The sequence below is a fragment of the Lolium rigidum genome, chromosome 3, assembly GCF_022539505.1.
Source record: "Lolium rigidum isolate FL_2022 chromosome 3, APGP_CSIRO_Lrig_0.1, whole genome shotgun sequence".
Classification (NCBI taxonomy): Eukaryota; Viridiplantae; Streptophyta; class Magnoliopsida; order Poales; family Poaceae; genus Lolium; species Lolium rigidum.
The window spans coordinates 216948505-217005542 of record NC_061510.1 but is presented as its reverse complement, the minus strand read 5'-3'; the positions used below and the strand labels follow the sequence as shown (position 1 = coordinate 217005542).

Below are 57038 nucleotides of genomic sequence, written 5' to 3'. Positions count from 1 at the left end.
AAACTTAAGAGGTTACTAAAACATTTTCTGCAAGGTATATAACAACTATATGTGCCACAGTTATTACTTACTTTATATAATCATCCATTTCAAGAGTGTTAGTGTAAATATAGAGCATGATAGCATCTTTCTCTTGGCTGCTAATGATTTTTGACCCTCTCCTTCCATGAACACGGCCTGGTACTTGGAATGTGCTAAGACTACAACTGTAGTCGTGACACTCATATCCATCGTCATACCTAGGTTTCTTATTACGAATAGATGGTGTAGAACTTGCAAAATATAAGGACACAAAATTTGATATTTCTTCAGCTATGTAAGCCTCCGCGATACAGCCCTCAACACGTGCTTTGTTTTTAACCGTCTCTTTTAATATCTTTCATTAACCTGAAAGAAAATGTTGACCAATACAAATTATTTCTAGAATCTATGTATGCGGGTGAATTACTGAGTAATGAAATTAACAGTCACATACCTTTCAAAGACATACATCCATCTGTATTGCACGGGTCCTCCAATTTTCGCCTCATATGGCAAGTGCAGCAGTAGATGTTGCATTGAATTGAAAAATCCAGGTGGGAAGATCTTCTCTAACTTACACAACAAGACAGGAATGCTATTTTCTAATTCTTCCATTTTTTCTATGTTTATCTCTGTAGAGCAGAGCTGTCTAAAAAAGAAACTCAGCTCTGCAAGTGCTAGCCATATCGTATTGTCAATAAAACCACGTAATGCTATAGGCAGAAGGCGCTCCATGAAAATGTGATAGTCATGACTTTTCATTCCGTTAATCCGGAGGTCGGATAAATTTACACCACGCTCTAATATTTGCTGCATACATATCTGGAAATTTCAGAGCCTTTAACCACCTTAACACTGCAATTTTCTGCTCTCGACTAAGACAAAAGGGTGCCCTCCTTTTTTCCCAACTTCCATTTGGTTTTTTACGCATGTGATAATCAGACCTATCACAAATTAGTTCAAGATCCAACCTAGCCTTCACATTATCCTTTGTTTTATCACTTATGTCTAGTATTGTGGCTAATAGAGCTTCCATCACATTCTTTTCCGTATGCATGACATCAATGTTGTGTCGAATAAGAAGCTTATCAAAATATTCCAATTCCCACAAACCAGAAATGTGTGTCCAGTTGTGTGTCTGCCCATAACCTTCGAATTTATGCTTCCCTTTACCCTTATTTGGAACTAAGGACTTCAACTCCGCATGGATTTGCTCCCCGGTTAAGCGACCAGGTGGTGGATTGAGGACCTGTACACGCTTCCGAAAAGCTTTTAAACTTTTTCGGAATGAGTGATTCATGGGTAGAAACTGCCTATGGCAATCAAACCAACAATACTTCTGACCATTTACTAGCCAAAATGCAGAAACAGTTCGCAAACACACTGGACATGCAAATTTTCCATGAGTGCTGTGCCCAGAGACCATCCCTAGCGCAGGTAAATCATGCACAGAATAAAAGTAGCAAGCTTTGAGAGTAAAAGTATCCCGCACAGATCTATCATAAACTCGCACTCCCTCATTCCATAGAAGTTTTAAATCATCATATAAGGGCTCCATATAGACATCTAGATTCTTGCCGGGATGTTGTGGACCAGGCACTATAAGTGTCAAAAAGATGTTTTCCTTTTTCATGCACATTGCTGGAGGAAGTTTGTAAGGGACAAGAAATACTGGCCAGCATGAGTAAGAAGCAGCACCAAAAGTAAACGGCGTAAAACCATCTGTGCAAAGACCCAAACGAACGTTTCGAGGTTCTTCAGCAAACCTAGGAAACATATCATCAAATGATTTCCAGGCCTCTCCATCTGATGGATGCACCATAACCCCTGGTTTCCCGAAACCTTGTTTATGTGATCCCATGTGCTTGGCAATCTCCTCGGACATGAATAATCTCTTAAGTCTGGGGATGATCGGAAAGTACCTAAGTACTTTCCGTGCAATTGGTTTCAGATGCTTATTTGTATCACCAGAACTCCTGTCATGGTAGCGTGGTTCCTTACATTTATCACAAGCAATCTTATCCTTGTGCTCCTTACGAAATAACATGCATCAATTATAGCATGCATCTATCTTTTCATATGGCATTCCTAAACTACCAATCAATTTCTTTGATTCATTGAAGTTCTTAGGGATACTCGAATCTTCTGGAAGGAGGTCACATATTAACCTAAGCAAAATATCATACCCAACAGCAGATACATTGAACTGAGATTTGAAAGCCATTAAACGAGTCACAGCAGAGAGGATAGTTTCTTTTGTGTAATTATGCACAGGTTGTTCAGAGGCTTCCAATAACTTGAAAAATTCTTCAGCTTCGGTTGTAACTTCATCATGTTGGTTAGCATCATTTATGTCATGTAACATATCTGTTAGATTGTCTGTATCATCATAGATTTCATTTGGGTGTCTAGGGGCATTCTCCCCATGATATGTCCATATGTAATAGTTTGGCACAAATCCGTTCTTGACAAGGTGGTGAGATATGTCATATTCAGTTTGCTTCTTAAAGTTTCCACATCTTTTACAAGGACAGTGAACGCCTTCTCTACGAGCATTGGGACGAGAAAATGCATGAGTAATAAATTCCTGAGTTTTTTTGCACCAATTTGCATTAGGACCATTGCTATTCCAATCTTCATACATCCACCTACGCTCCTCATCCATAGTTGGTTTCTGAAAACTGAACACATATATAATTTTGAGTGTCACCAAAACACTATTTTCATTTTGATCATGAAAGGTGATTCAGTCGCAACTCATAACCACAGGAACTCAAAGAAATATCCATGCAAGATTACAATACTTTCAGGCATGTCAGCAGTTCACGAGAAGAAATTATATAACTTATTTGTGTAAGATAAAAACATACATGATTAGATATTTTTCTAAACTACAAGGAGGAAGTTACATACATGATGATCTGTGTGGTCCTGAAAAAAGCCAACTGTAGTTGCAATGTCAAAAACCTGACTTCCCTGTCAATTCGATTGAAGATTAATATCTAGAGGACCTGCAACAAAGAAAACATTTCGCTGTTATGATGAAACTTTCATTTAGTCCATCAACTTCCTGCACTACAAAGATGTACATTTGGTGCTGATCAATGAAGCTGTGTACTGAAACAGATATCTGCAGAGCTGTGCATATACCCCAAGTAAGAGTACTGAAACTTCAATTAGTATTGTTGTAGTTCTTGTTCAGACTTTGCAAATTAATTCGAATGTGTTGTTGGCATATCCCTAGGCACAGTTAAATATTGGTAAAAAACAGTCTGCAAATTGCTTTCACTATGGGGTTATTGAACATAAGTTTAGGGATTCATCTATCTGTACACTTTCGGATTGAATTCAAGAAAGAGAAAAGTGATGGTCTGAAACTATGCATGCCCCATGCGTCCACCACATGAGTAATATCCAAGTTCAGTAATCCCATTTGCAAGATTGGTATTACTAGTACTAGCCCTAACCACTGAAAACAGAGCTGCAAGGACCACCAAAGCACATGAGCAAGATAATTGTATGAAACAAATACCGGAGAGGAATTCCTGGATGTTGGCTCAGGTATCCGTGGCTAAGATGCCAGAACAACGATCACCTGTGCGGCCGCTCCTGCTAGCTCCTACGGCGGCACCTAGGCGCTGTGCGGCCGCTCCAGCTCGTTCCTACGGCGGCGGTGCCGCAACCTGTGCCTTGTTACGGATGAACGCCGCAACAAATGGTCGTTCAAACAACTTCAGGGCTTGGCAATGGCGAAGGCCATCGGAGATTGGAAGTAATTGATAATCGGGAGATGTAGTGGAAGTGGATGCGGAGCTGCGGAGATATAGCTAGGTTTGCAGCGGTTATCGTTTTTCGAGGGAAACGAAAATTTTCGGGAGATTTAGCGCAAAACGAAATTCCGAGGTGAGGGCAACAAACCCGCGGAATCTGTGATGGTGGCGCGAATAGTGGATTCATAGTTGCGTCGAGGCTAGAGAATCGGATCTGGGACACCTTTTTTTTCTCCTGATCTTTCTGAATGAGCTGAAGATAGTATACTAGTTTGACCAAAAATTCCATGGAAGCGGTGAGGATATTGTCCCATATATATCCGTCCCTCTTTTTTTTGACGTGTATATCCGTCCCTCTTGTGATTGCAATAAAACGAAAATCCATGGAAGGTTGAAATATATAAAAAATTCGGTCGTACGATCAGGAAGGTTTTAATAAAAATTAACGCAACTTGGATTCTTTTCGCAGTTCCTTTTTCACTCGATGATGATTAGCTCATAAGAATAAAATGGTTCAAGAGAAAAAGTTCACGTGCATAACGGCTCATGTACTTTTCCCCGGGAAGATACAAACAGTGACGCGTAGATGGCCGACATGCTTGTCATATAGTATCAGTATAATTCTCGACAGTACAATCACAATTAACATAATGCAACGGCGGGTTGAACCATGCATAAGAGGGATGTTGGTAATGTCCGGCTAACCAGTGATGGCACTGTCGGCATTTTAAAACACTACAGGGATGTTGAAAATAATAAAAACGTTGCACATCATGGCTCTTGGCAATCTATATAGCTGTTGGCAAAAATTGCATCTGGTGTAGTGTCGACGGTGCTCTCTCCTCCCTACTACTTCTGCTCATGTTCAAGGTGGAGAGGAAGGCTCAAGTTTAGATGCTCTTGTAGTTCATGAAGTGGAGAATCGGAGGGGACCCTACAGGTGCCATGAGATTGTATGGATTCTCCCCTCTTTGTTCTCCCCATGCATGTCATTTCTCTCTTTCTCATTGTGTTGGTTTTCTTGAGGTTTTCCTCTCGATGGAGGGGATGGTTCAGACTCTTCATGTCTCCGCTGGTGACATGGTGTTGCGTAGGAGAAATGAGGGTGATCTATTGGGGGTGATCTATATTTAGAGCAGATTCGATTATTTGGTATTTAATTTACATGCAATATCTTCGCTGCCAAATTCTAATATGGGAAAGCCTTTTTTCTTTCCGTGGATTTTGTTGCGCATGAATGTTTCTATGAAGATTCTGAAGAATAATTGTTGCGCTGCAGAAAATTCAAAAACACCGTGACACATCAGTACGATTCTCAGATGTGGTAAATATCCCCCTCTTGTAATCACTATGCCCCCGTTTCATGTTTTCTTCTCGAAATGCCAAAATTAGAGTGTTTTCATTTTTATAAAAGCATTCATCACTTATTGGGGTAACTCGACCGCGTTGGATGGTTCACAATCTTGCGAATTTACTTTTTTTAGATTCCCAAGTTCACTCACCTGCTGAAAATGTTTGTTTACATCTCCAGTTCATTCATATTAGTGTTGTTCAATGCTAAACCAGGGTGCATAGCATCCTATTGGTTATGTACTGGTTATTATATGTGTGGAAAACATTAAACAAACATCTTGGGGTAGTTTGATCGTATTCCCCATAGTTGTTGACACAACTAAAAAAGCTAGGTTGATGCAAATTTTCTCCCCGCAGCCAGCCATCTGTTGATCTTTGCCCCTATATGTGAAATTTGACCTGTCTATGCTTTTTTCCCTTATTATTTCTCTCTTTTCTTTGTTAGTCAGCCATAGATGAACTTAAAGTTCCTCCAATTTAAAAATATCAAGCATCTCTTTTCTACTCCACAACTAGGTACTAGATACACTATCGATTCCGCATGGACCTTGTCGACCACACAACTGATCTGCTCGGTGTTGTTGCTTCCATGAGAGCTCATCACCAGTGGGAGAAAAGGAAACAAGTGAATGCCTCTCAACCGACCACTAATCTAGCGCAATTCCATGACATTATCATCACCATATGTACTTATCATTGCTATAGGGATTTCTGTGGCGTTTCAGTCATCATGACAAGTAGTAGAAGAGGTGATCATAAACGTATGTAGGAATTGATCCATGACGCGTCGAGGGCCTCCCCATCATCATCGTCAGCAAATGAGGAAGTTGCGGATAACTTATGCGTGTCATAGTATGCTATATCATTGCAGGCTTATTGGAAGCCAAAAAAAAATTCATTGCATGCAGAGCATACAAGGCCATCCCTGACTGTGGAAGGATGGGAGAGAGAGCATACACGTCTATTGGTGTCGAAATGATAGATTTTTCACTTATAAGGGAAGTAACATGTGATGACCAAACATGGGAGGAAGAAGATTGATAAGATCATTACAGATTTTTAGGATTTCACTTATGAAATGACTTCGTAAGGTCATTTACATTGGAAAAACAGAAATTTCAATTCCAAAGTTCATATTTGGCAACCACATGGAATTGCGTAATGATTTTCTGAACTTGTGTTGTTGCCATTTTTGTATTAATTCATATATCAATACTAATGTTGGCTTACAACTATACATACTAGAAAAAACAATTTTTTCCCAATGTATATGACCTTGATATAATAACACATAATTAATATATAGTAGAACACATTTTCAAGTTTTGATAAAACACCATAATTCAAAATATACCAAATATTTATCATAAAAAATGCATGTCCAGGTTCAAATAGCTCATAACACACATATATCACAAGTGTGAGGTTCACATATAATAATATTAGGCAAAGAAATACTTAAGATCTCATAAACAAAGAAAAGCCAAGTTTCACAAACAATGAGTCTTTGCTTTATTTAGACAAGAAGACCCTAAGTCTTGAGTTGCTTCATGACCCCTTTCCTTTTCATCCCCATCAGCAAGGCTTGAAGTGATTTGAACTTACGATAATCAGATACAAGAACGTCGTAGTTACTTCTGTAATGTAGGACATGCAAAAAAATTGTGCATAAGTATATTTGAGGTGAACACTAGTAGGAAAAAGTCTAGTACTGGCGTGTCAAATTTGGGTACATCCTAGTCGTAGGTGGCAGCCCGCGACTAGTACATCACCAGTGGTATTAGCTACTAGTTGCGTGCTTGACCGAAACACGACTAGTATTGCTTGTACCGGTCGCGTGCGCTCAGGGCACGCTGCCACTAAGGTTATTCGTAGCGCACCAGGCGACACGCGACTAGTACCCCACATGTTGCCAGTACCTATTTCTTCTATTTCTTCCAGCATTCCCCCCTTGTTTACACATGTGTATAATATGCAGACATATATAACATCAATTACCAGGAAGCAGCAGATACACAGAAATAGCCATATGAACAAAACATTACACTACAAAGCCAAGCAAGTGGCCAACTCATTACATTGAGCATAATAGCTAAGTGATCAAATCATTACACTACAAGCCTAGTAAGTGACCAAGTCATTATATACATCGAGCATAATAGCCAAGTGACCAAATCACTCCTTCGGCTCCGGCTCCACGGGTGGGTCATGAACAACGACCCCGTCGAGAATCTCTTGGGTCGTACGACTCACCATCAAATGAGGAGGAGGCGTCCGGCTGTTTGTAGTAGAAGAAGGCACCTCGTATAAATTTTCCAAGTAGAAATAACACTTAGTTCTTGGCTCCATCATGTAGAGTTCTATCATCTCCTTCCAACTACGCCCGTGAAAATAGGTTCGGTTCGCCTCATTGGTGATTTCAACAATGAAGGTCCTCTCCGCTATGGGCAGTGTGTTATGCTAGATGACGACTTCAAACATTCCTAGTTGGTTAATGTTTCTATGTACAAGCTCCATGAAGTTACGTCTTGCGCTACATGGGATAGCCTAAACACAATTACGAAAGAAACACCAATTAGATCAAAGATACAAGTCAATGCAACTATATATATAAACAACTAACTAATTGGACTAAAACATACCGAAATGGTTTTATTGTCCTCTTTGAAAAGTATGGCAAACTTTTTGTCCATGCACCTATATTGTCCACAGTCCGCGCACCGATTCATAAAAGCCATTTTCTGCATAACGGTTGGGTTATGTTAACAATTACAGATAATATAGCATACACATCTATTGGACCCAAAAATGAACTTCAAATAAGGCCTCATATTTATATTAGACCCAGAAATCACAAGGATGGGGCCAGCGAGCCAAGTACGATGCAGAAGATTTGTATTTGTTCATATGACAAGGCTCGGCTGACACCACCCCGGGATCACAGCTAAAAAAACTAATCAGCGGCCATATGAAATATTAGGGATTTAAAATGAACTTCAAATAAGGTCTCATATTTATATTGGACCCAAAAACCGTAGATATGCACAAGATCTATATAGCATACATACAAATCTATATAGCTAGCATACAAATCTATATAGCTATTATAAATATATAGTATACAAATACCATACAAATATATATCGTACGATACAAATCTATATAGTTAGCAAACAAATCTATGTAGCATATAAATCTATGTAGCTCGCAGGGTGGCGGTGGCGGCGGCGATGGCGACCAGTTGGGGAAGGCGGCGGCGCGGGCGGTCAGGGGCCATGGTGGCGACGTGGGCGGGGAAGGTGGCGGCGGCGTGGGTGGTGGTGGAGCGTCTGGGAAGGTGGCGGCTAGGGTTGGCTCGGGCGGATTTGGATTCTGAATGAAGGAAAGAGTGGTTGGGGGCTATTAGTAGTACCAGTCACGCTGCCGTAGCCGCACGCCGCGGATAAGTTAGTAGTCGTTTGCCCCTGTGGCACGCTGCGGGTATTATTAGTCGTGTGTTCCGTCTAAGGCACACTGCCAATAATCTTGCCCCTATAATCTCCTTGCTTTGAATCCGATCCTAAGACGAGCTCTTCGAAGATGTCTTATAAGTGGTAGGTAAATAGCTATAAGCATAAGATATCTTCGAGAAGGCCTGCCATAGGAGCTTCCCACAATAAATTAACAAAAATATTTGCTAAATTCTGTGTTTTGAGAGAGAGTAACAGTCTACATGCATATATATATATAGCACCTAAATTAGTGCGCTTATAATATGCTTATCGTCTTATACAGTGTAGCCATTGACGCATCGTGCGCACTCACGAAAAGGAGATGATTGTACGTTGATTAGGTATGGGCACCACGTGCTTAGTAGGAGCATGCTATAACTATCTTCATACTTGTCGCGTACGAGCGATAACCGCCCGCTGCAGAAAATTTCCCTTCATCTGTACAGGTGGTCCCCACTTACTAGTCGGGTGTCTTTCCAAGAGGTATGCTACCACTAAGGCCTTACTAGTCGTGTGCCCACATTCCACCCGCTTCTCAAAATAGCAGTCGTATGCCATTGTTGCAGCCCGCTTCTATTAATCATGCCCCTATAGCCTTTTCCATACTAGTGGAAATGACATGTGTGCACTGTAACATAGGATGCCATAGTTGCACTTCTCTCAGAGACGTGCAACTAGAAACAATTTTCCATATGACTTGCATCCTCAAAATAAATTTGCAACTTGCGGAGATTTTCTTTACGAGTTGCCTTTTTCAAACTCTAGTGAGTTTTCCGTTACGAGTTGTAACTCCATCCTAATATTTTGTTACGAGTTGCACTTTTCTCACCAAATGTGGAACTCCGATAATTGTTTTGGCAGAAGTTTACACTTTTATGAAGAAATGTGAAACACACACATTTTCCATTTATCTTTGATTTATCTCTTATCTCGTTGATCGCAAACCACTTAAAATGTTCTCCATTGAAAATATGTTGCACATTTTTTTTTAAATGCAACTATGTATATTTAGAAAGTGTAACCGGTTGCGACACTACATTTCTCGAAAAAAGTAGGCTAACACATTTTGTTTGTTCTTATTTTCACGCATGTTATCTATTTAAAAACAGTTTTTTTCCTTCTATCGAAAATGAGTTGCACTTTTTTCAACTACGTACCATATCTTGAAACTGGGAAACACGTTTTTGACACGAGTTTCACTTTATGCAACTACCATATGTTGAAAGGTGCACCGGGTTTTTCGATAACATCCATATTTTTATGTGTGACCCCTGATGGCACGAATCGCATCGCCGCTGTCCATTGTGAAAAATCATTAAGAGAAGTGTTAGCTAGCCAAGCTAGGTACCTTGGTTAGCAAGACCCCACTCCGTCTACAGATCCGAACATACAGTGAACTGTGCGTGATTGAGGCTTGACATCCTGTGTTAATCGCATATTCCTCTACATTTTGTGTAGTCGTGCTTGTGTCACACGGTGGACCTTGGACAAGTATAATTTGGTAATATTTATGTCAACTTGCTTTGAAAAGCTTTAGAAAAACAGGCTTGAGTCAATCGCATACACCTGTAAGTAGGTCATAGCAATTGAATTGTCCCAAGAAACTGCAAACACTAGGTGTACCATTATCAGTTTTTTGGCCAACCCAACTTAGCCCACTGGTAGAAAAACAGGCTTCCGGGAAGCCCCATTAGTCGCGAAGCTATAGGAACCGCGACTAATGGGGTCTTTACTCGCGGTTCGTGTGGCGAACCGCGACCAAAGGCCTGGGCCCAGGGCGCACGGTGGCCAGCTGGTGCACGTGGGGGGCTTTAGTCGCGGTTGGCCATGCCAACCGCGACTAAAGGTGCCCGAAGGCCTTTAGTCGCGGTTGGCCGGTGCCAACCGGGACTAAAGCCCCTCCCCTATATATACCCACCCAGCAGCCAACACTTAGCCATTTGGAGCCATTCTCTTCACAAACTTCACAAGTGAGTGTTAGCTAGGTTTGCTTTTGGTTCCTCTTATGCACATAAGGTGTTTGATGAAATGCCCCAAGAGCATGAAACAAACATGATATGAAGTGTTGGAGCCACACTTGAGCTTTCTCATTTATTTTTTCCTCCTCGATCGCGGTTAGCAACTTGAACCTTTGATGTGTCATTGATAAAATATGCATGTGTGTAGTTCATTGTTTAATTTATATTGTTTGTAGCTAGTTAGTTTAACAAATGCATGATGGTTAATTATATATTTTATATTATAATAATGCGGATGAATCGGCAATGGATGTACGGTAACCGATTTTCGGCGAGTTCGATACGGGTTTGAAAGATTTCCTCGTAGTGGCTAATGCGAACAAAGCGGGGGTTTTGTTATCTGTCCATGTGTTAATCGTAAGAATCGGAAGGGTTACTCTTCCTCAAGAGATGTTCACATGCACCGCTTCGGCACGGTTTCATGCCAAGCTATAATTGTTGGACCAAGCATGGAGAAAGAGGGGTTATAATGGAAGAAGATGAAGAAGGGGATGATTTCATCGATGAAAGCTATCTTGCTCATTTCGGTGATACTTTCATGGAGGATGTTGAAGGTGAAGGGGAAGGTGAAGGGGAAGGTGAAGAAGAGGCACGTGATGATCCCGTTGATGATCTTGGTCGGACCATTGCTGATGCACGGAGACGCTCGCGAAACTGAAAAGGAGAGGGAGAATTTGGATCGCATGTTAGAGGATCACGGGAAGGCGCTCGTACCCCGGATGCGATGATGGTCCGAAAAGGTCTGAGCTGCACTGCTTGGATTTGCTGAAATGGAAGGCACATGCGGGTGTAGCCGACTCGGCATTTGAAAACTTGCTGAAAATGTTGAAGAATGTGTTTCCAAAGAATAACGAGTTGCCCGCCGAGTACGTACGAAGCAAAGAAGGTTGTCCGCCCTCTAGGTTTAGAGGTTACGAAGATACATGCATGCATCAACGATCGCATCGTCTACCGCGGTGAATACGAGAATTTGAATGAATGCCCGTATGCACGCGCATTGCGTTATAAGATCGGAGGCGATGACCTCGGTGACGATGTTGAGGGCCAGAAACCCAGAAAGAGGGCTCCCGCCAAGGTGATGTGGTATGCTCCTATAATACCACGGTTGAAACGTCTGTTCAGGAACAAAGAGCATGCCAAGTTGTTGCGATGGCACAAAGAGGACCGTAAGTCGGACGGGGAGTTGAGACACCCCGCGGATGGAACGCAATGGAGAAAGATCGACGGAGAGTTCAAAGATTTTGCAGGTGACGCAAGGAACATAAGATTTGGTCTAAGTACGGATGGCATGAATCCTTTTGGCGAGCGAGCTCCGGCCATAGCACACCGGCCCGTGACTCTATGCATCTACAACCTTCCTCCTTGGTTGTGCATGAAGCGGAAGTTCATTATGATGACAGTGCTCATCCAAGGTCCGAAGCAACCCGGCAACGACATCGATGTGTACCTAAGGTCATTAGTTGATGAACTTTTACAGCTGTGGGGCAGACCTGGTGTCCGTGTGTGGGATGAGCACAAAGAAGAGGAATTTGACCTACGAGCGTTGCTTTTCGTAACCATCAACGATTGGCCTGCTCTTAGTAACCTTTCGGGGCTCGTCAAATAAGGGATACAATGCATGCACGCATCGCTTACATGAGACTGAAAGTGTACATTTGCCAAATTGTAAGAAGAACGTGTACCTTGGGCATCGTCGATTTCTTCCGAAAGGTCATCCGAGTAAGAAAGAAAGGCAAGCATTACAACGGCAAGGCGGATCACCGGCCGAAGCTCGCGGAACTACTTGGTGCTTGAGGTATTTGATATGGTCAAGGATTTGAAAGTCATCTTTGGAAAGGGTCTCGGCGGACAATCGGTTCCGAAGGGAGCCGACGGGCACGCAGCCATGTGGAAGAAGAAATCTATATTCCGGGAGCTAGAATACTGGAAAGTCCTAGAAGTCCGCTGCGCAATCGACGTGATGCACGTTACGAAGAATATTTGCGTGAACCTCCTAAGCTTCTTGGGCGTGTATGGGAAGTCAAATGATACAAAGGAAGCACGACAGGACCGAACAAAGTTTGAAAGACCACGATGACCGGCATCCGGAACGGTTTCAAGGTCGTGCCGGCCTACGCTACGACCAAAGAAGAGAAGGTCATCTTTTTTGAATGCCTGAGCGAGTATGAAGGTCCCGTCCGGATTCTCGTCCAATATAAAGGGAATAATAAACATGGCGGAGAAAAAGTTCCAAAACCTGAAGTCTCACGACTGCCACGTGATTATGACGCAATTGCTTCCGATTGCTTTGAGGGGCTCTGCCGGAAAATGTTCGAGTAGCCATTGTGAAGCTATGTGCATTCCTCAATGCAATCTCTCGAAGGTAATCAATCCGAAGTTCTACCACGGTTACGGAACGATGTGATCCAATGTCTTGTCGGTTTCGAGTTGGTGTTCCCGCCATCCTTCTTCAATATTATGACGCACCTCCTGGTTCACCTAGTCGATGAGATTTCCATTCTCGGTCCCGTATTTCTACACAATATGTTCCCCTTCGAGAGGTTCATGGGAATATTAAAGAAATATGTTCGTAACCGTGCTAGGCCGGAAGGAAGCATCGCCAAGGGCTATGGAAATGAGGAGGTAATTGAGTTTTGTGTTGACTTTGTTCCTGACCTTAAGCCGATTGGTCTTCCTCGATCGCGGCACGAGGGGAGACTAAGTGGAAAAGGCACGATCGGAAGGAAATCAACGATATGTATGGACGGCCATTCTCGACTGAAGCACACCACACGCTTCGACCAAGTCCAGCTTGGTGGCTCCGTACTTTGAGAAACACAAGAATATTTTACGCTCGGACAACCCCGGGAAGCCCGAATCCTGGATTAGGAAGGCCCACATGGAGACTTTCGGCAGTTGGTTGAGAAAACATTTAATGAGTGACGAACATGTTGTAGATCAGTCGTACATGTTGGCCAAGACACCATCTTCGACTATAACGACTTTCCAAGGGTACGAGATAAATGGGAATACATTTTACACGATCGCCCAAGATAAAAAGAGCACCAACCAAAACAGGTGGTGTCCGCTTTGATGCGAGCAATCGAGAATGGGCAAAAGGTCACATATTATGGTTACATAGAGGAGATATGGGAACTTGACTATGGACCCTCCTTTCGGGTCCCTTTGTTCCGGTGCAAATGGTTCAAGCTAACAGGAGGTGGGGTAAAGGTGGACCAGCAATACGGAATGACAATGGTGGATTTCAACAATCTTGGTTACCTTGACGAACCATTCGTCCTAGCGAAAGATGTCGCTCAGGTTTTCTATGTGAAGGACATGAGTAGCAAACCGAGGAAACGGAAAGATAAGAAACGATCAGTACATCATGCGATGATCCAAAGCGCCACATTGTTCTTTCAGGGAAAAGAAACATCGTGGGAGTGGAGGACAAGACAGACATGTCAGAAGATTATAATATGTTTGCTGAAATTCTGCCCTTCAAAGTGACACCGACCCAAGCATTAAGTTAAATGATGAGGATGCTCCATGGATACGGCACAATCGTAAGCAAGCAGAGACACAAGGAAAGAAATGATGTGTAATAATTTATTGTACCAAACTTTGTTGAATGGATCATGTGAATTATATTACCCGTGATGTGTTTGGTGTCCATTTTCGAATGATTCAATTGACTCGAGATAGCACTGATGATACATGAAATTTGGAGTGATTCAGTCATACTCCTGCATATAGGAAATTTGGAGTGACTAAGTCATACTCCTGCATACATGAAATTTGGAGTGACTAAGTCATACTCCTGCATACAGGAAATTTGGAGTGACTAAGTCATACTCATGAATACATGAAATTTGGAGTGATTTAGTCATACTCCTGCCTAGGCGTATAATATGCATACTCGTAGTCTTCATAGCCGCCGTCGTTGTACTGGTAGTCGTCGCCTTCTAAGTTGCCGGCGTCGTCGTCGCTGCTCGTCGTCGCTGCCGTCGGGCGGCGCTCGTGGCTCGAACCGAGGGTAGCGCGGGCGGGGGATATCGCCGGCCGTGATGTAGTCCATGACGCTCGCAGAGTCCGGCCGTACCACCATAGCCGACGGCCGGCCTCGTGGAAGTTTCCGAGAGGCGAGACCGTCCTCCTCATACTCGGCGAGCGCCCTCTCACGCCGATTGATGAAGAAGGCGTCCCAAGTATGCGTGGTTATCGGGATGCCAGCGGGGATTCATCCGCTGCTCCGGCGTGAGGTCGAGGTAGTAGTGGTTCGTGATGGCCGCCCGACGCGCAGTACCCTGAGGGACGGGAGGGACCGGCACGCCGCCGGCGCTCAGGCTCCAGCCGGCAGGAACGCGGTAGCCCGGTGGGCAAGGGTAGTTCGAGGCGCAAAGCTCCTCCACCTGCTGGTAGGTTAGAGTGGGTGCGGTGGAAGCCATGAGAGAGCGAGTGATGAGAGATTGTAGAGATGTGATAATGCTGGCCAAGCCGGGCTACCTATATGTAGTGACAAATGGCGGGAAAAATGGGAGCGGGAAGACAGGAGGCGGGAAGAAAGAGGCGGGAAGAAAGTGGCGGGAAGAAAGTGGCGGGAAGAAAGTGGCGGGAAGAAAGAGGCGGGAAGAAAGAGGCGGGAAGAAAGTGGCGGGAAGAATTTTTCTGATTTTTTTGATATATTATTTGTATTTTTAAGAATTTGAATTGAATTAGTTTTATTTTTTTGATTTTTTGATATATTATTTGTATTTTTAAGAATTTGAATTGAATTAGTTTTATTTTTCTGATTTTTTGGATATATTATTTGTATTTTTAAGAATTTGAATTGAATTAGTTTTATTTTTCTGATTTTTTTGATATATTATTTGTATTTTTAACATTTTGAATTGAATTAGTTTTATTTTTCTGAATTTATTGATATATTATTTGTATTTTTAACATTTTGAATTGAATTAGTTTTATTTTTCTGAATTTTTTGATATATTATTTGTATTTTTAACATTTTGAATTGAATTAGTTTTATTTTTCTCGTATTTATTGATATATTATATGTATTATATGATTTTCAAAAAAGAAAAGTATTTTCAAAAAAGACCTTTAGTCGCGGTTGGCCTGGCCAACCGCGACTAAAGGTCCTTATGCGCGGGAAATTAAAAACCCGGCGAAAACCCTTTAGTCGCGGTTGGGGTCGCCAACCGCGACTAAAGGGGATAAAGGTCCCTCCCTATAAATACGCGCGGGGCGCGCAGGCGGTTCACTTCTTCCTCCTCGAACCGTCGTCCTCACAGGCTGCCGCCGCTGCGATCTCTCCTCTTCATCGCCGTCAGGCTGCCGCCGCTGCGCCCTCGGACGACGCCGCCAACGCCACCCGTGACCGCCGCCGCCGCGCCCTCCTCTCCCGTACGTCGTCTCGTCGCGCCGCCGTCTATTTCCGCCGTCCGCCGTGTGACCGCGCCGCCGCGCCCGTACGTGTGTGTCCCAACGATCCCGCGCCGCCGCACCCGTGACCGCCGCCGCGCCCGCACCGCCCGTGACCGCCGCCGCGTCTGCACCGCCCGCACACCGCCGCCGCACCTGGCCCGTACCGCCGCGCACGCACCGCGCGCGCCGCCGCGCCCGTGCATGACAGAGGGGAGAAAGAGAGAGGAGGGAGAGAGGAGACCGGCCGGGGGCCCAACTTTTTTTTGTTCTTGTTAATTAACAAAAAAAGTACAAACAAAAATAAAATTAACAAAAAAAAACAATGTTACATGCTTATAAAGGGCTGTCCCAACTTTTTTTTTCTTTTTTAGTTTTTTTTCTTGTAAATATGTGTGTACTAAAATTTCACTTAAAAAGGAACTAATTAAAATTTGACTTAAAAAACTAAATAATTGATACTTAAAATTTACTAAATAATTGAGACTTAAAATTTTGAGACTTAAAAAACTAAAAGAAGACTTAAAATTTGAGACTTAAAATTTGAGACTTAAAAATTTGAGACTTAAAATTTGAGACTTAAAATTAACTAAATAATTTGAGACCACCGGCGCCACACAGACAGGGGGAGAGGGAGGCCGGCAGCCGGCCGGGGCGCGCGCCACACACGCACACATGCAATAGCTAGGGCGGCGCCCGCCGGCGCCCGGCCCCTCCAATCTCTCCCGCGCACACACACGCTCTTCCACGACACCCTCTCCCACCCCTTCCGGCCTCGCCGGCCCCCTCCTTTTGGCACCGCCCTTTCGCCACCGCCACCGCCCCTTCGCACTTAATTAATTTGTTTTTACTACATGTTTTCAGGATCGACATATGGCGGACGATAGAGCTGACCCAATTATGGACAACTATGATCCGGACGCGAAGAACATATCTTCGGCATCATAAAAGGCGATGTTCTATATGTGCCGACCGGACAAGAAGAAGATGATATCGATTCTTATCTCGAACCTTGAGGGTGAAGATGAAGGGCGCCGTCAGACAAGATGGTGCCGAAGAAACGTCGATAAACGACGATCTTCAATTGGAAGTAGCAACCACCTCCGGCGCCGAGGTATATATATATACATTGAGCCTCCGGTGATACAAACTAACCGATTTGAATAAATATGTGTGTACTAACGCGCGCGCTCTCTTTCTTATTTTAGCCCTCGTCCGGATCGTCGAAACAATCGAGTACGTCGTCGTCAAAGCGTGGCGCAACCAAGACGATGAAAGCGGGAGAAACATGCACCATCGATGTTGTCGAGGAAGCAACCGGCGGACGCCGGAGCCCAGCAAGAACGCCACCAAGTTTATCGACCAATGCGGAGCCGTTGTTAGAGACAACGTCTCGATCACCGTCCGAGGAGTGGAATGAGCCAAAGAAGGCACGTGTTGGTTTCACTTTTGTCGATAAGAGAACAAAAAAAGATTGCTTCAAAAAGCTTATGGAACATTTCATTCTACCTCCGGAATACCGCAAATACGATGAGGAGGGTAACAAGATTGCGGAAAACAAGGAGAGGTGCAAGCTAGTCAAACAGTTCGCTCTTTCTAAGATGTCCAACGCATTCCGGAAATACAAGCAAAATCTAGCCCATGACTTTGTCAAGCAGGGCAAGACTCCGATTTCAAAGGACAATATGAGAAACCGCAACATGATTGGCCAGAATTTGTGAAGCAAAAGAAATCGGAGCAGTTCCTTGAAATATCGAAAAAAATAAGGATAATGCGGCCAAGAAGGAGTACAATCATAAAATGGGGCCGGGAGGGTATCGCTTTTGGCAGCCTAGGTGGGAGAAGATGGAGAACGAGCCGAGGATCGCGAGGAATCCGTCCGTGTACGGAGGGATGGGACCCAAGGGCCAAAAGCTGGTGGTACGGGCATGGGGGATCGCCGAACCCGGAGACAGGGGAGTGTGTTTACCAGGGCAAAATAATTACACCCACCCAAAAGCTTATTGAGGCAATGAGGGATGCTCAAGAGGGAGGATCAAGTTCAACGGAGAGAACGACACCCCGACAAAAGCCCTTGGGAATCCCGAACACGTGAGGACGTGTACGAGGCATGGGGCACATTCCGTGGAAAATAGGGTTCCCCAGAACGATGACCCGTACGGTTGCGAAGCCGTAAGAGAAAGATGGATCGGGAAGCGTGATGTTGTGGCGCGGTTGGCATCGGAAATGGATGTCATGAAGAAAACCGTGAGTGTACTCGTAGCCGAAAGAGATGCAGCTCGGGCGCAGAGCATGAAGATCATCCATTGGATCTCGGAAGCGGCCAGCAGCGGAGAAGCGAGCGTGGCTTCCACGGAGGCCCCATCGGCCGGGTGCACCGACGATCGAAATTACTCGCACCGGAGCCTCCGGTGGTCGAAATTACTGCACCGGAGCCTCCTCGCTACCCCGTGGACGATATAAAGGAGATGAAAGCATGTCATCCGTATTATCCTATCGGGAACATGTCCATGAAGGTAGCCATCGGCAGATGCTTTACCACCTGGAGCACTCCACCACAACAACCCCATTCAAGATGGCTATGCTCGTGTCACGGTGGAGGACATAGTCCAAGGGTTTGAGGACCCGGACATTGACATTGCTACACCCGAAGGGGCGACAAGACTTGGAGATGTCAAGCGCCGGTTCATTCTATGGCAGAAGAAGTTTATCAAGTTTCCGGGCGAGGCGCCAACAAGTCCACCCCCTACGGTGGTGGTGGTGGCGGCGGTGGCGGTGGTGGTGGTGGTGCTTCACCTACACCTCCTTCACGAGGGCCGACGCCGCCCCCAATTCACCTCCGGCGGGTAGCGACCGCCGCCCCCTAGTCCGCCCGGGCGGGCAAGCGACGCCTCCCCCCAATCCACCTCCGGCGAAAAAGCGAGAAGCGCAGTCCTGGATTATTAACCCGGACCCTTACGTACCTAAGAAAACAAAGGTACCGGAGGTATCACCGAAGCCTCTCCCCCACGAGGCCTTGGGAATGTAGTGCCGAGGAAGTCGAGGCGGGCGCGCCGCTGATTTAGAGAAATGGAAGGCGAGCTGCAAGAAGAAAACGTGAGCCCGAGCCCAAGCCGGTATTTTCCGATGAGCAAAAGAAGTGGACTAAGTCATTTTTGAACACACCGTCCCAAGCCGCAAAGAATCCGCTCGACGACTATGCACGTGAACTTCGTAGGCAAGCACTCGCGTTCAAGAGGAACCAAGAGTTGGCGGAGAAGCAGGAGAAGAAAGCCTTGGAGGAGGCCGAGAAAAAATTAGAAAGGGGGAAAGAAGTTGCCCAGCTCGGGGAACAAAGTAAACAATCGATCGCCCCGCTCATAGTGCAAGCCGCCGGTCCGGATGCCCCCGATATCATAGCGAGCTGCGGCAGACATGGATTGACCGTAACGAGTGCCGGAGAACAAGCGGCCGCCTTAGGTATCACTCTTCGTGCACATTGTTAGGCCGTGATGAGGCGCCAATGAAGGACGTAGTATTTACATATGTGAAGAATGGCCCTCTCGTCGAGCTCGCGCAGAAGAGGATCTACCTCGACAAATGAAAGGTCTGCTAAATTGGTACAAGGGTTACATAAAACTTAAAAACGCCAAAGACTATTTTTATGCGGAAGTTAGATATGAGCATCACTTCAAACATTACTATATAACAATTCATCGGAGTGAATTGTTCCAGCTGTTCAATCAGCGCGACCTCGACAAATCTATCATCGGTTGCTACGTTCGTAAGTGATTTATTAATTTCTACCCCATCTCGTTCATTGCCTCGCACTATATATTGTCCTAACTATCTTGTTGTGTACGCTATTATGCAGAATGAAGAAGCGGAAATGCGAATAAGGAACATCCATGATGTTGGGTTCATTGACCCACACATCGTTAATTCATATGTGTTAGAACACCACCCAGCCGACGTGGAGGAAGACTCGTGGCGGTTTCTTAGAAAACAGGAACTCAAAAGTGATATTCTATTTCCTTACCATTTTGGGTGAGTGTTTCCGTCTTGAGCACATTCTCTTTTGTTTACTCCATGCATGATATGTGGCTAATCGATGAGTTATGCATGATCGTGCATGTATCGTGTCCGCGAGTTCCACTCGGATTCTCGATGGTAATTCAATTTCACACCTCCACGCTTCTCATCCACGACTCTCGAATATGGATGCGGCGATTTGGGCCGACATGAGAAAAATGATGCAAAAGTAATTATTTTCATTCATTTGCGCTCTATATCGATCGGCCTATTTCGTTCATTTCCTAATATCAAGTAACTAATTAATAACTCTCTTGTTCATTTAATTCTCTTTGCCTCGTAGGGTTTGGAGACGGTTCGTAGATCAAAAGGTCGGTGAATTCAAAAAAGAGCTACAATTTAGAAGGGCGAGTGCCGGGACCGGGGATATTCAGCCACCGGGGACCAATCTATGTGGATACTATGTTTGTGAGAGGATCCGGAGATACACCAATGAGCGGGACCGGTCGGATGAGACCAACATCAAGAGGAATAACCTCCGGAAGACGCTTAGTCCGGAAGCTCGCTTCCGACCACTTCAAGAGGAACTAGGCTGGATGGTTCGCGGGGGAAGTCATCGATCCTAGAGGAGAACACTACGTAGAGGACGTAGAACTTCATATGCACTAAATTATGGATGGAAACTTGTTCAAAATTGTATATGGTCATCCGATATTGAATATATATTGTATATTCCTCTTGAATTCTTTTTGGTTCTAATTTCAAATTTGTTTGAAATTGTACATTCATATGCATGTATATATGTAGTACCGTAGAATATGTGAAACTCATTCAAAATTAAAACCCAAAAGAAATAAAACAATACAAATTAAAAAGAAACCAGGTTTGGGGGGGGGAACCCTAAACCTGCGGAGGCCTTTAGTCGCGGCTGGCCAGAAGAACCGCGACTAAAGGTCCTCCGCCCTGGCGCTCGCCTGCCGCCCACCAGTGGCCCAAGTACACAAGGAAGAACATAAGCACCTTTTGGCCCGCCCCTTGGTGCATTACTAGTGTACTGTCGGCAGGTCACATCAATTGAATTGTCCCAAGAAACTGCAATGTGAAGTTATCTAGCGGATATGCATTGTAGAATCGCCATCTTTTTTTTAGAAACACTCACATATACGCGCATACATTTATCCCTATAGACGCACACACGCGCACTCTACCCCTATTCAGAGACCTACTAGGTGCGCTTAATTAGTGTACGATTCTTGTAGAAGTTGCATGACTGGACTCAACTTCACTGCTGAAATGATTCCCATCACAATTATACAAACAAGGTACACCCGAATCTAACAAGTACTCTCTCTTTTCATAAAAAAGATGTCAGAGATTTATCTAAATTTGAAACGTATCTATACACTAAAAAATATCTAAATAATTCTAAATTTAAATAAATTTGTGACATCTTTTTATAAATAGAGATAGCACTACTTTACATTATGCTCCCAGCTAAGCTAGACCCCAACCACCACGGCTGCTCCTGTTGACGCAGCGGCGAGTGTGGCGATAATGTGGAGGTTTTGGTAGGCCCCTTCGATGGCACGCAGCGCCTCGCCGCCGTCCAACGTGAAGAATCATTAAGAAAAGTGTTAGGCAGCCAGCTAGGTACCTTGGTTAGCAAGATCCCTGCTCCTTCAACGGATCGCATCAAACAGTGAACTGTGATTAAGGCTTGACATCCTGCTTTATTCATGCACCTGTACGTTTTCGTGTAATCGTGCTTGTGTCATAGTGGGCCGTGGTAGAAGCATAATTTGGTCAACAATCCCTATGCCAGCTTACAGAAAGTTATATTAAGAAGGCTTCGGTCAATCGCATGACATGCCTTCGTTGATCATTCTGTTTTCTACCAGGGTGCACTGCACCTTGCCATGGATTAACAAGTGCTCACATCGATCGTTCCTTCATGCTCCCATGGACCCCGACGGAACGAATTCCTAGTCTGCGCTAGCTACCAGTCACCACCCCGCTCTTGTTCACTGGGCGGCCGGCAAAGATGAATCGCAAGCCGCACCGAGGCGGTGATTGTTGGTAGTGGCTGGGCCCCTCCAGCGGCACGCAGCGCCTCGTCGCCGTCGATCCGTACTAAAGAAAGAGTGGTAGCAGCGGGTCGCTAGCTACCTTGGTGAGCAAGGCGTGTCACCGGATTCTATTGTTGCTCGTGCAGTCTGACTCGGAGTCGATTCCACATCTTGCTCGGCGCATGTGCCTGTGTAATGACTTTCATGTTAGCTTGGTTAGGGCATCTCCAGTGATTAGATTTGTGCAAAAAAAAAAAAAAAAGTGATTAGATCTATTTCGAACACAATATGTGTTTCTTTTAGTCTGTTTGAACCAGGTCGTGCAGACAATAAGATCCTCTAGCAGATCCGGACGAAGGAACGCTCAAAGCAGCTTGATCTCATTGCATCGTGTCTGGCCTAGACACGACAACGGCAACACGACCACCCTCCGTGCGTTGAGGTGCTAGCCGCGGGGGGAGGTGGATGTCATCCCACCCTAGCCCCGTCCTAGCACAGTACAACGCCCACACCAGTCCATGTTGATGTTGACCTGGCCCGCGAGGACCTGGCCTCGTCATTGTTCTTCCATTTCTTCCATGGTCAGGACTTGCCCATGGTCCTCTCGACGGGTGCTGCCGGTCCTTTGGCAGACTGGGGTTAAGAGTGGCAATGGTGGGGCGAGGGCAGGCATGAGCCGCCATCAATGCGGTCGCAGCACCACAAGCATGTGTGGCATTGATGACGGTGTAGAATTCCAGCGCTGCCCGCCAATCCTAGCACGCGTGATCAAGGAAAAGCGGGGCTATTGATGATGGTGTAGAAGACCAGCGTGTGAAAGGAAAAGCGACCGTTCAGTATCTGTCAGGCGAGCCTGACGACTACGCGAGAAGACACGTGGGAAGACTGCTATGGGTCCGCCCTGACGCATTTCCAGCCTAAATTGGCTGAGAAATGAGTCACCGTGGACACCTCGGTCCATTCGTGATGGGCCGTTGTGCTGGATTTTCCAAATCATCCTATGATCGCCAACTAAAACCTGCCAATTAGTTTGTGTCAGGCAGGTGAAGATGTTCCGAGGAAAACTCGAAAGGTTCCTCGCATATCAGGCATAATCGCCAAAGTACTTCCGTTCCAGGCATGCAAAGCTACTAGGGTGAATCTTGTACCACGACAAAAACTTCAGATCGGTTGTAGAAACATGGCATGGTCTAATTATGGCAAAAACTTTTTCCAGGGTGAACGTCACGGTGAGCTTCACGAAGCTCTCATGGATGGCGCTCAAGGTTGCCTTCGTCATTGTCGTTGCCCCGGCCATTACTTCAGCATGACCAGATCAGATGGGGATTCTTTTTGTGGGGAATTTTTGGGGACTTTTTTTTGTGGGGAATTTGCGGGGACTTTTTTTTTGTAGAGGATAGCCTAGCTCTGATGCCAAGTGGATTACCCCGTTGCTACCGGATATCAGCAGAGGGTGAGGAGAAAGATAATGCCGCTTATGGAGTGCGACCACCAGAGAGATAGGAGACGGGGGAGAGAGATAAAAGGATCAACCCGAGATCACTTCTGTTCTTCAATGTCTTTGTCGAGAGGTACAACTTCTCGTTTTGTTGCCATCCACAGTACTGCAAACCTATAACCACCGGGACCATGACCCATGACATCTAGGCCCACCTCTTCGAAGGTACCGGACATGACACCAAAGTACTCCAGTTTCGGGCATACAAAGTTGTTGGGTCATGCACCGCGATGAAAACTTTAGATCGATCGCAGAATCATGACATGGTCAAATTTATTAATTATGGGCAAAACCTTCTTCCAGGGTGAACTGCACAGCGGTATTTAAAAAAAATAAGAAGAATTTTTATTTTTCGCGAATATTTGGTGTTTTTAATTTTTTTCAAAAGTACTACTTAGTTACTTAAACCACGCCGATCGGTCAAACCATGGCCGATTAGTCTAGCAGGCCAACTCACCGCCAATCGTTCGACATGGTGCCGACTTTTTTTCTAAATGGGGAGTGAAACCCCGGCTTCTGCATCATGATGATGCACACAGTCTTTTATTAAAAATATTTTGAGTACAACGTTTAAAACATCTCAGGCATCGCCTAGAGTTGATACAAAAAGCAACCAGCGAAAGAAAACAAAACAAACTGGACAACACATTGATACGTCTCAAACGTATCTATAATTTCTTATGTTCCATGCTACTTTATTGATGATACTCACATGTTGTATACATACTTTATGTCATATTTATGCATTTTCCGGCAATAACCTATTAACAAGATACCGAAGAGCCAGTTGATGTTTTCTCATTGTTTTTGGTTTCAGAAATTCTAGTAAGAAAATATTCTCGGAATTGGACGAAATCAACGTCCAGGATCTTATTTTTCCACGAAGCTTACAGAAGTCCGGAGGAGATACGAAGTGGGGCGACGAGGCGCCGACACAACAGGGCGGCGCGGCTAGGCCTTGGGCCGCGCGGCCCTGGCGTGTGGGGCCCTCGTGGCGCCCCCTGACCTACCCTTCCGCCTACTTAAGCCTTCGTCGATAATAGCTCCAGTACCGAGAGCCACGATACGGAAAACTTTCCAGAGACGCCGCCGCCGCCAATCCCATCTCGGGGGATTCAGGAGATCGCCTCCGGCACCCTGCCGGAGAGGTGAATCATCTCCCGGAGGACTCTACACCGCCATGGTCGCCTCCGGAGTGATGTGTGAGTAGTTCACCCCTGGACTATGGGTCCATAGCAGTAGCTAGATGGTCGTCTTCTCCTCATTGTGCTATCATTGTTGGATCTTGTGAGCTTCCTAACATGATCAAGATCATCTATCTGTAATTCTACATGTTGCGTTTGTTGGGATCCGATGAATAATGAATGCTATGTTATGTTGATTATCAATCTATCATCTATGTGTTTTTTATGATCTTGCATGCTCTCCGTTGCTAGTAGAGGCTCGGCCAAGTTTTTGCTTGTAACTCCAAGAGGGAGTATTTATGCTCGATAGTGGGTTCATGCCTCCATTAAATCAGGACGAGTGACGGAGAGTTCTAAGGTTGTGGATGTCTTGTTGCCACTAGGGATAAAACATCAATGCTATGTCTAAGGATGTATTTGTTGATTACATTACGCACCATACTTAATGCAATTGTCTGTTGTTTGCAACTTAATACTGAAAGGGGTTCGGATGATAACCTGAAGGTGGACTTTTTAGACATAGATGCATGCTGGATAGCGGTCTATGTACTTTGTCGTAATGCCCAATTAAATCTCACACTACTCATCATAACATGTATGTGCATTGTCATGCCAGCTTTATTTGTCAATTGCCTAACTGTAATTTGTTCACCCAACATGCTTATTCTTATGGGAGAGACACCACTAGTGAACTGTGGACCCCGGTCCATTCTTTTACATCGAATACAATCTACTGCAATACTTGTTCTACTGTTCTCTGCAAACATCATCATCCACACTATACATCTAATCCTTTGTTACAGCAAACCTCATTGTTACGTTGGGGCAAAGTACTTTGGTTGTGTTGTGCAGGTTCCACGTTGGCGCCGGAATCCCTGGTGTTGCGTCGTACTACACTCCGCCGCCATCAACCTTTAACGTGCTTCTTGGCTCCTACTGGTTCGATAAACCTTGGTTTCTTACTGAGGGAAAACTTGCCGCTGTACGCATCACACCTTTCATTTGGGGTTCCCAACGGACGCATGCTGTACGCGTAACAAGCGAATCACACATCATTGTATCCGTCTATTGTGCCGCCAGCCAGCCTGGCACAAGATATCATGAGCGACCATCTGGAGCCGTGTGCATCCAGTAGCCATAGCATCCCGATGTCCCTCCGGTGACAGAAGACCCACAACTGAACCCAATGTGACACCATACGGATAACCTGCAAGAAATGAAAGGAATTTTTTTTTGTTAAAAATAATATCATTCCTCGCCCTCCATATAGACCAACATAAGGCAGAAACCCAAATACGGATAAAAGCCTTAGATAGTCTATCGACTCCATTTAGCCAATTACCAAACATATTCGTAATATTGGTTGGAGGTGGAAGATTAAAAGTAAAATTAATCGTGCACAAAAGTATTTTAGCTAAAGGGCAAGTGATAAACAAGTGTTCAATAGTCTCCTGCTCTCTGCAAAAAACACATTTTGTACACCCATTCCATCGTCTTTTAGCTAAATTATCCTTAGTAAGCAACACCTTATTACTCAAGAACCACATAAATATGTTTATCTTAAGGGGGATTTTGACTTTCCATAGGTATTTTCTCAAATAAGGTGTATGGTCATTCATAAGATCCTCATACATAGATTTTACTGTAAACAAACTATTTGTTGTCAAATTCCAAACAAATAGACCATTCTCATCAGATAAGTTAATCCTCATAAGCTTTCGGCATAACTGTAACCATAAAGTCCATTTGTTTCCCACCAACAACCTTCTAAAACTGATATTCAGAGGTGTTTGAGCTAACACATGAGCTACCGTTACATTCTTGTGATGCACAATATTATATAAGGATGGATATTGTTGGGCTAATGATGCTTTTCCTAACCAAGTATCTTCCCAAAAACGAGTATTTACTCCGTTTCCAACTTTGAAGAAACCTCTACTAAAAAAATCATCCTTGACCCCCATCAATCCCTTCCAAAAGGGAGAGTCTGAGGGTTTAGCTTTTACCTCAGATATGGTATTTTGTCTTAGGTATTTATTATGTAGCAATTCTTGCCACACCCTTTCCTCATTCATAAGTTTATAAAGCCACTTGCCCAATAGACATCTATTTTTGAGTTCTAGAACCTCAATACCTAGATCCCCTTGATCTTTGGGTCGGCAAACAATATTCCACCATGCCGCCAACTAGCATGCAAATAGTGTTTGTTACTCAGGCTGCTCAAAAGGCCGATTGGGTCTGGCCGGCAGCCGCCGTGTTGATCAGCTGCTGGCCGGCTGATTGGGCCTGGTCGGTAGATGACCGGCCGATCGAGCCCTACATTCAAAATAATTCAAATTCACTAATTATTTGTTAATTTTTTAAATAAATGTATTGCTTTAAAAAAAATCGCAACTGCACTAGCTGAAATGTCTAATATTGGAGAAGGTGAACCCAACACGCAACACCTCTTCCTCGTCGCCCGACGTACGGAGGATTCTGCACCCATCCACATGCTTTTGATACCGGGAAGGGAAAGCTAGCCACACGATCGCGGCGCCGCATAATCTCTCTCTCGTTTTACATTATTTAGACTAGCCACAATAGAAATATCATATGTAGTATCATGCATGTTATGTAGACAAAACATTTATGTGACACATCAATTAATGGAAGTATCATAGGTAGTATTATGCATATCATAGATAGTAGATACCGTATCATATAACGGTTAACTAGAAATTTTAGTGGCAACACATCATGTACACATATTTGCATTGAGTTTCTACAAAACATTAAATAAGATAAAACTATGATACTAATTCATGATATTAGGTGTTCTATTATAAATTAGTATGATACTAGTCTATGATACTTCCCATTACGACTAGTCTTATAATTTAACTTGTGAGTTGTGACATTCATTGCTACCACTAGCGGCTGCTCGTGGAAATAAAACGAAAGTGAACGAAACTGAAAAGGGGCAGCCACCTACATTTGCCACCAATTCTCCCAGTTTTGTCAACGAGTTCCACCTTTCCACCTTTGCTAGTGCCCTCCGATTCATGGTAGGTTGATTCCAGAACCCACGAATATTGTTTCTTCTTACGGTCTCTACTCACTGGACATTGTGTTTCTTTGTTCAATTATATACTTGAAGTATCTTTAATTATGCCAGCTTGAGTGAGGTTGCAGCTGCCCAGCCTACGCATCGACAGCGAGCTAGCCAAGCAATGATGCACAAAGAATTTTTTTTGTTACCCAACGCTAACAACGCCCCTCACTTTTAGTCTTCTCTCTCTAGGCCAGTCTCGTGAATACCCAAACGGAGAGTTTTGGATCAACAGAGCCCTTTCAGAGCATCTCCAGTCGCGTCCCCCAAAGCGTCCCCAAACAGCGCCGGATTGAGCGTTTGGGGATGTGTTTCGTTCGTGCCGCGTATGGGGGACGTCACTCCCCAGCCACGTCCCCCAAACGCCACCCCTAAACATTAAAAATATTTATTTTGGCATTTTTATTTCAATTTCCACAAACTAATACATAATTGGGAACGTGGTTTACAGGAAGACACAATTTGGAACATGGTTTTTCACAAACTAATACATAGTTTGAACCATGGTGGACACAAATATAAAATTTTGCAAAAAAACTAAACCTAACTAGACGCTCGGCGGTCGCGCGGAGCGTCCTCCATTTCTTACCTGGTCCCGCATGTCAGGGACAGCGAAACCGACCGCTTCGATTTGCTTCTTTTTCCCCGTCTTTGCTGCCCTAGTGCGACGTCACCACCCCAACCCCACCCGCCGCCGTCCCGCCGCAGCGCCGCAGAAGTCGCCGTCGGCTCCGTTCTCGCCGCGCAGGAGAGCAGGATCGTACTCGGGTTTGGCTCCGCCGCGTACCTGCCGGCTGTTTTCAGGTGAAACGCTCCCGGTTGCGCCGCCCTTCCGCGCCGCCCACGACCTGTCATATCTCAAGATTTATGGATTTGGCATTCGTTCTTTGGCATGGCCGGTTCCAACAATGACATCAATGTGTTGCACCGATCACCGGTTTTCAACCGGCTCATGCAAGGCAAAGCTCCCCGGGTGAGCTATGAGATCAATGAAAATGCATATGACAAGCCATATTATCTTGCTGATGGCATCTACCCTGACTGGACCACATTGGTGAAGACTGTTCGTAATCCAAACTCCGAGAAGACGAGGAGGTTTGCCAAGATGCAAGAGGCTTGCAGGAAAGATGTGGGGCGCGGATTTGGTGTGTTCCAAGCTCGGTGGGCAATTATCCGTCACCCGGCAAGAACATGGTCCCTGAAGATCATGCATGAGGTAATGACATGCTGCGTGATCATGCACAACATGATCGTTGAGAACGAGCGTCCTGATGGCCGCAATAAGAACCACTGGGAATTTTAAGGTAAGCTGGTGGCGCCACTTCCTGGAGCTTCATCTTAGCAGGAGTATGTAAATATCAATGTAGAAGTCACTAACGAGAACGTCTCCAAACAGCTGCAGACGGATCTGATTGAGCATCAGTGGACATTGGCTGGCCATGAAGATCATGCCTAGAGAAATACTATCTTATTTTCATGTAGACTTTTAAAAATTTAAATGTAATAACTATGACTTCGTTAATTTCCTTATTTTGTTGTTTGGAAACTTCATAAATTGATGCAAACGCGGAAATGCGTCGGGCCGCTCGAGCCGCCTCTAGGTGCAAACGGACGCGCGAACAAAAACGGTCTGTCTCGCGTTCGTCGCGCGACGCAAATGGACATTTCGAACGTTCGAAATGCGTCGCGCCGCTGGAGATGTGCTGAGGGCATCTCCAACCGCGCGACCCAAACGGACGCGCTGGGCCGTCCGTTTTGGGCCGTTTGGGTCGCCGGTCGGACACGCGGACAGCGGCCCGCGTCCGCGTGTCCGTTTGGGTCGCGCGCTGCGCCCAACGCGCGGACGCATCGTATAATCCGGAAACACGAAAATAAAAGGAAAAAAAGCAAATTTAAACGAAATTTGATTAAAACATATGCCCTATTTTGGGCAAATTTATACATAGCCCTATTTTGGGCAAATAACTAACAAAAGAAGCCCCTATATGGGCTTTTAAATTTAAACCTATACTAAAAACCCTCTATTAGGGTTTGGTCGGCGGCGTGGTGGCCGCCGGTGCGCCGCCTAGCCCCTGTGGGCGTCGTCGGTGACGTCGTCGTCGTCCACCCCGGGCGGCGACGCGCTCGTCGTGGCCGGAGCGCGCGGGGACTCCGGCCACGGAGACCACGGGGCCTCCTCCCACGGCGAGTGGGGGTCCGGAGCCACCCGGCGCCGTGCCGCCCACGGAGCAGCCGCCTCCTCCCCGAGGCGCCGATGTCCGTCCCCGCCGGCGCGGCGCCGGCCTCCCGGCGCCGCCGCCGTCCTCCTGCCGCCGCCGCTCTCGGCGGCGGTCCTCGCTCGGCGCGGCGCCCGGCCTCCTCCCGCCGCCGCCGCCGCCTCCTCCTCCTCCCGTCGCGCCCGGAGGGCCCGGGCGTAGAGCTCCCGGCCCTCCGCCTCCTCCACCTCCCGCCGCGCCGCCTCCTCCATTTCGGAGGTGCGAATGGCCGCATGGAGCCGCGGCCATTTCGCCTCCTCCTCCGCCGCCGAGATGATCGGGGCGGCGCGGAGGTCCGGGTCCTCCTCCGAGGACTCCGGCTTGGGCTCGATGAGGAGAGGTGGCGGTTGCGGCAATGCGCGCACCGCCGCGGGCGGCCTCTCCGATGTGGAGGCCGCCGCGGTTCCTCCGGCCCGCGGCGGCCGGCGGCCGACGCCGATCGCTCGCTGGCCTCGTCGTCGTTCGCTCCGGGAGCGAACCGTCGCTCGGGGCCATGGCGGCGGTTTTTGCTCGGGAGTGGAGTGGGGACGGAGTGGAGGGCCGGATCCCCTCCGGTCCCCATTTAATAGTCTCCCTAGTCACCGACAGTGGGCCCAAGGGAGACGAGGCGACCAGCGGGCGGACGCGAGCGGACGGCGCGTGCCATCCGCGGCCACGCAAACCTAGCCCAGATTTGGGCCGGGTTTGCGTCGTTCCGGACGCCGCGGCTGTCCGCTTTTGCGGTGCATCCCCGCGCTGGGCCGCGTTTTTGTCCGGCTCGACCCAAACGGACGCGCGGGCGCGGTTTGGGTCGCGCGGTTGGAGATGCCCTGAGTTCCCGAGAAGAAAACGGATGCGCAGATCTTGGACGAACGTCGGGGTGCGCGCCTAGTCAGCCGGACGCGGCGATTGGCGGCCGCCCGGGCGCATGATCCCCTCCCACGTGACCTCCCGTGGCCACGCCAGGACCAGGACCAGGACCACCACGACGGGCAGGACCCAAATCGGATCCCGGCGGGATATCCGGTCCAGGTATCCGTACGTCGCGGCTGACCGGCCGGTAGCCTGCCGGCGCCATGCGCCGTCACATGCTCGCGTCCACTAAATTATTTCTCCAACAAAGATGCCTGGTCGGTCACACATGATACTGAATCTCGCCGCAGGTCCGCAGCATCGCCCGCACATTACTTTGCGTCTGCCTATGTACGGCCCGGAACATGCATGCATTACAGTTGCAGCTATATGCATCATCGCCCACAAATTATTATGTCTACTGCCCATGTTCATCTTCTATGTACCCGCCGGTCCATGGAATCAGCTGGTTTTAGAGCATCTCCAGCCGCGTCTCCAAAGCGTCCCTCAAACCGCGCCAAATTGAGTGTTTAGGGGACGTGTTTTGTTCGTGCCGTCTTTGGGGGACGTCGCTCCCTAGCCGCGTTCCCCAAAGCCTCCCCCAAACATTTAAAATACTTTTTTTTATTTTTTTATTTCAATTTCCACAAACTAATACATAATTTGGAACGTGATTTACACGAAAACACAATTAGGCACATGGTTTTCCACAAACTAATACATAGTTTGAACCGTCGTGGACACAAATATAAAATTTTGCAAAGAAACTAAACCTAACTAGGCCGTGCATCGAAGATTTCCTATGTTCGCTGCTAAGAAAGAACACTCGAGGGCACACCCGAGTCACCTAAACTCGGAAAATCCAGCGGGAGGATGGTGCCCTTGTTGGTTCTACCGAGGAGGCGAACATCCAAAAACCTCCGTGCACGTGTTCGGCTGCGAAGAAAGAACACTCGGTCGTCCTCCTCGTCGGTGCTTGTCGCCGTGGTAGTCCCCGGCGGCACCGCGTCTTGTCGAAGACCTTGACGCTCATGTCCCTGTCACCGAAGTAGGAGAACAGGAGGATGAAGCCGGCTTGGAGGCCGTGGTGCCGCGCGAACTTCTCCCAGCTCGATGTTGAGGTACATCTTGCCGCGCGCGTCGTAGATCACGTCGACGATCCACCTGTAGTAGCCGCACGCAGCCTCCCGCAGATGCATCGTGCACGGGCGATCGTCGCCGGCGACGTAGTCGGCGAAGGAGTCCGCAGCCTCTGGATGCCGCGCGGGTCGCCCTTGAGGACGTGTCAGAGGGACGATGAGAGGCGGCCCTTTTATAGGCCGGAGGGAGGCGAAGGAGCGGTGGCGCGCATTAACGCCGGCACGCAGAGCTAGGCGCGACGGGACGCGTCGCTGCGTCGCTGCGGGAACCGCACCGTCGCTGCGTCGGCTGCGGGAACCGCACCGTCGGCTGCGTCGGCTGCGGAGAGCCGCACCGTCGGCCGCGTCGCCGTGGGAACTGCACCGCCAATAACTTCCGTCGCGAGGTAGGCGACGGTTAGGTTAAAAATTTATTGTGCCGCTGATGAGTCGGCCCCGCCACTCCCCGCCTCGCTTTTCGTTCTGTCCGGCGTCCCCGGTGCGTCCCCTGTGGGACGGAGACGGGCTCGGGGCGCCGGACACCGTATCGGGGCGCGCCGGACAAAAATGGGCTTTGGGGGACGCGGCTAGAACGGTTTTTTTGTCCGGCGCGACTCAAATCCCTTTGGGGGACGCTTTGGGGGACGCGGCTGGAGATGCTCTTGGTATAACTGCATTGATGCTTTGATTCCTAGTCCCTCCGTTTCAAATCAACTATCGTGGATTTTACTTCATACAATACCTAGATAAATCTGCAACAGTTAATATGGTACATCAAATCGCCCACTTGATATAATTTCTTTATGAATCTCAATTTCTTTTGCTTCACCAAATGGGTAAAGTTTACTTATACAGAAATTAAATTTAGTGCTTTTTTTGCGACGTAATACAATTTAGTCCTTCGCATTTGCTCAAATGCACACAAGAAAACTTCAACTTGTCCGTGTGCACTCACAAGACAAGTGGCACAGGTGCATCTGATATCAATCCAGTTTGGACGCAGGTTTGGAAACTGAAGGTTTCAGCAAAGACTAAACTATTTGCATGGAGAATGTTAGACGGGACTCTACTCTGCAATTGTATCTTGGCAAATAGACACATACTTACCTCTAGTCTATGCCCGGTCTGTAAAGTAGGGTGTGAAACTACGAAACACGTTTTTCTTGAATGTCCAAGAGCCGTGGAGATTTGGGAAAACGTGGGGATTCAAGGAGTAATTGACGAGGCGTGCATGGCCGATAGAGAAGGTTCTGCAGTCCTTGAATCCATCTTGCGAAAGAGTGATTCTATGCATGAGAAAGTGACCGATCTAGGGCTCAAAGAATTGATTGTTTCAACCTGTTGGTATATATGGTGGGAGAGGAGGGAATTCTCTCGAGATGAATAAGTTCAGAAATCAGCCAGGAGCTGCCAATCGATTGTGGCACTTTCCTTAAATTACTATAGAGCTAGTAAAAAAGAACATATGTATCAAACGCTATGGTTGGCAGAAGCCGGCGGATGAGTTTGTCAAACTAAACATCGATGCTGCGTTCTCTGTAGAAAATTATACGGGAGCTGCGGGTGTTGTCATTAGGCATGATGGCAGTATGTTCATTGCAGGTAGCTGTCGCGGTATACCGCATTTCGCAGATGCAGCCATGGCTGAAGCCATTGCCCTTCGAGATGGCCTCCCCCTTGCGGGACAACTTGGATGCAATAGGATTGAGGTCAATAACAACTGTTTGGAGGTTGTTGACACAATGCAAAATGGAGGAAACTCTATTAGTGCTGCATTCGCCGTCTATGAGGAATGCTCTTTTCTAGCTCGTAATTTTACTCATATTAAATTTGATCATTGTCCCAGGGAAAGCAATATAGCTCATACTTTGGCTTCTAATGCGGAGAGACCTCAGTCAATAGTTTGGCATGAGGATCCGCCTAAATTTCTTTTGAGACTTTTGGAAAATAATGTAAGCTTGTTCAATAATTAATAAAGTTGCCGTGGTGGCTTTCCCTAAAAAAAAGATCATCTAAAATAAGAAAAAAAAAGATCTGCATATAAAGTGGGCCCAATAGTTTAGAATAATTCTACTACATTTCCCAGTTAAATTGGCCCAGCGAGTACACAATATAGATGGCCCAAGCTGCAATCTATCATGTCACTATTTCGGCCTACTCCCCTTACCCAAAATAAATATAACTACAATATTTCTCAATATGTTTCCTCGCTGCCAAGATTTCTTTAGCCCCTTTCCAGTGTACACAATGAGCTATTAATTGGTAGGAAGAAGTATCATGGCATATAGTTCACTCGACCCATAGAAATAAGTACTTTTAAATGTCTTCACCGACATTTCAAAGACCATGTATCTATCAAGTTATTTAATTTTCTATTGAATTACACTAATATTTATCTTGCAAAAGAATAATATTTTTTCAAGTATTTTGTGTGTGATAAAATGGTGGAGCTTGGCGTCGATTGTTGAGGGGGGCAAGAACACCAATAATGTTTAAAATTTGAGTAATATTTAAAAATTTAGCATGCATAATAGAGATATATTTAATGAATTTTCTACGGTAGGGGGGGGGGGGGGGCATGGCCCCCTCCCTAGGTAAGTTTTGCCATTGGTGTTATCTATTTTTCTAGGGACACTAAAATATATGGACCGGCCTTGCCCTCGTCATACTTGCTGGTGGCAAGGTGGACATCTCCGTCGGAGAGGTGCTCTCCGTTGGTGACACCATAGCTAGCTCGTCAGTAGCTTCATGAAATCATCTGGTTTTAGTACTACTTCATAGGAATGCATTGATTCATACGGAAGAAGCCTGGTGACCGGGTGTATACGTGAGCACGCATCCATTGGTTGACACGTGTCACATCTAGCAATCCACTGTTACCATCATTGTTGGGTTAGCAAACCACATCAACACTAACAACACTTCCAAATCACGTAGGACCCACCTTTTTGAATTCAAATAGTGGGCCAGATGCACTTTCAAATCACGTAGGACCCACGCCAAGTACGCTTAGCGATGGATAAGACAACGTCAAGGCAACATATCCAATTGACGAGAACCGGATCTCAACGCAAATCGTGTGGCATCTAGAGGGTGCTCACGTATACACCTAGTCACCAAATCCCCTCTCTTGATTCATATTCTCTTTCTTGTACCTGATTTATTTAGATACCCATGTATCTAGATGTATTTTACTTTGCACATATATACTAGACTAAACAAGTTTCTGACAGATAATATGTAGCGGAGGCTCTGGTATATTTACGAAATTCTTTGCCACAACACGTTTGAAGTTTCTAGATTCAAGCACCATTTGGCCTAAGACGCGTTTATTACTTCAAGATCAACAACACCACCAAGCCCACCTCATTCTTGGGCAGGAGAATTACAATACATTTTCGATACCGGAAACTAGATTTTAAAAAACCAGTATCTTCATCACCCTAACTAGCAACCCTTAAAAAGGATTCATATATAATGCCATGTTGGGAAGACAAAACTTAATCAACACAATTCTCCTTCCCGAAGCCAACATTTTTAGTTGTAAAGATCCAAATCTTTGTTCAATTATTTTCTCCATGGTCTCGCGAGCTTTATTTTAATCATTTTTTCGTCTACTGGGGGATATCAAGGTATCTCATAAGCAATTCACCCACTTGATATGTGAAAATTATTATATGAATCTCATTTATTTTCTTGCCCAAACGGAGTGAAGTTCACTTATATGGACATTTAAATTTAGTTCTCACATTGGCTCAAATGCACAATACAAAATTTTCATATCGTCCGCACTCACAAGATCACCCCGATCGAATATAAAAAAAACATTGGCATATGCATATAGAAGTATATTTATGACATTCTCGTTTTGTTCTCAAAAGTTCCTTTGATTTAACCAAATAATGTGGGCCATCATCATGGCTAGTGCATCAGCAGCTAGGACAAACAAAAGTGTGCAAAGGGAGTCCTCTTGTCTTAGTCCTTCGTAAGCTGGGACAAATGGCCCAACATTATCATCTACTCCCTCCATTCCAAATTAATTTACTCAGTTTTGTCTAGACAAAGCTGAGTAAATTAATTTGAAACGGAGGGGGTACATTTATACCCATATACCTCCTATATGGATCTTCAAAATCCAATACCAAAAGACTTATAATTGTAGCATTTGATAAACACAAGGTTGTTTGATTTTATTTTATGCAGTTTCAAAATCCACATTCAAAATAAAAGGTTTTTGTCTTTTATGATGTATTGTGTTAAGAGCCTCGTGTAAAACCAACACCCCACTATGTAAGTATTCATTGGGTACTTAGTCCATATCTTAAAATAAAATTTAAGAGAAAAATTATCTAAAATTTTGAATTGTTTAATCATCTTTGCACTTAGGTACTACGATGATTATCTGACAGTTAAGCCTAAAAATATACAAACTTGTAGCATGAAATTCATCTAATATATTAGGCCTTCAAATCTCATTACACTAATTCCCCAAATCTCTCATAAAACACACTTGAAATACCATTTGGGCTTCTTTAGAGTATTTTTACGTTCTGCGGTATTATGAGCATCATGAGAACATTATTATATTCTATATGACTAAATAATTTGCCATATTAAGTTCCAAATAATTTCACTGAGTTTGTATTTCCTTATGTTTACCTTTCTTCCAATTTTGGAACACTAATTATATTTTTCCTTCTAGGCCATCGGCATCGTATTTGTAAATACACCAAGGTGTTTGGTTCAGATTAATAATTTAGGGTGGGAGGTATGCCATCTGCTATGATATGACACGCTCATGATAGCCCATTGCAGCTAAAGAGAAAATATCGTTTGCCCATTGGAGTGAAATAAATTGACGAAGAGTAATTGTTTTGTTACTTAGCCATTTTGGTACTTTGTGATTAACCTTCAAGCACTGTATTTTTACAAGGAAGTTCTTTAATGTGTACAAGTACTCTACATCTAAACTGATCTAAAACTCGAGCAAAACCCTTATTTGCAAATTGTGAAGATTTTTTCCGTCCTATTTCTGAAAAAACTTGTACACCTTATTTGTAAGGATTTTTAGAGAACATGCCACGACTTTATATGAAGCATTGAGACATATCTGTTTGTCAGCAAGGCATCCAGCAACAACCAAAAGGGGAATGCATGACACATGATGCTGCTTTTCATGGTTCAAAAGTGTTATTCATGCATGACGTCTCTGCATCAAGTTGCATGAATGGATTGAGCACCAGCAGCAGCAGATCCCTATCAGCGACAGCAGAAGTTTACCAGACAAGCTGCCTCTCCCTGTCATGCTTATTCAGTCGTGCAACTGTGCAAGCAAGCATCATCAGCAATAAGATGCACAAAGAAGGAAAAAGAGTGGAAATATACAATTATATGATTGACACGACCTTTTAATATAATAATTACGATAATTGCATTACAAAATTGGCTTTCCAGGTCACGCTAGAGACCACTCTGAAAGCAACACAATCACACCCTCTTCTGCAATTACATGACACCTGAAAACCCTAAAACCTGTCAGACTGAACCAAGTCCTCTGAAGAAAAAGAAAAGGAACCCGAACCAATTCTACTCTAAGCTACACAACACAATCCATAGCTCCTCGAATCAAAAACTTGTTCCCCTCTATTTTTTTGTTTGACCTCTAGTTTTGAATCTGCCAGATAGGCAATCTCAGCTAAGTAACACAACAAAAGTTGATTGACCGGCTACATTACCCGACGGCTAGCTAACACCTAATTGACGACGAAACATGACCTACCATGCATGCTTTGCTATGTCCAAGGGGAAGAGCAGGGGCAGGGGGACCTGGTACAAATGAATGATGCTTGTACCAAAGCTACCAAATGCCAGTTCAAAACCTGACAGGGTTAACAGTAACACCTGGTATGTACGGTGGGGAAAACTGTGCACCGGAGCCTGTCGACCGCTCGATCGAGCGAGATCCGTGTGCGGGGTTAAATCCTCACTAAGTTTCTCTGATCCGCCATGGGTTTTGGGGAAGCTTGCACGGCTAATTAGTCACCTAATTAAGTAGACTGGTAATCGGTCAGTTTCGCTGAGCCGAATTACACGAGACCTGACGAACATGTTAGTGGGCTAGGAGGAGGAGGAATCGCTGCGGTGGCTGTTTCTCTTGTGATGACTGATGTTGCTGCCTTGGTTCAGAAAAGTTACTGAAGGAAGGCGAGCATGTCCCCGAACGCCGCCGTGTCGCGGTCGAAGCCGAAGCCGGCTGGCGAGAGCTGGTCGAAGATGAGGGATTCGTCGATGACGAAGCCGTCGTCGCAGCCCCAGTCGTCGCCCGGCCATCCTCCAGCGCCGCCGCCACAGGCAGCAGCAGGGTGCGGGCTCTCGGCGTAGTCCATGTCGCTGGGGAAGTCGGGCGAGGGCGAGTGCTGCGCGCGGTCGGAGGAGCTGGAGTCGGTGTGGAGCAGCGGCAGCGAGTGGGGGTCGGAGTCCCTGTCCGCCGACCCGGACCGGTCGAAGCAGAGCATCTCCGTGGCCGGCGGCGAGGGGTGCTGGTAGAAGCCGTAGTCGGACAGCTCGATCTTCATCGCCGGCACCACGGGGTAGTGCGCGGCCCGCGGGTTCTTGGCGGACGGCGGCGCGGCGGCCGGCTTGGGCTCGTCGTCGACGGTGTCGTACCGCTCGATCACGCCCTTCTTGTTGTAGATTCGGCAGAGCACCCAGTCGTCCAGCTGCAGGATCAAAGAAAAGTCTCGTCAGCGATCGCGATCCATGGAGATAAATAAAATCAATCAATTAAAGCTATTTTACACGAGATTGGCGGCGCCGGCGGTGCGTGACGTGAGCCGTGACGACATGCGAGGGACCGCCGCAATTAGCTTTCCGCATGTCGCAGGCAAACTACAGGCTGTGACGAAAAGGACAACTTGAGCGTGCTGCAACTTGTCCTCTTCTTTTTCATCTGGCCATGGACCTAACAAATTCACCTTTTTTAAAGCACCAACTTCTATTTCAAGAAAGATTTTCTCGGTTGGATTTTTTAGTAAATTTAATAAATAATAATCCCTTGCTAAAAGAAGAAACTGGGAAATGGGGGCAGAGACGCAAGAACACTGAATCAGAGATCGACAGAGCCGGGTTGGTCAGCGGGTTTACCCTGAGAGCGTTGTTGGTCTTCTTCCTGGCGGCGGCGGATCGGTCGACATCGGCGAGGCGGTACTCGTGCATGATCCAGTTGGTCTTCACACCCTTGGGGGGCTTGCCGGCGTAAAACACGAGGGCCTTCTTGATCGCCACGGCGCGCGGGGATCCGACAGGCTTATCGGCGCCGGTGGCCTTCCAGTACCCTGTCCCGGCGGCGCGGTTGGGGCGGGAGCCGTTGGGGTACTTGCGGTCGCGGGGCGAGAAGAAGTACCACTCCTTGGAGTCCTGGCCCCCGGCGGCCGCCTTCTCCGGCAGCTTCCAGGGCTCGAACTTGTAGAGGTCGACCTCGGTGATGACCGGCGCGGCGATGGGCAGGCCGGCGCACTTGCGGCACAGGTAGTAGTTGACAAGCTCGTCGTCGGTGGGGTGGAACCGGAAGCCGGGGGGCAGCTCAATCGCACCTCCGCCCAAGTCCATTCGCGTACGGGGATTAGCTCGGAAGATCTGTCGACTGTCGCGCTGTTGGTCGCCGGTACGTTTTGATCGCTCACTGATGGCGGCTGGCTGGCTGGGGAAGGTTTGGAATGGAACATCTCGCCGCCGTACCAGCTCCTATATATAGAACGGAGCGGGCCGACGCGTGTCGAGGGGAGGGCACGTGCAAGTTGTGCGGCGCGGCCAGTTGACCGTGGATGGGCGGGGCCACGTGTCGAGAATCGGATGGGCGATGCGACGTGTGAGCGGTGGGATGTGGGGTGGGGCCAGCTGGGAGGAACGGAATTGTCATGGATTACGTCAGCTGTTTTGTTGCCGTCCAGTGTAGGCAGGCCCATCTGGGCCGTGAGGGGCCGCTCCGTACCTGCTTGTGTGGCGGGCCCGGGCTAGGAAACGGGGCAACTTGCATGGGCCCTACCTGCTGTTGCGCCTCTTGGAATAATTGTACGGGTCGCACAGATTCCCATTGGTAGATCTATTTTGCTCCTCGGCTAAAAATATGTTGGATGCAGATACCGTGGATTCTAGGTTTGGCGAGGGCATCGATCGCCACCATCGATGATTTCTAGGCGCCTTCTGGTCAGCTTTCGGGCTAGGTTCATCCTTCTCGGTACAACTAGCGTTGAAATCGGTACCTCGTTGTAATACATCCTCCGCCGTTGGTAACGAGCATTGGTCTTTTCCAATCTAAAGTTTTCAGGGCTCCTTTGATTTTTTTATAAAAATCATCTAGGGAGTAGATAATTTTTTCGATTTATTAGAATATGTCGATACGAAGTAATTCTATATGATATATACTACTCGATTTGGAGTACAATTTGCATGGCTAATTCTATATCCAACACTTCTCTAGTGGTATTATTTTTTGGAAACGGATGATCGCCGGCCTCTGCATCAATAGGCCAATTTCATCGAAAAGGTATTCCATCAGAAATTCTCTCTGAGTTTTTGCTCCTCTAATACAAATGATGAATCCCCATATTTGCTGCTAATATGGTCTTCTATATACTGGCGGTGTGTGTGCACTAGCACAATCGACCATGCCAAGGGCGTAGGAGAGACTCGTGTTTTCGCTCCTTCACGGTGATGGTTGAAAAAAAAAGGCTGAGCTTTCTGAGTCCCTAAATATAGGATCATCTTTTTAGCTATACTATCTACATCAAATAAAAATAAGGAGCTGAATACGACCCTGATGTGTATATTGGTAGAGCTAAAATATCCAAGTTGTATCCAAATCTGATCTACTCCATTTTACTAGAAAACCTCAAGTCGGTATAGTAGAACATTTTGTGTGTGGATAAAGGCACAATTTATCTTTGTATAAAGTTTTATTTATCCACTGTAGATTGAGACTTATAAAATCTTAATTAGTAGTGCTTTTCGCGCTAGCACACATGATTGCTCTGTGAAAAGATAGGGGGTTCATCGATCACCTGCCCCTATGTACATCATATATTAGAAGAAGGTTTCTTTAGAGTAATAATATGTAAGTTGGTATTATAAAAGTTTCCACTTGGCTTGATAGATGTTCACTAACTAATCCTCTCCACTAACTACCCCGAACCAAGACAGCTTGACAAGTGTGTGCATGCATTACATGTATACCGCGTTGACCCAAGAGCCTCTTTGAGTCAATTAAAGTACTTTCCTAGAAATTTTGTAGGATTACATTTCACATGTATGTTGTTTTATTAGGGCTTATTGATTTGAAGGAATTTAAAAGGGATGAAAATATGGAAAACATAGGGTTGCAAAGTCATGAGCGCTAGAATCCTATATAATTTCGGTATGCTCGATTGCGTCGCATGAGAACCGAAGATTATTTCCAAGAGGTTTAAGTGAAAGAAAGCTTGTAACCTTTTGAGTAGTGATTCCTTAGGTAGGAAATCCTCTAAGATTCATTAAATCTTATGGAGCAAACAGCTGAAATAAGAAGAAGAAAATCCTAGGGTTTCCGGTCCTCTACGATTTCTACGAAACTGGTTTGATTAAAAGTGGTCTGTTGAACTGTTTTCGAGATTCAAAATACGCCCCTCAATCCCAGCAAGATGTCTAGATTTGTCAAAATTTGGATGTATCTAGCCATTTTTTTTCATGAGATGGACGGATAGAGTATAGGATGGATTTCTTTTCCATCCTAATACTTCGAAGGAAAGTAAATTAGGAGGCGAAATGGATTCTGCCGCACATGGCCGCATGGGTTACACGTAAATTGCCGCATAGCTAGATTCGTTGGCCCATGTGAGCACGTACCTCCACCAAGAAAATATCCATGTTACGATCATGGCATGCGGCCAGCGCCACCAGCCGCCTACCTAGTGATGAGATGTACGGCCAGTGACGGCGACCTCAGCAGACAGAGCACCCTCGCTCGAATATCCCGCCGCTACCTAGCTAGCTAGCTCCCGCGACGGAGGGCCCCCGGGCGACTCGGCGGAAGTCGCCGCCGTAGAGTCAATCGCCGCCGGCTTCACCTGCGTACATGGCGGCCAAGAGTCCGGCCGTCTACGGGATGACGTGGCTCGCGCGCGCTGCATCGTCACGTATTCCTGCGGGCCAGGCGTGTCCCCTCCAAGCGGTCCAGCGACTTGGGGCGGTCGGCAACTCAATCGGCACGTGCCGCTGTACATTTCCAAGCCGCGGCGAGGCGGCCGCGCGAGTGACGCATGCACGGTCCCGACCGAGGCCGGGTTCAGTGAACAAAGTCGCCTGGGCGGCTAAACCACCGGCCGTGCGCGCCACGAAATTCCCGCGGGCAGTGATGGCTCTAGTCGTCGTCCTGACCTGTCTCCCCAGTCGCTGTACGCCTTTGCACACAGGCACAGGAGTATTTTGTCAACTTTAGCAAACGGAGAAACTACATTTTAAAATCTAACCCCTAGTCTAGCTGTAAAGTAGGATGGAGTTTCTGTCCAAAAAAAAAAGTAGTAGGAAGGAGTTGAACTACAACATGTCGACACCAAGCATCTCCGGCGTCGAACCAAGGTCGGAGCCACGGGATCTGGCGGCGAAAGGAGGTTGATCGGCGCCAACGTGTATGACCCCAAACCGCTAAAGCTAATTATCTCATGTCAAATTTATTGGGGCCTAGTCAATATACTTGACACCGACATTTCCTTTTTTCGATGCATGACACTTTATTAGTTACAAAAATATCCAAGAATTACAGCCAGCCCCTCATAACTAAGATGCACGTAGATGTTACAATTCAAAAGTTACACCCAAAAATTAAACTATGCTCTCTACAAGCTCTCAAGAAAAAAAAAAACTATACGAGAAACTAAGGTGAAGAAAGGCCAATCCGTAGATTACGCTGCCATCCATCTTGAAAACAGATAGACCTCGTGGTTGAACAACCACGTAAACAATTGTATAAACATGTCGTGATGCTCTACAGGATGTACATATGACCATGAACAACTGCTTGACGCCGACATGCACGGCTTCAGCTCCATCCTTGTTGGCACCAAATTAAGGGCTAAGAGCATCTCCACTCGCGTCCGCCAAAAGACGTTTGGTGAAACGCGGACAAAAAAAAAGCATTCTAGTCGCATCACCAAAGCTAAAAATCGTCGCATTTTATGTCCGGCCCCGGTAGAGATTTTATACACAGGGAACGGGTCGGGGACGCCAGGCACAAATAAAGCATCGGATGCGGGCATGCAGCCCCTCTAATCCCCATATGTCATCCTCTTTTCCCCATGTACCCCATACTTTCTCCCACCTAGTTTCCCACATGGGCTGGTCCCTCTACAAAAATGCATGCTTCCCAACTTTGCTGAAGAGGGTCTCTTTTTTGTCCGGATTCTTTTTGAGGGACGCGACTAGAGATGCTATGAGATTTTGAAATGGTGATCATATGAGCTAGGTTTGTCAAAATAGATACACACAACTGAAATGTGGACCTTGTGTAAATCAGCCACGCATATCACTTGTGTGACGCTCCTCTGTCGCATTAACAACTAGTAGGTGATTAAACTATGAGACAAAACCATACGCGGCGATGCAGAGCCGCCTGCTATCCCCAACCCGATCCCGTGATCCGAGACAGACCCTCAAATTGACACAGACGTGTGGGTCCGAGATACTCTGGACCCACCTGACATTGCCACGACCCTCAGCTAAATTATCTGCCAATAATCAGGTAGGATGCGACCAAAAGCACTTGACTATAACCGGTTCGACGCGGCGAGCATCCGCCGGCCTGCCTGCTGCCCTTTTCAGGTGCACGTCCACGTCGTCTTATAATTTTCTATCCGAGCCGTGTCGGCCGCGATGACTCTTGGCGAGTTCTTATTTTTGCTCGCCGTCTTGCCTCTTGGCAACAGATAATGGATCTCAAGCTCCTGCGCGGCTACGAAGAGCCGCGCTGATCTGGAATCTTTGGACATTTCTCCCCCGTAGTTGTCATTCCACTTGCGGAGATTCATGTTCGTAAACTAATCCTGGCCACCTGATTGGCCGGCGTCGATTTCAGCCGCGTTGGAGTGGCCGCGAAGTTCTTTTACTTTACGATTTTTGCTTGTTGTTCCGATCCATACAGGAGGTGATCATTGCTGCCACCCAATCTTTTGATAGGTGTGTGGGTAGCGAGAGTGAGACATCCAGTGTATTTGACATCAGCAATGAGGTGTCTGCCAACACTGTTACTAGAACGGCAAACCAATTGAAGTCATCGTGACATAGTGTATGGCACAAGAGCTTCTTCTTTTTAGACTTTATTTTTAGTAATTAGCTTCGTGGCCACTAATGATTTCTTTAACACCACAAGATCCGTCGTGTTACTTGGAGCTATGTTATGCTAGTGGCAGCATCGTTAAAAATAGGACACGTCCAGGAAATACTAAATGTGATCTGCAAAATGCTCTAATCTCAGTGCTCCGTGAAAATTGGTAAAATAGGGCGGGTAATTTTCTGCCCCTCGATTCAAATTGTGCGGCTCACATGAAGGCCGGGACAAACAAAGCGGTTTATTAACTGCCAAACTGGGATGCCGACCGAGTACGCCTAGCACACACCTGCCACCAACCACTACCCCCGACCGTTCACCCCAACTCTACCCTCCTATGTCTCTTCGTGTTGTACATCGATGACGGTGGAGGCGACATGTGGATTCACAAGCCCATCATTAAAAATATGACATGTCCACGATATTAGCTATGTAATATCATACGTGTATGTGATTGTGTTGTACACCACATCATATCGTATAGGACTCTCTATATGCCACCTTGGGGGTTTTTCCCAACAATATAACACGAGGTAACCGATCGACCCTGAGAACGATCGTTCACCCAAACACAATACGATTCACATGGTATCACATATCGTCCTCTTCCCGACCTGCTGCCATCACGACACCTAGCTCCCCTCGCCGCTAGGACCACGCCGCGTCGCTGGCCAAGGACAACAGCTTCGTCGTCTCGTCTCTCTCTTCCCGTTCCGCGCTCGCATGATCGTCAAGATTTGCTCTGATCGCTCTCACCTTCCGCGACCTAATCAACCAGGAAAACCTAGTTCTTGCTGCTGCTCTCTGCTGCGGCAGGAAAATACGCGGAATCTGTGCCGCGCATGGTTTTAAATAGCCTTTCAGGAGACCTGCCGCTGCGGCTATGCCCTTTGTAGGCTAAATGAGAAAAAACCGCTAATAGCCGGCTATAGCCTAATTTAGCATGTGTTTAGCCTCTAATTTAGCCACTAAACCTTCTATATTTTGAATTTATCTTCTCTTTTATTTTTTTATTTCTTGTTTTTCAAATTTGCGTTCAGTATAATTAGATAAAATTTGTGAGTTGGATATCTGAATACTTGTTGCCTTGAATAGTTAAATATGTTGTATCACTAATCGTATTTGAGTCATAGTTTTCCTCTTCTTTTGGTAAGATATGATAAAAATATTTCAAATATTTGAAAAAAGGCTAAATGAAATAGCCCGCTATAACCCGGCTATAGTCTTTTATAGCCTCTAAAAAAATCGCGGCTAAATGAGATAGCCCGCTATTTTAAACTATGTGCCGCGTCAAGAATCAAACCCTAGTTCTTCCTGCTGCTGCTGCGCTCTCTCTCTCTCTCTCTCTCTCTCTCTCTCTCTCTCTCTCTCTCTCTTGTAGCAGGAAAACACGCGGAATCCTTTTCACGTCAGGAATTGGGATAGATGGCGTCTTCTTCAAGCTTGTCCGCGGTGGTTTCCATCGGTGCGCCGTCTGCCACCAAACTCACCAGGGAGAAATTTCTCTACTGGCAGGCTCAAGTGTTGCCCACCCTTCGTGGTGCTCTAGTTATGGGTCTTCTTTAGGGAACTGATCTCACTCCGTCTGAGCAAATTCAAGTTGAGGATGATAAGAAGAAGCTAGTGTCGGTCCCCAATCCGGCTATAATATTTGGATGGCCGGGGATCAGCAGGTGGTCGGTGATACGTCTCCGACGTATCGATAATTTCTTATGTTCTATGCCATATTATTGATGATACCTACATGTTTTATGCACACTTTATGTCATATTCGTGCATTTTCTGGAACTAACCTATTAACAAGATGCCGAAGTGCCAGTTCCTGTTTTCTGCTGTTTTTGGTTTCGAAATCCTAGTAACGAATTATTCTCGGAATCGGACGAAATCAAGACCCGGGTTCCTATTTTCACCGGAAGCATCCGAACACCCGGGAAGGACCGGAGGGGGGCACTCGGGCCCCTGGACCATAGGCCGGCGCGGCCCGGGCCCTAGCTGCGCCGCCATATGGTGTGGCCACCCCTTCGACCCTCCCGCGCCGCCTCTTCGCCTATATAAAGCCTCCGTCGCGAAAACCCCGATGCGAAAAACCACGATACGGAAAACCTTCCCGAGCCGCCGCCATCGCGAAGCCAAGATGCGGGGGACAGGAGTCTCGTTCCGGCACCTGCCGGAGCGGGGAAGTGCCCCGGAAGGCTTCTCCATCGACACCGCTGCCATCTCCACCGCCATCTTCATCACCGCTGCTGCTCCCATGAGGAGGGAGTAGTTCTCCATCGAGGCTCGGGGCATGTACCGGTAGCTATGTGGTTCATCTCTCTCCTATGTGCTTCAATACAATAATCTCATGAGCTGCCTTACATGATTGAGATTCATATGATGATGCTTGTAATCTAGATGTCATTATGCTAGTCAAGTGAGTTTTACTTATGTGATCTCCGGAGACTCCTTGTCCCACGTGTGTAAAGGTGACGAGTGTGTGCACCGTGTGGGTCTCTTAGGCTATATTTCACAGAATACTTATTCACTGTTGAATGGCATAGTGAGGTGCTTATTTATATCTCTTTATGATTGCAATGTGTTTGTATCACAATTTATCTATGTGCTACTCTAGCAATGTTATTAAAGTAGTTTTATTCCTCCCGCACGTGTGCAAAGGTGACGAGTGTGTGCACCGTGTTAGTACTTGGTTTATGCTATGATCATGATCTCTTGTAGATTGCGAAGTTAACTATTGCTATGATAATATTGATGTGATCTATTCCTCCTACATATGCATGAAGGTGACGAGTGTGCATGCTATGCTAGTACTTGGTTTAGTCTTTTGATCTATCTTACACTAAAGGTTACTAAAATATGAGCATTATTGTGGAGCTTGTTAACTCCGGCATTGAGGGTTCGTGTAATCCTACGCAATGTGCAATGTGTTCATCATCCAACAAAAGTGTAGAGTATGCATTTATCTATTCTGTTATGTGATCAATGTTGAGAGTGTCCACTAGTGAAAGTTTAATCCCTAGGCCTTGTTCCTAAATACTGCTATCGCTGCTTGTTTACTGTTCTGCTGCGTTACTACCGCTAGCGTTACTACTGCTTGTTTACTCGTCCTGGGCAAAGCACTTTTCTCGGTGCCGTTGCTACTACTTATTCATACCACCTGTATTTCACTATCTCTTCGCCGAACTAGTGCACCTATTAGGTGTGTTGGGGACACAAGAGACTTCTTGCTTTGTGGTTGCGGGGTTGCATGAGAGGGATATCTTTGACCTCTTCCTCCCTGAGATCGATAAACCTTGGGTGATCCACTTAAGGGAAACTTGCTGCTGTTCTACAAACCTCTGCTCTTGGAGGCCCAACACTGTCTACAAGAATAGAAGCTCCCGTAGACATCAGTCAGCTACCTCGTGAATTCTCTCTCTGAGGATGTTCTTCCTCATGTTTTTGGCCTTCCTCGTGCTGTTGATGTGTGGCGTGAACTCCATGATATGTATTCTACTCAATCCAAGTCCCGCGTTTCTACTCTTAGAGGAAATCTGACCAACACAAAGAAGCTAGATATGACTAATCAACAATATGTTACCAAGATGAAAGGTTTTTGTAACATCCCAAGTTTTAATAAAAAGAACAAGAGAGAGATTTCCAGAATCCAAAAATCAGAACCAACAAAAACTTTTTCTCATCATATAGGACTATGCATATAGCTCACCTTGGTAAATTATTTGAGTGTGCTTTTGCCATGATGCTTGCTTATGTGTTCTCTCTCACTCTAAAACCCTAGCAATGATCTCTTGATCATCCAAAGTCAAATAAAAAGAAAATAGACAAGATTCTCTAAAAATCATTTTCACACACACATATGGCCTATGCCCTTTTTACAAATCTTTAATCTAGACCAATTTGGTTTGCACCATTAGTTGTAAATGGATGCTAAACACTTATTAACACTTTTGGAAACAATCAAACTCAATTCAAATCAAATTTGAATCAAATTTGTGATCACATGTGATTATGGTCATATGTGACAATTTCAGCAGGATACCCACTTTGAGCCCCTGGTTTTCAACTTTCTCTTTCTACACTTGGCCAAATCTTTGCACCTCTTCCAAGATCTCATCAAGGACTACAACTTTACTCAAGGGACCCACCTCTAACTCTGTCTCAAATTCAAATGGCAAGCAAGCAAAGTCAGGACTTTGAAACATATGTAAGATCAAGTGCAAAATGTGATTTTGCATCTCAACACCATTTTGACCACCACCACCTCCATTCTACTTCTCTAATTATATGTTTACACTCCACCAAAAATCTTTTCAAATTTCAAAAATCTTTTTCTTGCGGGCATTACAACAAACACCTTGCAGGCAGGGATTAAACAAGTGCCCATACTGAAAATTTGGAGAGGACTTTGTCCAACCCTGCCCTCTCTGCACCTCTGGACCCTCCTCTCACCTCAATGCATCACCTCCACCACTTGCCAAACACTGGAGCACGGCCAACTTGACAAACCTTGCCATGCCGTGGCATGGCATGCCACCACCATGCCACTCTCACCTCTGGCCATCTCTGGACCGAACCACCATGTCAACTCGCTTCATCTCACCTCCCTGGACACGCTCGTGCCATCCCTTGACCAAGACTGAGCTCGCACGCGTCAGCACACGAGCGCCCAGACGCGCCCAGGACTTGCCCATGCCGCGCCAGAGCGCGCATGGTGTCCGCGTTGGACGCGCCAGAGCGCCAGCTGCCCGGAGCCCCTGCGCCACCTCGACCTCTCCTCTCAGCGCCAGTCGACGCAGGACAAGTCACTGGATCGCCTGGACACGCCCACTAGCCCGCGGGAACGTCAGGCGTGACGACCACGACGGCGACTGTCCGCCATGGCCTGAGCACTCCCGTCAACCTCGCCATTGCTGCAGAGCCTCGCCAGAGCCACGATCACGCGCGTCAGCCTCGCCAGTGCACCAGCAACCCGACGCGCCCATACCTTGCCTCTTCACTGCCCTGGAACGACGACGCCGTCGACGACCCTAGCTCCGCCCTTCGGCACTGCCTCGCCGCTATAAAAGGAGGACCTCTCCCACTGATTCGAGCACACCATCCTCTTCCTCTCATCCTCACAGCACTCCTCGCCACCTCAATTTCCCCGATTAGCCGCCGGAGAACTCCAATCGCAAGCTCGCCGCCGCCAGTACACGGAGCAAGCCGGAGCAGGAGGCCACCCCAGGACACGCCGCTGCTACCAGGGAGATCCTCGTCCTCGACAACGACGCGGCGCACCCCTCCGACGCTCGACGGAGCTCCGACGACCGCTCCGACCCCCTACCTCCGCCGCCAGTGAGTCCCCTTCTCGTCGTCGACGACGACGCTCCCCGACCGTGCGATCCTCTTCTAATCGCATGGCTCCCATTCAGCGTACCGTTTCGGCGTGTGAGTCACGCTGACGCGTGGACCCCATGTTGTCAGCTGGCCCTCTGCGAAGCTGGGCCGGCCCAACTCCCTCTCTCTCTGCCTAGCCCGTTAAGATCTCCCGCCAGCCCACAGTTTGAATTCAAATTTGGAAAATAGAAAAATACCCTAATCTGATGCAAACTTTGAATTTCAATAGGGACAATTCTACTGGGCCAAAATTTACAAATTTTATATCTTTGGAAACCTTAGGAAATTATCTACACAATGCCACTGGTTAGAACCCTAGATCTGTTGTAGAATTAAAGTGACAAAATAAACAAGGCAGGGACTTTTCTGCCTTATAATAATTTTTAAAAATCAACCATAAATGCTTTTCAGTTAATTCCAACTCCTATAATTCACATTTCACTTATACTAATTGTTTCTGGAAAAATATGCCATGCTTACTTTGAATGATCATGGCCTAGTTTAATTAAAGGACTTTATGGCTATTTCTGGTCAAAGATATTGTCCAAAACTATTCAGAAATCTTATGGGAGTGTTTCTCTCATTTAAATCTTGTCATGAACAATTCAAAATGAGGTAGAGACTCTGGTCATTTAGGTCTCATATGAATTGTTGATGATATTAAATCTTTAACATGTTAGGATTAAATGGTATGAGGTGTTCACCTCATCTAAATCCTTTTCTTAAATGAGAAGTGTGAAGAGGTTGACTTTGGTCAACCTAGGTCACATATTATTCATGAGAGAAATTAAATCTTAAGAAGATAATGAGAGGAAATTATTTCTCTAAGTAAATGAAAATAACATCTAAGTTAGTATGAGAGGAAATTATTTTTCTTAAATAATAAGAAAAACACATCCACCAACTTAATAGTAATGTGTGATGCTAGTTTAAGTGTGTGAACCATGTTTGTGCTTAGTTAAATTAAATAAGTTTGGTGTGATGATTGTGTACCCCGTATTCGTATTTTAGACGCTAGTACCGAGGAGTACCAGGAGGAGGAGGTCTACTTCCAAGGAGAAGAAGACCACTTTGACCAATTCCCCAACCAAGGCAAGATAATACTCTTGCAAAGTGCAAAGCTCACCATGAGCAAGGCATTACCCCATTTATTTTATGCTTATGATCCTATTTCCCAGTTTTACTTTACAAGCTTTATTTACCTTTGTTTTATCAAAGTACTTTTTGATTCATGATTCACTTGGTTAGTATTGAGTTAGTACAAGAATATCAAACTTAGCCTAGAAGCAAAGCAAGTTACTTAGCACCCCTCATACCTAGATGCTAGTGCTAAATTTAAAAATGACTACTCTAGATGGGAACATGTGTTTATGAAATGATGATGGTGAAAACCTTGGAATGATGAGTCATTTCCATTGAAAGATTTTGAAGGTGAATATGACATGAATTTGACTTGGTGAATTTGGCTAAAAGCTGATGATTGAGTTGGATGCGATACCATTCCAATTTTTGAGTACCCCCACAATACCTGATTATGGGTAAGGCTTAGCTGGAAATTTATGTGTCTTAGTATGGGTTCCCTACGAACACACATCATAGGGGTTATGCTTGAGGCTGCCTCCGTTGTTGAGAAATGATGTGAATTGAGGTGAATTGTACGGCCAAGCCACGTGCGGTTCCGGGTTAACAGTTGGTTTTCACCGGGAGGCCAAGCTCATGGGGAGAGGTGCCTATACTAGGGTGTGTAAGTGAAAGGTTAACGGTTGATGATCCGCGTACTGAGTTACGATTATTCAGGGTTTTATCCCTGATGGATGTAATCAAATGTTGTGGCACAAGTGTGCAACCTCTGCAGAGTGTAAACCTATTCGAATAGCCCGTCATCAGAATTTACATCTTTTTGAACTTGAACGGTGACTTTGATTTTGAATCACAACAGAGTTGTGGGAATGACACTAATGTTCCCACTTGAGTTAGTTAGCACATGAGGAGTTGTTTACTAAAATGTTTATTCAAATAAAATTGGCTTTATGCAAATAACCTTAGAGCTTAGAACACTTTCATTAGCAATGTTAGCACTTACATTAGTATTAGATTGCGAGTACTTAAAGTACTCACGGCTTTGTCCCTAGCTATTCAAATGGCCAGACTATGAAGCCGAGCAGCAGTACGAGGATGACGATCAGCAGGACGTCTACCACAACTAGGAGCTTCTAACGTCAAGCGTTGGCCTGTGGACTAGAGAGTCCTTGTATCTTACGCTTCCGCTATGAACTTGTGTTTGTTCGTTGATCAATAGATCAACTATTCGTGTAATATGGATCATGTGATTCCAAGTTGTAAGACGACTATGATATGTAATGAATGATGACTTATGATACTTAACTATTATGCCTCGCAACAACAATATTCCTGGGATTGCGATGTATGACATAATAGGCATTCGGACTTAAAATCCGGGTGTTGATAAGTTGGTATCAGAGCCATTGTTTGACCTTAGGAGACCCTAGTTAGAAATGGACGTTCTGAAAATTAAATTTCAAACATGAATGAAGTATTTCTGAAAATTTAAGTCTTTGTCTTCTCTTTAAGTTCTTTGGAAAATAAGATGTCATGCTCTTCCTTAGAAATATACCTAAAATTTTGCCACACTTGTTCACTTCTCTAACTTAATCCTTCACTTCACTTTCAGATGGAGCCCGTGAACACGAAGTTCTACCAGCTCGGGAATGGGGGAAGCTTGATCTTCGAGCACGACCTCAACGCCCTGTCCGACCACCATGGTCGCCCGCACCCGGAGTTCCACGGAGCCCAGATCTCTGACCAGCCAGGAGGCGAACTGCAGTGGATCATCACTGCGGATTTGAGGGGCAAGATGGAGCCTCCCACTTCGAGAGGATCCTCTTCTCCTTCATGGAGAGCAAGCTGGCTGGACGGACTTGCCCGCGCCCTTCGGGAGGGACTCGCACGCTTGTGCGGGATGAGCGGGGAGGCACTCAAGCACCCTCGCTTTTCTCACCTCGCGAGGCGTAACTCGCCGGAGAGCCCATGGACATGTCGTCCCACCCGGAGCTGAAGCACCATGTGGAGCATCTCGACTTCATGCTGTACCACACGCAGCGGGATCTCGACCACTCCCGTGAGTACGCCAACCGGACTCACGCCCGCATCATCGAGCAAGGCAACGCCATCGGGATGCTCGCCAATGACCGCGGGACTCTCCGCCTGCGAGAGGACGAAGAAGGATGCCACCATTACTCGCCTCCGCGCGAAGATAGCGAGCACTCGAGGCCACCTGTCAAGGCCCGGGAAGAGCGAGATGAAGAAGATGGAGGAAGATGGAGAGGACATTCGGGGAGGAAGCAACTTCTGAGTGACGACGACGACTTCGAGGAGGATGAGAACACCGGGGGGAAGACTACGATTTCCTGGACGACGGAGATGATGACCTCACCCCCATCGATGTTGATGAGGATGAGGAGTAGTTCACCTGTGCACTATCGTAGGTGTGAGTTGTACCCCGCCCCAATGTATCGTAGCTTGGAGAAGAAGGGTTCTTAAAACCCTTAGTGTGTTATCTTGTAATGTGTGTTGTTTGTTATGAATGAATGTATGTTTGTGTCATCATAAAAAGACTTCAAGTTTTAAGCTTTTGAACTTAAACACAAAACAAGCCATAGAAAATTTCCCTCTTATCTCATGATCTCTCTCAATGCTCAGATGGCCCCTCCAACTCGCAACGCGAAATCAAGACGCTATGATGCGAGATGTTGCAAGTTATCGTTGGAAGATAGAGAAGCGAGAAGAGCTGAAAGGTAAGCCAACATTGCAGCACTTCAACGGCTTGCCAACAACAATCAAGGCCATCATGATCACCCGGGATCAAAGCTCAAGAACTTCCAGAATACCAACCCGCCGAGTTTTCAGCAAGACTGAGGAACCCCTGGATGCAGATGATTGGCTCCAAACTATGGAGAACAATCTAGAAGTAGCTGGAGTTGAAGAAAATGAGAAAGTGCTGTTTGCCACACACTACTTAGCAGGACCCGCAAGAGCTTGGTGGATGATACGTCTCCAACGTATCGATAATTTCTTGTGTTCCATGCCACATTATTGATGTTATCTACATGTTTTATGCATACTTTATATCATATTCGTGCATTTTCTGGAACTAACCTATTAACAAGATGCCGAAGTGCCGATTCTTGTTTTACGTTGTTTTTGGTTTCAGAAATCCTAGTAAAGAAATATTCTCGGAATTGGACGAAATAAAAGCCCGGAGGCCTATTTTCTCACGAAGCTTCCAGAAGACCGAAGACGAGACGAAGAGGGGCCACGGGGGAGCCAAACCCTAGGGCGGCGCGGCCCCCCCTTGGCCGCGCGGCCCCGTGGTGTGGGCCCCCCGTGCCGCCTCTTGACTTGCCCTTCCGCCTACAAATAGCCTCCGTGACGAAACCCCCGGTACCGAGAGCCACGATACGGAAAACATTGCGGAGACGCCGTCGCCGCCGATCCCATCTCGGGGGATCCAGGAGATCGCCTCCGGCACCTGCCGGAGAGGGGAATCATCTCCCGGAGGACTCTACGCCGCCATGGTCGCCTCCGGAGTGATGAGTGAGTAGTCTACCCCTGGACTATGGGTCCATAGCGGTAGCTAGATGGTTGTCTTCTCCCCATTGTGCTATCATTGTCGGATCTTGTGAGCTGCCTATCATGATCAAGATCATCTATATGTAATTCTATATGTTGCGTTTGTTGGGATCCGATGAATAGAGAATACTTGTTATGTTGATTATCAAAGTTATACATGTGTTGTTTATGATCTTGCATGCTCTCCGTTATTAGTAGATGCTGCGGCCAAGTAGATGCTTTTAACTCCAAGAGGGAGTACTTATGCTCGATAGTGGGTTCATGCTGCATTGACACCAGGACGATGATGAGAAAGTTCTAAGGTTGTGTTGTCTTTGTTGCCACTAGGGATAAAACATTGATGCTATGTCTAAGGATGTAGTTGTTGATTACATTACGCACCATACTTAATGCAATTGTACGTTGTTTGCAACTTAATGCTTGGAGGGGTTCGGATGATAACTTTGAAGGTGGACTTTTTAGGCATAGATGCGGTTGGATGGCGGTCTATGTACTTTGTCGTAATGCCCAATTAAATCTCACTATACTCATCATGATATGTATGTGCATGGTCATGCTCTCTTTATTTGTCAATTGCCCAAGCTGTAATTTGTTCACCCAACATGCTTGTTCGTCTTATGGGAGAGACACCTCTAGTGAGCTGTGGACCCCGGTCCAATTTTCTTTCTTGAAATACAATCTACTGCAATACTTGTTTCTACTTGTTTTCTCTGCAAACAATCATCTTCCACACAATACGGTTAATCCTTTGTTACAGACAAGCCGGTGAGATTGACAACCTCAGCGTTTCGTTGGGGCAAAGTAGTTTGGTTGTGTTGTGCAGGTTCCACGTTGGCGCGGAATCTCCGGTGTTGCGCCGCACTACATCCCGCCGCCATCAACCTTCAACGTGCTTCTTGGCTCCTCCTGGTTCGATAAACCTTGGTTTTCTTTCACGAGGGAAAACTTGCTGCTGTGCTCATCATACCTTCCTCTTGGGGTTGCCCAACGAACGTGTGAAATACACGCCATCAAGCATATTTTACAGGCGCCGTTGCCGGGAGATCAAGACACGGTCGCAAGGGAGTCTCCACTTCTCAATCTCTTTACTTTGTTTTTGTCTTGCTTTGTTTTATTTACTACTTTGTTTGCTGCACTAAATCAAAATACAAAAAAATTAGTTGCTAGTTTTACTTTATTTGCTATCTTGTTTGCTATATCGAAAACACAAAAAAATTAGTTTACTTGCATTTACTTTATCTAGTTTGCTTTATTTACTATTGCTAAAATGGCCAACGCTGAAAATACTAAGTTGTGTGACTTCACAACCACAAATAATAATGATTTCTTATGCACACCTATTGCTCCACCTGCTACTACGGCAGAATTCTTTGAAATTAAACCCGCTTTCTTGAATCTTGTCATGAACAATCAATTTTACGGAATTAGTTACGATGATCTTTGCTGCCCATCTTAATAATTTTGTTGAACTATGCGAAATGCAAAAATATAAAGATGTAGATGGTGATATTATTAAACTAAAATTGTTCCCTTTCTCATTAAGAGGAAGAGCTAAAGATTGGTTGCTATCTCTCGCCTAAGAATAGTATTGATTCATGGACTAAATGCAAGGATGCTTTTATTGGTAGATATTATCCCCCTGCTAAAATTATATCTTTGAGGAGTAGCATAATGAATTTTAAACAATTAGATACTGAACATGTTGCTCAAGCTTGGGAAAGAATGAAATCTCTGGTTAAAAATTGCCCAACCCATGGACTAACTACTTGGATGATCATCCAAACCTTCTATGCAGGACTAAATTTTTCTTCACGGAATTTATTGGATTCAGCTGCTGGAGGTACCTTTATGTCCATCACTCTTGGTGAAGCAACAAAGCTTCTTGATAATATGATGATCAACTACTCTGAATGGCACACGGAAAGAGCTCCACAAGGTAAGAAGGTAAATTCTGTCGAAGAAACCTCTTCCTTGAGTGATAAGGTTGATGCTATTATGTCTATGCTTGTGAATGATAGGACTAATGTTGATCCTAATAATGTTCCGTTAGCTTCATTGGTTGCACAAGAAGAACATGTTGATGTAAACTTCATTAAAAATAATAATTTCAACAACAATGCTTCCGGAACAATTCTAGTAACAACTATAGGCCCTATCCTTATAATAATGGCAACGGCTATGGTAATTCTTATGGAAATTCTTACAACAATAATAGGAACTCACCCCCTGGACTTGAAGCCATGCTTAAAGAATTTATTAGTACACAAACTGCCTTTAACAAATCTGTTGAGGAAAAGCTCAATAAAATTGATATTCTTGTTTCTAGAGTTGATAGTCTTGCCTCGATGTTGATCTTTTGAAATCGAAAGTTATGCCTAATAGGGATATTGAAAATAAAATTGTTACTACAGCAAATGCCATTCAAGTTAGAATTAATGAGAATATAAGATTAATGGCTGAAGCTGCACGCTAGGTGGGATAGAGAAGAAAATGAAAAACTAGCTAAAGAGAAGAATATAGCTAAAGTTTGGACTATTACCACCACTAGTA

General features: G+C 45.8%; 1 protein-coding gene across 1 annotated transcript; it reads right to left on the bottom strand.

The window, feature by feature from the left end:
- Positions 1 to 37502: 37502 nt before the first annotated feature.
- Positions 37503 to 39807, bottom strand: LOC124703005 (NAC domain-containing protein 71-like). Its single transcript, XM_047235209.1, has 2 exons — positions 39254 to 39807; positions 37503 to 38829 (listed from the first exon to the last, which is right to left on the bottom strand). The coding sequence occupies exons 1-2, from the start codon at positions 39716 to 39718 to the stop codon at positions 38302 to 38304; spliced, it is 993 nt and encodes a 330-aa protein (XP_047091165.1). The 5' UTR covers positions 39719 to 39807; the 3' UTR covers positions 37503 to 38301.
- Positions 39808 to 57038: the final 17231 nt, after the last annotated feature.

What these genes read in the sequence shown, in the direction of transcription:
- LOC124703005 (XM_047235209.1), bottom strand. Translation starts at nt 39,718, where the DNA reads ATGGACTTGGGCGGAGGTGCGATTGAGCTGCCCCCCGGCTTCCGGTTC. An exon ending in AGACCAACAACGCTCTCAGG is followed by an intron (nt 38,830 to 39,253) that starts GTAAACCCGCTG and finishes TTGATCCTGCAG; the next exon opens with CTGGACGACTGGGTGCTCTG.